Below are 70990 nucleotides of genomic sequence, written 5' to 3'. Positions count from 1 at the left end.
ACTCACAGGACAAGGTGCTAAAGATGTTGGGGGAGGGGGAGAGCCAGTCACTCCACTCCCATTGGGCATCAGTCCCCCTCCGGATATTGTGGTGAACCATCGTTGGTTCCCACTGGATAGTGCTGAGCCAGGGGCTGGCCAGGACTACAAGGATGTACATAGGTTACTGTTGGGTTGTACTATTGGTGCTGTTGGGTTAGGGTGGGGTTGTTACACCTTTGTATGATAGTGTTGTGGCACATCCCAGTCGGGCTCCGCCTCCTGGGAGAGGTATAAGAGTCCCTGCTCTGGCCGGGACCCCTTCAGTCTGGGATAGTGTACATAAGTTCTGATAGCTTCATTAATAGTAAATAAAAGCCTCGTGTCTGAATTGATGTGCATCAATTTTATTTACTATTACTAAACTCTCGACGGAGAAAAAAAAGAAGGGAGTATGGAGCAAATTCTCAAGCCAGAACATCTGACGCTAGATCCACGTGCGGTGGGTGCCTCTAACACCTTCGACCACTGGCTGAAGTGTTTCGAAGACTACCTGGCAGCCTCCGCAGCGGTCACTACAGATGATGACAGACTCCGGGTCCTCCATGCGAGGGTAAGCGACACAGTCTACCTCGCGATCCGTGCGGCCACTAATTACCCTAAGGCCCTCGAACTTCTAAAGAAGCGCTATACAAAACCACCTAACGAGATACACGCTCGTTACCTCCTAGCCACTCGACGACGGCAGTCTGGCGAAACGATGGAGGACTATGCCAATGAGCTCTTACAGCTAGCCAGGGGCTGTGACTGCAAAGCTGTGTCGGCTGAGCAGAGCATGTACGACCTCGCCCGAGATGCGTTTGTGGCCGGGGTCGGACCGTCGTACATTCGACTTAAACTGTTGGAAAAGGGTAACCTTAATCTTACCCAGGCAATCGAGTTAGCAGAGATGCTCGAGTCGGCTTCAAAGAGCTTAGTCTTATATCCAGAGGACCACGTGGAGACAACGTGGCAGGAGCAGTCGCAAATCCCTCCTCGCCCCTCGGGTTCGAAATGCTGCGTAATGGCGTGCTCCCATTCGGGCCAGACGATGGCTGCAGCCCCGTGCGGCCCGCGGTGCTACTTCTGTGGAGGAGCAAAACATACCCGGCAAAAGTGTCCCGCTAAAGCGGTATTGTGCACCGTATGCAGTAAAAAAGGGCATTATGCAAAAGTCTGCCGATCGAAACCCAGGAGCGGCGGTGCGGCGTGGGACTCTTCGGAGTTTGGATCATCATCATCGTCGAAGTCGTCGCGGAGTTCGGCCACGTGCGAGGCCAGGACGACGCCATTACGGTCGACGGAGTTGGAGGAGTATGACCACCAGGGGTCGCTGAGTTTGGCGCCCTCACCCACGTGCGATTCATGGGGGCAGCCATGTTGGTCGACACTGACCACAAACGACCAGCAGGGGTCCTCCGCATCGATTTCAGCTGCCTGCAGTGGCGTTCATGAACCAACGGTGGCGTCGATCATCCTGGACCAGGCCAAGCCTCATAGACTCGATCGTTCAATGATGAACATCCAGGTAAACAATCATGTGCTTTATTGTCTGTTGGACAGCGGGAGCACTGAGAGCTTTATCCACCCAGACACTGTAAAGAGGTGTGGACTCCAGATTCAACCTGCCAAACAGACAATCTCTATGGCATCAAGGTCCCGGTCTGTTGCCGTGCTAGGGAGTTGCGTGGTAACCTTGAAAGTATAGGGCACAGTTTACGAGCGCTTCAAGCTCCTTGTGTTGCCGTATCTTTGCGCGCCAATACTTCTCGGACTAAACTTCATGGTCCACTTGAGGAGTGTAATCCTACAGTACGGTGGGCCACTCCCTTCACTGGCAGTGGGAAAGCAGCGGCACCCTCCAAATTGCCCAACGCGCCCCGCCTGCAATCCCTCAACAGATCGGAACGTGTACTTTCTAAACATCATCGATGAGTACTCCCGGTTCCCTTTTGTTGTTCCCTGCTCGGATACATCCGCTGCCACGGTGATCAAGGCATTCCGTGATCTTTTTACCCTGTTCGGGTACCCCAGCTACATCCATAGCGACAGGGGCTCGTCGTTCATGAGCGATGACTTGAGGCAATTCCTGCTCTCATACGGGATTGCCTCTAGTAGGACCATGAGCTACAACTATAGGGGTAATGGACAGGTGGAACGAGAGAATGCTACAGTCTGGAAGGCTGTCTTACTGGCGTTGAAGTCCAAAGGTCTGCCAGTCTCCCGTTGGCAAGAGGTGCTCCCTGATGCGCTCCACTCTATTCGCTCCCTCCTCTGTACGGCAACCAATGCTACTCCCCATGAGAGGATGTTCTCATTCCCTCGGAAGTCTTCCTCGAGGATATCTTTACCGTCTTGGTTGACGTACCAAGGACCCGTCCTCCTGCGGCGACATGTAAGGGCCCGCAAGTCCGACCCCTTGGTCGAACAGGTCCATCTCCTCCACGCCAACCCTCAGTATGCCTATGTGGCATACCCTGACGGGCGAGAGGACACGGTCTCGATCCGAGACCTGGCGCCAGCAGGGGACGTAGCAACCCCTGTTAGTCCCATACCCCCAGTAACAAACCCATTATCTCTCATTTCTTCCCCGGACACGGCGCGGGCAGCATCGGGACCATTGCTTAACCATTTTACTCCCATGTACAACTTGCCTGAGCCCAGAAGATGGTCGCCACCGCAGGGCGTGTCAGGATCCCCTGGACTACCGTCACCTCAGGGTCAACCGGCCTGTGAGTCCGTGGAAGAACAGCTGGACGCCGTTTGGGGGTGAACGCCACCGCAAGTGCCTACTCCGGTGTCACCACCGGTATTGAGGAGGTCACAACGACGGTGCGGTCCCCCTGACCGTCTGAACTTATAGACTGCTGACATTTTATTCTGGTTTTTGTACCCCGCCGGCCTTTGTTTTCAAAGGAGGGGTGAATGTGGTGAACCATCGTTGGTTCCCACTGGATAGTACTGAGCCAGGGGCTGGCCAGGACTACAAGGATGTACATAGGTTACTGTTGGATTGTACTATTGTTGCTGTTGGGTTAGGGTGGGGTTGTTACACCTTTGTATGATAGTGTTGTGGCACATCCCAGTCGGGCTCCGCCTCCTGGGAGAGGTATAAGAGTCCCTGCTCTGGCCGGGACCCCTTCAGTCTGGGATAGTGTACATAAGTTCTGATAGCTTCATTAATAGTAAATAAAAGCCTTCATTTACTGAGCTTCGAGCCTCGTGTCTAAATTGATGTGCATCAGATATCTATTTCAGTACTCAGCGACTGCTCATTTGAGCCAATCAGACTTCAGGGATCCCAAGATTAAATTTCGGGCTCACAGAAGCATTCCACAATCATGGAACCACAGAATGATACAATGAGGAGGCCTTTGTCCCATTGTGCCTTTGTTCATTCTTTAATAGAAGCCATCTGGTTAATCCCACTCATTCCCTATCATCCATCGGGTGGCACAGTGGTTAGCACTGTTGGCTCACAGCGCCAGGGACTTGAATTTGATTCCCGGCTTGGGTCTCTATCTATGCGGAGTTTGCATGTTCTCCCCATTTCTGGGTTTCCTCCGGGTGCTCTGGTTTCCTCCCACAGTCCGAAAAACATGCTGTTAAGGTGAATTGGCCATGCTAAATTCTCCCTCAGTGTACCCGAACAGGCGCCAGAGTGTGGAGACTCGGGGATTTTCACAGTAACTTCATTGCAGTGTTAATGTAAGCCAACTTGTGACACTAATCGATAAACTTTAATTATTTTCTCTTGAAGTATTTATTTAATTCTCTTTTGAAAGTTACTGGGAAGGATTTTCTACGGCGTGTTTTAGAAACATAGAAACATAGAAAAACTACAGCACAAAAACAGGCCCTTCAGCCCCACAAGTTGTGCCGAACATATCCCTACCTTTTAGGCCTACCTGTAACCCTCCATCCACTAAGCTCCATGTACTCATCCAGGAGTCTCTTAAAAGACCCTATTGAGTTTGCCTCCACCACCACTGACGGCAGCCGATTCCACTCGCCCACCACCCTCTGTGTGAAAAACTTACCCCTAACATTTCTCCTGTACCTACCCCCCAGCACCTTAAACCTGTGTCCTCTCGTAGCAGACATTTCCACCCTGGGAAAAAGCCTTTTGCGGAGGCGGCACACCGTTGGCGGGCAGCGGGATCTTCTGGTCCCGCCACTGTCAACGAGGTTTCTCGTTGTTCACACCCTCAGCCTCCGGGGCGGTGGTGGGGGGGGGGGCGGGGGGTCGCTGCTGGCGGGACCACAAGATCCCACTGGTGGGAATGGCCAGAAAATCCCACCCACTGAATCTGCTTCCACCATCCTTCCAGGCAGTACATTCCACATCAAAGATGTGCAGGTTAGGTGGATTGGCCATGATAAATTGCCCCTTAGTGTCAGGGGGATTTGCAGGGTAATGGGGGGTTATGGAGATAGGGCCTGGGTGGGATTGTGGTCGGTGCAGACCTCGATGGGCCGAATGGCCTCCTTCTGCACTGTAGGGATTCTAGGATTCTACGATGCGATGAACTTGTGTAAAAAAACGTTCACGAATGTCACCTCTGGTTGTTTGAACAATTATCTTAAGTCTGTCCTAACTCTCCTGTTCCTGGCCCACAGGTAGAAACTGCCTCTCCTGATTTACTCTATCAAATCCTTACATTATTTTTGAGCACCCCAATCCAATCTCCTCTTTAACGTTCTCTGCTTGGAGCAGAACGCAGCCTCCCTCCCCTCCCTCGCGCCCCCAGCTTCTCCAGGTACCCCCCTCAGTATCATTCTAGTCAATATCTGCCGCACACTCTCCAAGGCCCTTGCCATCCTTCATGAACTGTGCTGGCCAGTAGCGAACAGGAAACTGGATTTAACCAGCGCTTTGTAAAGAATTAGAATCATAGAATCCCACAGTGCAGAAGGAGGCCATTTGGCCCACCGAGTCTGCACTGACCACAATCCCACCCAGGCCCTATCCCCATAACCCCATGCATTTACCCTAGCTAGTCCCCCTGACACTAAGGGGAAATTTAGCATGGCCGATTCACACAACCTCCATATCTCTGGAGTGTGGGAGGAAACTGGAGCACCCGGAGGAAACCCACGCAGACACGGGGGGAATGTGCAGACTCCACACAGACAGTGACCCAAGCCGGGAATCAAACCCAGGTCCCTGGAGCTGTGAAGCAGCAGTGCCAACCACTGTGCTACCGTGCCGCCATGTCCCATAAACAAAGGGAAAATGCTTCAACTAGTTTCCCAACACTCGGTGTAATGACTATAACAAAATCAACAATGAATCTAATAAAACAAGCTAGTTCTAGGCATGGCCTGCAGGCCAGGTGTGAACATAGAATCCTACAATGCAGAAGGAGGCCAGTCGAGTCTGCACTGACAACAATCCCACCCAGGCCCCATTTCCATATCCCCATGCATTTACCCTGCTAGTCCCCCTGACACTAAGGGGCAATTTAGCATGGCCAATCAACCTAACCCGCACATCTTTGGACAGTGGGAGGGAACCAGAGGAAACCCACGCAGACACGGGTAGAATGTGCAGACTCTGCACAGACAGTGACCCAAGGCGGGAATCGAACCCGGGTCCACCACTTGTATTTGCGTTTGTGCTCAGTCGCTCTATTGATACAGCCCACGATTGCGTGTGGCCTTTTGACCCACTTGTGGGGCTGCTCAGTAAGGTTTGCGTCCCAACAACCTGAGATCTCTCTCTCTCTCTTCCTGCAACCCCTTAAACGTTGCAGCGCTTTGAGGCTCCTGCATAAATCCTGAGCATTTAGATTTCCAGCAATTACAGGTGCAAATAGGAACAAGAATAGGCCATGTGACCCTCGACGAGACCACCCCTCCGCAACCCACCACTCAATAAGATCCTGGCTAAACTATCACATCAGCTTCACTAGCCACCCCTTCCCCTGTCCTCCCCATCCTTGTTCACTTATCACAACTGGCTGTAGTTATCTTTATTCGATAAAGACAGTCCAGTTCTTTGTTCACAGGCGGTCGGAAGGCTGTTTGTTAATCAGCTGAGTTTGTTCCTGGGTTCCTTTGGGCCTGGATTTTATTATTCTGTGCCTCGTGTGAGTGAAAATAAGTCGAGTGTTACGCACCCAGCTGACTGCAGCCCTTCTCTCTCTGTCTCCCTGTCCGTGTGTCATTAATCCTACACGTTCTCCATTCCAAGCATGAAAGGTGGCTTGTAGTCTATTGACCGCTCTGCTACTTGTTAGCATGCATTTTGATTTGTTTGTTGCTGGGTTATTAATCAAGCGCCTGGCTATCTGTGCACAGCCTTTAGCTGGGCGGCACGGTGACACAGTGGTTAGCACTGCGGCCTCACAGTCCCAGGGATCATTGTCTGTGCGGAGTCTGCACATTCTCCCCGTGTCTGCGTGGGTTTCCTCTGGGTACCTGGGTTTCCTCCCACATGCCAAAACATTCTCCTCGTACCTGCATGGGTTTCCTCCGGGTGCTCTGGTTTCCTCCCGCAGTTTGAAAGATGTGCTGGTTAGGTGCATTGGCCATGCTAAATTCTCCCTCAGTGTACCCGAACAGGCGCCGGAGTGTGGCGACGAGGGGATTTTCACAGTGACTTCACTGCAGTGTTAATGTCAGCCTACTTGTGATAATAATAAATAAACTTTAAAGAATGTAAGAGCTCCAGGAATGGGACAGCGAGACCAATCGGACAGCAGGCAATCTTGACTTTTACAACATCCCCCTATCGCCTCTCCGGGAAGCAACGCTCCTTTCACAGCTTCCGCTTGGGATTAAATGGGATTTTCCCCATGGGAAGGAGGCCATTCCGCCCAGCTGGCCCATACATCTCGCCCATGGCAGGAAGGATAGAAACGCAGATTATTTAACTAGGGAGAGATTGCAGAATACAGCAGTTTTCTTTGTGGGACATGGGCATCGCAGGCTGGCCAACATTTATTGCCCATCCCTAGTCACCCTTGAGAAGGTGGTGATGAGCTGCCTTCTTGAATCGCTGCAGTCCATGTGTGCGTAAGGGAATTGGGGGCGGCACGGTGGCACAGTGGTTAGCACTGCTGCCTCACAGCACCAAAGACCCAGGTTCAATTCCTGGCATGGGTAACTGTGTGGAGTTTGCACATTCTCCCAGTGTTTTCATGGGTTTCCTCCGGGTGCTCCGGTTTCCTTCCACACTCCAAAGATGTGCGGGTTAGGTGCATTGGCCATGCTAAATTGACCCCAGTGACAGGGGGATGAGCAGGGTAGATATATGGGGTTATGGGGATAGGGCCTGGGTGAGGTTGTGGTCGGAGCAAACGTGTTGGGCCGAATGGCCTCCTTCTGCACTGTAGGGATTCTATGATTTGTATAATATCTCAGGGTGTGAAAAGTAACATTTAACCTGTAGCCACCGCAGAGGGAAACAATGAAATGTCCAGGACTGTGAGCCTGCCTCAGTGCACAGACCACATTCCAGTTCAAAATGGATCCATCTCTATTTTGGAGCAGGCTTTGCAGAAATCTCCCAAGTTTAAATCAGAGCTTTCTGTTCGGAAGCGTTCATTGATCCAGACAGTTAGAGGTTTCAGTGAAATTTGCTCGGTAGCAAAGCAAATAGTCGGATTTAAGGCAGGAGGGTCGCTCCCACTCACTCTGTTCTCCAGCTATCAGCTGAGGGTGGGGAAGCAATGACAGCCGGCTCACAGGCACTCTCACGCACACACCACTTCCAAACCCAATTGCACAGACCTGCTGCCTGTCAGAAGGTTTTGTTAAAGCATCTTTCTTTGGGACTAAGAATCAATACATTTTTGAGATCTTTCATCAGAGATTTATATTAGCGATTCACTGGTGCTGTGGAATGCTATCAGGAAGTCGAACATTCTCGTGCAAATGAGTTCAGATTTCCTCTCAGGAACTGGTGACACACTCTGTATTGTCATTCTGAAGGAGACATCTTAATAATGTTCCAGGAAGACAATCACACACACTCCCTTTCACACACATACTCACACACACTCTCACACACGCACATTCCCTCACACACACTCTCACACTCCCTCACACACACTCCCTCACACACACACACTCTCTCACACACACACACACACTCTCACACACACTCCCTCACACACTCTCTCTATCACACACTCCCTCACACACTCTCTCTCACACACACACTCCCTCACACACACTCCCTCACACACACACACTCTCTCACACACACACACACTCTCACACACACTCCCTCACACACTCTCTCTATCACACACTCCCTCACACACTCTCTCTCACACACACACTCCCTCACACACACTCCCTCACACACACACACTCTCACACACACACACACACTCTCACACACACTCCCTCACACACTCTCTCTCACACACACACTCCCTCACACACTCTCTCTCACACACACTCCCTCACACACTCTCTCTCACACACACACTCCCTCACACACACTCCCTCACACACACTCCCTCACACACACACACTCTCACACACACACACACTCTCACACACACTCCCTCACACACTCTCTCTCACACACACTCCCTCACACACTCTCTCTCACACACACACTCCCTCACACACTCTCTCTCACACACACACTCCCTCACACACTCCCTCACACACACACACTCTCACACACACACACACACTCTCACACACACTCCCTCACACACTCTCTCTCACACACACACTCCCTCACACACTCTCTCTCACACACACACTCCCTCACACACTCCCTCACACACACACACTCTCACACACACACACACACTCTCACACACACTCCCTCACACACTCTCTCTCACACACACACTCCCTCACACACTCTCTCTCACACACACTCCCTCACACTCTCTCACACATACACACACACTCCCTCACACACTCTCTCTCTCACACACACTCTCACACACACTCCCTCTCTCACATTCCCTCACACACACTACCTCTACACACTCTCTCTCTCTCACACACTCCCTCATACACTCTCTCACACACACACTCCCTCACACACTCTCTCACACTCTCTCACACACTCCCTCTCACACACACTCCCTCTCTCACACACTCCCTCTCTCACACTCCCTCTCACACACTCCCTCTCTCTCACACACTCGCTCACACGCACACACACCTTCACACACATTCCCTCTCTCACACACACACACACATATTCCTTCACACACACTCCCTCATAGACACACACACTCTCTTGCTCCCTCACGCACACTCTCACACACACACTCACGCACACTCCCTCACACATTCCCTCACACACACTCCCTCACACACTCTATCACACACACACTCCCTCATATGCACACACACACACTCCCTCACTCTCTCATACACTCTCTCTCGCACACACACACCAATTTTGCAATATTATCTCGAAATTGTGACACAAAGACAGGTGAGTTCTGACATTTATTCCTCAGTTAATGGGGGAGGGAGGAGGCAGATGGGCCTGATCTTCACATCTGCAAATGGCATCAAACTGGGGGATCGAGTTAATACTGAGGAAGATTGTGATAAAATACTGAACACCATCAATTAATCTGCAGCAGGGTGTATAGATGGTAAATGAATTTCAGTACGGGTCAGAGTGAGGATGTGGATTTTACAGAGAATTACACTGAACAGGCAAGACAGAAAGAGAGCATTTTGCCCAAGCTGTCTGAATCTTGGACTTATCATCCAGTCACGTCTGGTCCCCACATCATAGGAAGGAACATGGAGGAACTGGACAAGGTAGGATTGACTGTGAAACATGATGCCAGAACAGGCAAGGTAACACGTCTCAGGAAAACTCAGCAGGCTGGTGTTAATTGCTTTCTCCTATAAAACAGACAGATAATGGGTGGCACAGTGGATAGCACTGCTGCCTCACAACGCCAGGGTCCCTGGTTCGATTCCCGGCTTGGGTCACTGTCTGTGTGGAGTCTCCACATTCTCCCCGTGTCTGCGTGGGTTTCCTCCGGGTGCTCCGGTTTCCTCCCACAGTCCAAAGATGTGCTGGTTAGGTGGATTGGCCATGATAAATTGTCCCTTAGTGTCCCCAAATGTGCTGGTTAGGTGGATTGGCCATGGTCAATGTGTGGGGCTGCCGTGAGAGGGCCTGGATAAGATCCTCTGTCAGAGAGTGAGTGCAGATTCGATGGGCCGAACGGCCTCCTTCTGCACTGTAGGGATTCTATGATTTGATGGAAACGGGAGACCAGATCCAAGTCCTTAAGATATTGAAGGGATTCGCAAGGATAGACGTCCAAAAAATATTTCCACTTGCAGGGGAGTTCAAAACTAGCACCGAGATTTTCCAACCCACCCCGCGGTGTGTTTTCCCGTGACAGAGGTGGCTCACAATTGGCCACTGGTGAGATCTTCCAGTCCTACCGAAATCTGCAGCATTTTGCCACCACGGAGCCTGTGGTAGGGAGGGTCACCAACGGCAGGACCGGAAAATCCCACTGGCGGGAAGGACCGGAGAATCCTGCCCTAGGGATTCTTTCGAAGATATTCACTTATAAACCCAAACGTGAATTCAGGGGAACCTTCCTTACCCAGAGATTGGTAAGAATGGAACTCGCTACCATGCAGTGTAGTTGAGGTGAATAGCATGGGTGCACTTAAGGATGGACTGAAGGGCCTTTTCTGCGCTCTATGACTCTATGGCCCGATCTTACTGCTTTGCCACGCCGATCGACAGTGAGATAGGATGAGAGGTGAAAACCTGGGTTCGTACTCGGTTTCTCGCCTATCACAACCCAGCCGGCCCTGTTTTCCCATCGCCTCAGGGCGTCTGCGCAATGGCACCCCACAGCTCAGCAGCCAGTGGATGGAGCCACAGGCAAGCTGAGGCTCCACAGACCTCCTCCCCGGATCTCAAACAATGACGAGACAGAGTACAGGAATGAGATAGAGAATCTGGTGAACTGGTGCGGCAACAATAATCTCTCCCTCAATGTCAACAAAACAAAGGAGATTGTCACCGACTTCCAGAAGCATAAAGGAGAACACGCCCCTGTCGACATCAATGGGGACGAAGTAGAAATGGTCAAGAGCTTCAGGTTTTTAGGTGTCCAGATCACCAACAACCTGTCCTGGTCCCCCCATGCCGACACTATAGTTAAGAAAGCCAACAGCGCCTCTACTTTCTCAGAAGACTAAGGAAATTTGGCATGTCAGCTACGACTTTCACCAACTTTTACAGATGCACCATAGAAAGCATTCTTTCCGTTTGTATCACAGCTTGGTATGGCTCCTGCTCTTTCCCAAGACTGCAGAAACTACACAGGGTCGTGAATGTAGCCCAATCCATCACGCAAACCAGCCTGACATTCATTGACTCTGTCGACACTTCCCGCTGCCTCGGCAAAACAGCCAGCATAATCAAGGACCCCACACACCCCAGACATTCTCTCTTCCACCTTCTTCCTTCGGGAAAAAGATACAAAAGTCTGAGGTCACGTACCAACCGACTCAAGAACAGCTTCTTCCCTGCTGCTGTCAGACTTTTGAATGGACTTACCTTGCATTAAGTTGATCTTTCTCTACACCTTAGCTATGAGTGTAACACTACATTCTGCACTCTCTCATTTCCTTCTCTATGAACGGAATGCTTTGACTGTATAGCGCGCAAGAAACAATACTTTTCACTGTATGCTAATACATGTGACAATAATAAATCAAATCAAATCTAACTAGCGAGAATCACATTATGGTCTCTGTATTGCATAGAGTGCTGTAAATCCCGTTACATACCTTGCAGGAAAAGAACAGCGAGGAAACCTATTATTTTCCTACCCGTTCAACACTTATTTTGAGAAAATTCCACCCTACGACTTAGAATAATATTAAAGTTTAAAGTATATTTATTAGTCACAAGTAGGCTTACATTAACAATGCAATGAAGTTACTGTGAAAATGACCGAGTCGCTACACTCCAGTGTCCGTTCGGGTACACGGAGGGAGAATTTAGCATGGCCAATGCACCCTAACCAGCACGTCTTTCGGACTGTGGGAGGAAAGCAGAGCACCCAGAGGAAACCCACACAGACTCGGGGCGAATGTGCAAACTCCGCACAGATAGTGACCCAAGCTGGGAATCGAACCTGGGTACTTGGCGCTGTGACGCAGCAGTGCTAATCATTGTGCCACTGTACATGAGAGAAACGCGGAGAAGGCGGTGCTGATAGTTAGGTGCATCGTCTGAGAGGAGGCTCTTTTGGAGCATTAGCCTGTTGGATGAAGTGTCTCTGCACTCTGCACTGTACTGTGCTTCATTGGCTGTTCACCCAGAAGTAGCAGGATTGCTATCGATGGCCCTTCCACAACTTGTTACTGCTCTCACTCCTCCCCCACAACCGCTGCCCCAATTCCATTCCACGCTTGTCCGCCTTTCATCTCATCATCAACCAACCCCCGATCGTCTTTGTCTTAACTTGACTCCCACCAACTTTTACAGATGCACCACAGAAAGCATTCTTTCTGGTTGTATCACAGCTTGGTATGGCTCCTGCTCTGTCCAAGACCGCAAGAAACTACAAAAGGTCGTGAATGTAACCCAATCCATCACGCAAACCAGCCTCCCACCCATTGACTCTGTCTACACTTCCCGCTACCTCGGCAAAGCAGCCAGCATAATCAAGGACCCCACGCACCCCGGACATTCTCTCTTCCACCTTCTTCAATCGGGAAAAAGATACAAAAGTCTGAGGTCACGTACCAACCGACTCAAGAACAGCTTCTTCCCCGCTGCTGTCAGACTTTTGAATGAACCTACCTCAGATTAAGTTGATCTTTCTCTACACCCTAGCGATGACTGTAACACTACATTCTGCACTCTCTCCTTTCCTTCTCTATGAACGGTATGCTTTGACTGTATAGCGTGCAAGAAACAATACTTTTCACTGTATATTAATACATGTGACAATAATAAATCAAATCAAATCAAAAATTATTTTTGATACCTTTTAGCTGACGAGAACCAACAATAAAAACTCAACATTTAAAGCAGCTGCTTACAGCATGAGACAAATAACTTCTCAAGGTGTGAGACAGCACAGAGGTCATTTGGTCCGTCATGTCTTATCTCGACACTTCAGGAATGCCAGCCTGGAACGCAAACATCAAAGGCGCAAGAGGTTTTATTGGAACTCAATTTGCTGATGGACTAAACATTTCACCATTTCTTTTTATTAATTTGTGGGATGTGGGCATTGCTGGCTGGGCCAGGATTTATTGCCCATCCCTGGGTGCCCCTTGAGAAGGTGGTGGTGGGCTGCTTTCTTGAACCCAGTGCAGCCCACGTAGTGTAGGTACACCCACAGTGCTGTTGGGGAGGGTATTTCTGGCCCTTTTGACTTGCAATAGTGAAGGTCAGAACACAACAGAATCGTGTGGTTTTCTTTCGTTGTAAGGTACATTAGGACATTGCGAACATGAATCTCTATCCTACCCCATTGCCTAATTGAACAATGTGCACGGTTTCCATGGTGACGCTGAAAAATTCCCCCTTCTCCTGCAGTCTGACAAATACTCCCCTTCCTCCACCTTCTCTGCGCCATCCCAGCCGACCCAGAACTCAGAACGGCAATTCTCATGCTTTCTTCATACTTGTCCATGGTCTGCGGCCATTGCTGGCTGAATGAGCATCCGCTAGCCGGCTTGGCCCCCTGGCACTGCCCACCGAACATCAGGCTATGTCGGGGGGGGGGGGGGGTCTGTGGTTGTGGGGGGGAGGGCGATCGGTGGGGCTTAGGGGGTCCGGTTGCCACTCTGCAGTCGGGATCGTGGGCAGAGGGAGGGAAGGTGCTGATCGGGGCTGGCCATCTGTTTGGAGGGGGGGGGGGCGGAATAGGCCCCACACCCAGATGTTCAGCATGATTCATGCTTGTGCACTCTGCAGTGCACAGAGTGTGGGAGCTTCATTTTGAAAATCCCGCTGTAAACACCAGCGGGATTTACTCCAGTTTTGACGCGAATTGGAATTTTTTGGGAAGAATCCCGGGCCACATCTTTGGAGACTTTTCTCTATTCATTCTGGGAATATTGGACACCGGGAAAGGAAAGCTGACTGTCAACAATCAATCAATAAAGTTCATTTGCTTTGCAATTGGCTGTGGGAAGGAGGGGCGGGGTCAGCTGGGAAGGGGCAAAGTGTTTGGCACGGCGAGGGGCAAGAGGTCACCTCCAAGTCACAGACTATTCATTAACCACAAGCCAAGCCCAATTTGATCATCAGCTGATCCGAACTGAGGCAATCGGACTTCGGGTCCACCCTAATTTCATTCCCCCTTCACCCCAGCCGGAACGAATGGAATAGGTTCTGCTGACATAGACACGTTAGAACAATAACTCATCCTGGACACAAATTCACATTGCCAGTTGCAAAAACAAAGCAAGTTCAAGGGATTGAGGATTAAAAAGCGGTCTCTGAGGGAAACAATAATAGAAAGTGCCGGAAAAGCTCAGCAGGTCTGGCAGCATCTGTGGAGAGAGAAAATAGAGTTAACCTTTCAAGTCTGGATGGCTCTTCTTCATAGCGCTGAGTGAGTTAGCTCCCAACCAAATAAATGCAACAATCAATTGTAATGTTGCTTTTGACACTAATGTTAACGATGTATTCATTCTCATCTATTCAACAGAGCTGTTACTGCCCTTTAACTCACCGCATTCCCCTGAGGGGATTTTTTCACCACCATGAAAACTTCAAATGGTTCAATTATTTACTTTTCAGTTATTGCAAAATGCTGCACATATTTCCCCCCAAAAAATCTATGTTCCCATCCTGACCAGGGAAATGCTGCCCGATATTTGTATTTGTCTCAGCATTGTAAAACGATGCAGTACAGAGGGAGTCCATTCAGCCCATCCGGCCTGTGCTATCTCTTTGAGAACTAAGCAATTTGCTCCGAATAAAGAACAGTACAGCACAGGAACAGGCCCTTCGGCCCTCCAAGCCTGTGCCGATCATGATGCCCTAACTAAACTAAAAAAAAAATTATCTCCTTACTCGGTCGGTATCCCTCTATTCCCTCCCTATTCGTGTACCCGTCCAGATGCCTCTTAAATGTTGCTAATGTGCCTGCTTCCACCACCTCCTCTGGCAGTGCGTTCCAGGCACCCACCACTCTCTGCATGAAAAATTTCCCCCACACATCTCCCTTAAACTTTCCCCCTCCCACCTTGAACCTGTGCCCCCTTGGAATTGACACTTCCACCCTGGGGGAAAAAGCCTCTGAGTCTCCAGCCTGTCAGTGCCTCTCATAATTTTGTAGACCTCTATCAGGTCTCCCCTCAGCCACCGTCTTTCCAGTGAAAACAATCCGAGTTCATTCAACCTCTCCTCATAGTCAACACCCTCGGGACCCGGCAACATCCTGGTGAACCTTCTTTGCACTCTCTCCAAAGCTTCCATCTCCTTCTGCTAGTGTGGTGACCAGACTGCATGCGATACTCCAAATGTGGCCTAACCAAGGTTTTATATAGCTGCAACATGATTTCCCAACTCTTGTACTCAATGCTCCCCTGCTCCTTCCCTCACCCTAATCCGAACACATCGTGAACATTTTCCCTCTTCGAGCATTTATCCAATTTCCTTTCGAATCTTCCATTTGAATCTGTTTCTGCCACCATTTCAGGTAAGGTGTCTGAGTGTGACGTTAGTGTACCTTGAAGGAATGTTTTTTTTTAAATCATGTTCTCTGCAGTTTGTAAGCAGGCCTTTTGGCTTCATTGTTGCTGGGTTGTCTGCTAGAAGTCCTTTTATTGCTGTTTCAATGGCTTAAATGGGGTTTTATTTATTTTTTCGCTGGGCTTCAGGTACTTTCTGAGATTTGTTTGATGACCCTGCATTGTGAGGGGGAAGACTGGGTGGCAGGTCATGTGTTTTGAACAGATTTTTTCTTCATAGTGAACTCAAGGTTTCACTTTCAGTCCAAAGATGTGTGGGTTAGGTGGATTGGCCGTGCTAAATTAACTCTAGTGTCAGGGGGGTTAGCAGAATAAATGTGATGGGTTATGGGAATAGGGCCTGGGTGGGATTGTGGTTGGTGCAGACCCAATGGGCCAAATGGCCTCTTTCTGCACTGTAGGGATTCTACGGTCGCTGATTGCTGTTTTAGTTTAGAAGGTGTTTGGACATCAGACTGAAAAGCAGTATTTTTCTCTCTCCCTCCCTGGTATTGTAAATTCTGCTGGCTCGCTGGGAGCAGGTCTCATTGCCTTCCCGGAGTGAAAGTTCTGCTGTGGGTGGTTTTGCTAGTTAGGACCGAGAGCCACTCTCTCTCTCCCAGATGTTTTGCGAAACTGTTCTGACTTCAATAATAATCCGTCACAGTTTACCCTCTGGTTTCAGCTTCTCTGCCATTTGGCCATTCACATCTTTTATTCTCTCCATGGACTGCCAATGGCAGCCTCTCCCCTGATTTCTGTGGCTATGACTCATCTTTCATTCCCTCCCCCTGCAGTATAAATATCACCCACTTTCTCTGCCTTTCAGCTTTGGCAAAGGTTCATCTGGACTCGAAACGTCAGCTCTTTCCTCTCCTTAAAGATGTTGCCAGACCTGCTGAGATTTTCCAGCATTTTCTCTTTTGGTGTTCTGACTCCAAGCTTGGCTGTGTGTCTCCAGAACAGCAGCATTCAACTAAGGGACTAATTTCCAGCATCAAGTGAGCATTTGTATTTAATGTGCTAAATCTGCAGCAAGGGTTTTATATATGGTAGTTTGTTTGATTTGATTTGATTTATTATTGTCACATGTATTAGTATACAGTGAAAAGTATTATTTCTTATGCACTATACAGACGAAGCATATCGTTCATAGAGAAGGAAAGGATAGCACGGTGGCACAGTGGTTAGCACTGCTGCCTCACAGCGCCAAAGGTTCAGGTTCAATTCCGGCCTCGGGTCACTGTCTGTGTGGAGTTTACAGGTTCTCCCTGTGTCTGCGTGGGTTTCCTCCGGGTTCTCCAGTTTCCTCTCACACTCCAACGATTGATTGGCTATGCTAAATTAACCCGAGTGGCGGGAGGATTAGCAGGGTAAACATGAAGGGTTACGGGAATAGGGCTTGGGTGGGATTGTGGTCGGTGTAGACCCCAATGGGCCAAATGGCCTCCTTCTGCACTGTAGGGATTCTGTGAAAAGAGAAAGTGCAGAAGGCTCTGACGAAGGGTCACCTAAACTCGAAACATTGGCTCTGTTCTCTTCCCACAGATGCTGTCAGACCTGCTGAGATTTTCCAGCTTTTGTTATTGTTGGTTGAGAGAGTGCAGAATGTAATGTTACAGTCATAGCTAGGGTGTAGAAAAAGATTAACTTAGTGCGAGGTTGGTCCATTCAAAAGTCTGACAGCAGCAGGGAAGAAGCTGTTCTTGAGTCGGTTGGTACGTGATCTCAGACTTTTGTATCTTTTTCCCGACAGAAGAAGGTGGAAGAGTGAATGTCCGGGGTGCGTGGGGGTCCTTGATCCCACCTTGCTGGCTGCTTTTCCGAGGCAGCGGGACATGTCATGTATTTATTAAGGGTTATACAATATCATGGTTGTTTTTCTTTCTTGTTTGTAATTGGCAAAAGTTCTTGCTAATTTTCTTACGATGCATGTTAACTGTATTCTTAAATAAACTTTGTTTGATAAAAGCTCCCTCGTGGGTCATTTGAATCAAACCTGAAGTGAAACATTTCATGCTCACCCGAGCCAAATTCAAATTGCAAAACTTATGATCCAGGCGGAAAACACTTTGGAATGTCTGACCTGAATTATAACACTGGATCACAGCAATTCACTGTGTACAAAAGTACTTTCTGCAGCTCATACGGAGTTGAACCATTATCTGTTTCTGTCCCCACAGATGCACAGTAAGAAGTCTCACAACACCAGGTTAAAGTCCAACAGGTTTATTTGGTAGCAAATACCATAAGCTTTCGGAGCACAGCTCCTTCGTCAGATGGAGCTGTATTCTTTTAAATAAACCTTGTTTGATAAAAGCTCCCTCGTGGGTCATTTGAATCAAACCTGAAGTGAAACATTTCATGCTGTATTTCATGCTGTATCACGCCCCATCTGACGAAGGAGCTGTGCTCCGAAAGCTTATGGTATTTGCTACCAAATAAACCTGTTGGACTTTAACCTGGTGTTGTGAGACTTCTTACTGTGTTTACCCCAGTCCAACGCCGGCATCTCCACATCATGACTCCCACAGATGCAACCAGACCCTCTGAGGCTTTCCATCATTTCCTGTTTTATGTTAGATTTCTGGCACCTGCAGAATTTTGCTTTTATTTCTTCATGTCTGCCTATAAGACATAGGCCATTCAGCCCATCGATTCTGCTCTGCCATTCAATGGAATCATGGCTGATTTGATCATCTCAACTCCACTTTCCCGCCTTATCCCCATAATACTCGATTCCCTTACTAATTGAAAAGCTATCCATCTCAGCCTTGAATATACTTAATGACCCAGCCTCTCCAGCCCTCTGCGGTAAATAATTCCACAGATACACTACCCTCTGAGAGACGAAATTCCTCCTCATCTCGGACTTAAATGGGCGACCCCTCACTCTGAGATGATGCCCTCTGATCCTCGAATCTCACTCAAGGGGAAACAACCATGCCAACACGGGGAGAACATGCAAGCTCCACACAGTCACCCAAGGCCAGAGTTGAACCCGTGTCCCTGGCGCTGTGAGGCAGCAGTGTTAACCACCATTTTAAAATTTATTTATTTATTAGTCACAAGTGAGGCTTACATTAAGACTCTGGCATCTGTTCAAGTCAATGCACCTAACCAGCACGTCTTTCCAACTGTGGGAGGAAACCGGAGCACCCGGAGGAAACCCACGCAGACACGGGGAGAATGTGCAGACTCCACCCAGACAGTGATCCAAGCCGGGAATCAAACCCGGGTCCCTGGCGCTGTGAGGCAGCAGTGCTAATCACTGTGCCTCCGTGCCACCCATTTCCAACTCCTCACCATTCTGATTGCAGACCAGAACCGTTAACTCTGTCTTTCTCTGCACGGGCGCTGCAGAGTGTTTCCAGCACTTTCCGTATTTAAATACTTGCAGTCCTCAGTCAAAGGGAAGCGAATGGAATTTCGGACATGTGTAGAGACTGCATTCCAACGTGAATGGACTGGCACCAGAAGCATACGTAATGACAGAAAATTCTGGAAAGTTTCGGCAGGTCAGGTAATATCTGTGTTGAGGCAAACGGAGTTAATGTTCCAGCTCTGTGACCTCTCAGGAAAGGTTGTCTCTGTCTCTCTGTCCACCCAATGCTGCCACATCTGTAGAGTATTTCCAGCATGTACTGTCTTCACTTCAGATTTCCACCTTTTGTGGAATTTTCCTGTTGTGTTAGGGAGACAATAAACTTTTATCTTCCGCGAATTAATTTCAGTTTCCTGTCCAACAACTGGCATTTATAAGTTCCTTTTAATGTACTAGAATACACAGCGGCACGGTGGCACAGGGGATAGCAGTGCTGCCTCACAGCGCAAGGGACCCGGGTTCGATTCCCGGCTTGGGTCACTGTCTGTGTGGAGTCTGCACGTTCTCCTCGTGTCTGCGTGGGTTTCCTCCGGGTGCTCCGGTTTCTCCCACAGTCTGAAAGACGTGCTGGTTAGGTGCATTGGCCATGCTAAATTCTCCCTCAGTGTACCCGAACAGGCGCCGGAGTGTGGCGGCTGGGGGATTTTCACAGTAACTTCATTGCTGTGTTAATGTAAGCCGACTTGTGACAGCAATAAATAAACTAAACTTAATATATTGCAGGGATATTATCAATCAAATCTGACAATGAGCCATGAAGGGAGAGCGCTGGGCAGCATGATGACACAGTGGTTAGCATTGCTGCCTCACAGTGCCAGGGATCTGGGTTCAATTCTGTCTGTGCAGAGATTGCACATTCTCCCCGTGTCTGCGTGGGTTTCCTCTGGGTGCTCTGGTTTCCTCCCACAGTCCAAAGATCTGCAGGTTAGGTGGATTGGCCATGCTAAATTGTCCCTCAGCATTCCAAGGTGTGCAGGTTGGGGGGTTAGCAAGGTAAATACATGGGGTTATGGGAAAAGGGCCGAGGTTGCATTATCTATTGAAGAGTCAGTCCAGATTCAATGGGCTGAATGGCCTCCTGTAGGGATTCTGTCTGGCAGTACAGAAGGAGGCCATTCAGCCCATCGAGCCTGTGTCGACCACAATCCGACCCAGGCCCTATTCCCGTAACCCCACACATTTACCCTGCTAATCCCCCTGACACTAGGGTCAATTTAGCATGGCCAATCAACCTAACCCGCACATCCTTGGACTGTGGAAGGCAACCGGAGTACCCGGAGGAAACCCACACAGACATGGGCAGATTCCACACAGACCGTGACCCAAGCCGGGAATTGAACCCTGGTCCCTGGCGCTGTGAGGCAGCAGCGCTAACCACTATGCCACTGTGTCGCGATGATGAGGGGGGCTACCAAAAGCTGGGTTAAGGAAGTAGGATTGAAGGGATGCCTTGAAGGAGGGAGGGGTAAAGAGGCAGAGAGGTTTAGGGAGGGGACTCCAGGGCTTAAGGTCCAGGCAGCTGAAGGCATGGCCACCAACGGTGGAACCATTAAACGTGGGGACGAGCAGGGGGTCAGAATTGGGAGGAGCGCAGAGAACTCAGAGAGCTGAGGGAGGGCCAAAGCCACAAAGGGATTTGGAGACAATAATCAGGGTTTTCCAAACAAAGAGTGACCAGGTTAGCAAGCAACATTGGTCAGATCAGTCACACTCTCCTTTTGACCTTTGACCCTTTGTTAAGAATGTGATGAACCATTCTCCCTTGTCAAGTCTTCCAGACCAATAAAAGATCAGTGTCTGTAAACACCTTTAATTTCAAATTACAGTATGGCATCGTGGACCCCAATAATCCACACAGTGTTACTCCCTGAATCGATTCTATCTGCATCTCCTTCCATCAGTTTGATTTGGATTGAAGTTGAACAGCGTCACGGAGTCCGGCAGGACAGAAAGGGGATGTTCGGCCCATCAGGGTCACGCTGGATAAGATCGTTTTTTCCCCAGCATTTTCCTGCCACCCGCCAAGGGCCTCAACGTTCCATTTCCAGTTTCCCCCTCCCCTGTTCTCAATGTCACTAGAGGGGAGGGCAGGGCAAGTTGAAGAGAAAGAGGGTAAGTAGTCCACGCCAGTGAAATCACTTGTCCCCGCTCATCTATCACGCTGGGGCCAACTATCGTTCCGAAACAAACGACTTTGCAAGTCACTACTCAAAGGGAGGCCCAAATACTTCCAAATCCCGACAAGACATGCCTGGCGTCTCCATGCTCACTAATAATGTTGATGCTGTCAAGGGTTCCTAAAGAGAGTGGTCACTGCCTGACAAAGCAGTTGCCCAGTGGTGTCTCTCCGTCCCTCACACAGTTCAGGCGGAGACTCACAACAAGGACGGATGTTTCAATTCGGTTTGGAAACCACAATTTATAGGTTCCATAAATTTTACAGAGCACTCCCGTGGCGTGTTTTAATGTGCTGTTCGTACAAGTGATAAATTTTAAGCACTGTAGCAGACAGTAAAAGTCCCACGTGAGCCTGATATTATTTTATTGCTCGTATATCTCTCTGCCTCTCTCCTCAGGAGTAAGAGGGGCAAGCCTCTCGCTGAGACAGTTTGGTTCACAGCCCAGGAGCATGAGAATCGACCACATAGACAGGAAGTAGCATCTGCAGCTAATTACGACTAAATGGGCTCAGTTAAAGGACACATTTCTGAATGTTGCCTTGTGTGGGAAAACTAATCGCAACATCAACGAATGCCGCCAGATTCCTTCCACCTCCCTCCTCCCAAAGTATTCCTCAATCTCAGTCTTTTCCGTTCACTGAAACATTCCCCTGGCACTCCCCAGTGTGTCCCCCTACCACGTGCAGGACCTTCTGGGACCCCTGCCCCCCCCCACACCCCAGCAAACAATCAGTTCTCGAGCAGTGCGGCAACACGGTCTGTCTCCCGCCACCCAAATTTCTCCGAATGGTACATCTGCGGCCAAAGCTGCCGGACCCGCTCTGCCTCAGTGACGCAACCTGGTCGGCACCCCTGTAACCCTTCCTGCCGCGCACGGGTTTCAACTGGCGAATCGGGAATAGCCTAACTGCGTCATGGTCGACCAGCAGATGTCCTCGATCGCCCGGATGTCCCTCTCGGGCATTTTGTCCCTCCAGGTGCGGAGGTTGCTGGGGGAGACCTCTCCCTCAAAGGGGAGGTGGAACAGGTTTGTGGACGTGGCGAAGAGTATCCTGTTTAGCACGGCCGGGGGGAGCGGGAAGCCCAGGAAGGCGTAGATCCTCTCGGCCGTTTCCCGGGGAAAGTCAACAACGTCTTCAAATTTCAGCAGTTGGTAATTGGCGGGCGGCAGCTTCTTGTTGATCCTCAATGTCGCCCTGGTGTTTGCGAGCCACAGGTGAGCCAAGAGGGACACCGTGTCCTTGGCTGGAGCCGAGAACTGCCTCCGGAGAAGTTCGTATTCAAAGGCGTAACCGGAGTCCAAATTGCACTTCTCCTTGCTACTGTCTTCCTTAAAGAGCATGGCTAGATGCTGGGGAACATTCCTTAGGGCGTAAAGACTGGGTTTGCTGTTGTACAGCAAGGAATAGATCCATGCGCGTGGGTCCCGTACCATATACAGAGCCCTCATTGAAGGCCCGATAACTCCCTGCACAAACGGAAGCTTTAGCGTCCAGCTGCCGCTGCTTAGGCTGAGGACAACACGCGCGTTGGGGTAGGAAGCAAGGTGCCTCCTCAGGCCTTTGATATACTCTGTGTCCTTCTCAACGTTTTCCTTGTACTTTGTGTTCTGATCCACCGAGGGGGCCTTCCTCCGGGACTTCCTCCTCTTGGCCGCGCCGGCTTTGTCCGCCGGGAACGAGCCCTTGCTGCCCGCATGCAGTTGAATGTTCTGCAAGTGGAGCTTTGCGTTGTGCACCAGCGACTGCAGCCAGCCCTGGATCAGGCGATAGCGGCCGGCCTGGGCATCGGAGAGTTTCCACTCGCAGGCGTCGATGAAGGAGTCGAACTCGAATTCCATCTCGGGGATGTCGAGGTGCTCCGTGGGGACCCTGATGTAGACAAAGTCCGTGTTGTTGGCGAAGAGGTGCTTGAGGATCTCCGCCCCCGAGCCAGGCAGCGAGGCGATGACGACGGGCGACATCTTGCCCAGGCTCGGGTCCCACTGCTTGGCGTGGGCGTCCACTTCCGGGTCGGCCTCGTTCCCGTTCCAGTTCATGCCACACATGGGCTGGGTGCAGGTGCTCCACAGGGTCACCAGCTCCGTGAACCAGAGCGTGATGATCATCAACAGGGTGAAGCGCAGGAGCTTGCTGAAGGAGATGTAGAGTCTCCAGTGAGCAACCAACAGGACCAGGCCGAGGCACAGAGCAACGGCCATCAGCACCTTGACCGTAAACCCAAAGTGAAAGAAGCTGGCGCTCATTCGGCCCTGGTTCTGCAACGCCGTCGTCCCGAAACCAAACCTGGTGACCTGATTGGCATCCTCCACTTTGGCATAGCCCCCAAATCCTAGGTAGCTGAAGCGGGCGCTGGGATCGGTGTACTGAGTCACCATGGAAACCGCTGTCTGCGTATCGTTAACGTCCAGGCTAATCTTCAACCCCCGCCTGCTGTCGTCAACAAAGCGGCAGTTGGATATTTTGACGTACGGGCCGTGGAAGACGTAGGCGATCCGGGTGACCCGCTTCCCCAGGGCAAAGGTCACGTTGACAAACTGGGTCCACCTCTTCTTGAACTCGGCGGCCTGCTCCGCCTCCTGTATCCGGGGCTCTGGGCTGTCGCCCCGCTGGTCGAACCAGAACATCTTGTACTGGGCGTCCCAGACATCCATCATGGCCCCGTTCAGCTGGCCCGCCGTCCGGTAGGGGACGTACTTGAAGTCGATGTCCAGGTTGTGGAAGAAAGCGCTGGCCAGGGTGATGGGGGACCCCTCGTGCCGCTCGATGTGGTCGACGACCAGCAGGACCTGGGGGTTGAGGAGCAGCAGGGCGCGGTACACACTGCTGAGACGCATGGCGGACGAGTAGGCGGCCGCCGCCTCACCGCTGGCGAACAACATCCCGCCATCCTGTGTCGCCGTCACCAGCTCCCCGGCCGATCTGCCGGCCTCCTCCGCCATCCAGTTGAGCCACTGGCCGCACTCGCCCAGCTGCCCCTCCCAGGGCTGGTTGCACTGGCTGCTGGGGGATGGGGAAAACACCAGCACATTGTTTAAGTAGCTGTACTTGGGACCGTACAAGGCCTCAGAGACAAAGACCTGCCCGTTGGGGGCAAAGGTGAAGGAATTCTGGTCGGGGTGTTCGTGCCCTGGATTGAAGTTCTTCCAGCCGTCAATCCAGGAGTAAGGATTCTCATGGACAATCTCGTACACCGCGCGTCCTCCCAGTTTCCCCGACTTAAAAGACACAAAGGTATTGCCCGCATTGTTGGGCAAGCCCCCGCCGTAGGTGAGGACCCCCCAGTTGGAGAAGACGTGCAGCTTGGGGGTGCCGTAGTCAGCCGGGGGTTGCGGGGTCAGCTCGGGGTCGTACCAGATGTATTCAGTGTGGAGGGTGCACCACCGGTGGGCGCTGGAGGGCTCCATCGGCCCGTCCTTGGGCCGGTGCTTCCGGATCTGCTTGGCCAGCCAATTCCCACTGCCATTCCTCAGCACGAACCTGGAACACAGGGAACACACACGGGCTTTAGACTGACCTGGTTTTAATGAAAGGGTCAAAACAAACAAGGCTCGGTGACGCCGAGCCTCCAGTGCACTGATCCTGGCATCAACACCATATCACATTTCAAAACAGGAGGCAAAAGGTGGGAAAATTATCACTGGGAATTGGCAGCATCTTGGCACACCATTGCCAACTCTCTGCACCGGGCATCGTGTGATCCAATAGGATCTGTGTTAATGGGAGCCAGATTGGTTCACCCACAACAGGGAGCGGCAACGGCCTAGTGGTATTATCACTAGATATTAATCCAGAAACTATTGATCCAGAAACTTAGCTAATGTTCTGGGGGCCTGGTTTCAAATCCCGCCACGGCAGATGGTGGAATTTGAATTCAACAAAAAATATCTGGAATTAAGAATCTACTAATGACCATGAAACCACTGTTGATTGTCAAAAAAAGCCATCTGGTTCACTACTGCCCTTTAGGGAAGGAAATCTGCCGTCCTTACCTGGTCTGGCCTACATGTGACTCCAGAGCCACAGCAATGTGGTTGACTCTCAACTGCCCTGAGGCAACTAGGGATGGGCAATAAATGCTGGCCAGCCAGCCATGTTCATGTTCCACAAGTGAGTAAAAAAGTTAGTTTCCCAGCTCTCAATGCATTAACAAGATCTTGAGATCATAAGGTTAGAAGCAGAAGTGGACCAGTTGGCCCATTGAGTATGATGGGCCGAATGGCCTCCTCCTGTGCTGTGTGACTTTATGAGGCATGAGGAAGAACTGCCTTGTGAATGGAAGTGGAGTGTCAGTCAGGCAATTAGCTTAATTCCAAAGTTATTAGAAGCATCAAAACATTAGAGCTTGGCTATTGTTTTGTAATTCTTCCCGCGACTGTTCTCTTTGCTGGGTGAATGTTAGCATGACATCGGGCAGCAGTCAGGTCTGGGTGCTTGGCTGATCTCCTGTCTCATGATCAGGAGGTTGTGAGTCACGCCACTCCAGGGTTTGCAACATGTCAGGCTGACAGTGTTGTACTTCGGGAGTGCTACACGGTCAAAGGCACTGCCTTTGCAAAGACACTCTCAATTTGCTGATGATACAAAGCGAGGTGGCCAGCGAAGCTGTGGGGAGAGGCAAGGACGCTGCAAAAAGACAATGAAAGGAGAGGGGTGAGCGGTGGCAGGTTGAGTATAATGTAGGAAAGTTCTTCACTTTGGTCGTCCTCTCCCCAAAAACCAGATTATTTTTCTCAAAGGTGAGAAACTTGCTGATGTTCCCAGTGAACTTGACTGTGTTGTACAAGGAACACAGGAAGTTCGCATGCAGGAACAGCACGCAATTAGCAAATGTCATGCTGGCCTTTACTACAAATGGATTGGAATGCAGGAATAAAATCGTTTTGCTACAGTTGTACAATTGCGATACCAGATCTGGAGTAATGCGTGCAGTTTTGGTCTCCAGATTTAAGGAAGGATATTCTTGCATTGGAGCTGGTACAGTGAAGGTTCACTAAGTTGTCCCTGGGATGAGGGGGTTGTCCTATGACGAGAGGTTGAGTAAACCGGGCCTATATTCTCTCAGGTTTAGAAGAATGAGAGGTGATCACGTGGAAACTTAGTTTATTTACTAGTGTCACAAGTAGGCTTACATTAACACTGCAATAATGTTACTGTGAATATCCTCAAGTTACCACACTCTGCTGCCTGTTTGGGTACACTGAGGGAGAATTTAGCATGGCTAAAGCGCCTAATCAGCACATGTGCTACCGGGCGGCACGGTGGCACAGTGGTTAGCACTGCTGCTTCACAGCACCAGGGACCCGGGTTCAATTCCCGGCTTGGGTCACTGTCGGTGCGGAGTCTGCACGTTCTCCCCGTGTCTGCGTGGGTTTCCTCCGGGTGGTCCGGTTTCCTCCCACAGTCTGAAAGACCTGCTGGTTAGATGCATTGACACGGACAGGCGCCGGAGTGTGACGACCCGGGGAATTTCACAGTAACTTCATTGCAGTGTTAATGTAACCCTTACTTGTGACTAATAAATTAACTTTAAACTTTATCTTTTGGGCCGTGGGAGGAAACCCACGCAGACAAGGGGAGAACATGCAGACTCCGCTGTAAGTTTCAGGGCAATCCTCCATATTTTAAAAGGACTCAGGAGAAACCTGACAGTTTAAAAGTGGCCAACTCTGGCTGCTGGCTGATAAAAACCTCCCAGAAGGCTCGGCAGGACAAACATAACCTGCCTGTGGACTGTGCTAAGGAAAGGTGTAAGCCCCTGAATATGCAAGTGGCCAGGTGCAGCAGAAAGGCAGACACACCAGTGATCTAATCATCAGAAGGACAAAGGGAGATGGAGACCAGCAGACGAACAGTAAACAGACCAGCAGGGAGACAATGGCCACGGAAATGGGCCCATCCACAGAAGACAAGAAGACCCATCCCACTAATGGGAGACCGTTCAGGAAGCTCCGGAGGAGCATTAAAAAGACATTAAAATAATGATCCACGGGGGTCAAGGCAGTTCCAGCCTTTTGTGTTTGGACTTGACTCAATTAAACCGAGCCTGCCGGTGATCGGAAGCCCATTGTCCTTGAAAATCACCTACGGGGGCAGGGAAGTTGGTTGTTAAATTGGGCTGAAGTTAAGATCAAGAGAGGCAGACAAGCCAAACCGAGCTCTCTTCCAGAATCGCAAGCTGATGTCCAGAGGTGAAGACCAACAGCAGCCCAATTTCGATCCTGCACTAAGACATTCGAGCCCACCACAAAGGAACCCCTTTTAGAATTGTGAGTATCCCAGCCAACCTTGTGAAGCTCCTGAGGATAGGATAGAGGTTGAGGCAAGGGGAGGGGTGGTGTATTGTAATTTTAAAGTTCAGTAATCTTGTTTTGAACTGTGTAAAGTAAGATTTTACGTTGTACCCGTTAGCATTTCTCCCATAGTGATAGTATAAAGCATAAGTTTTACTCATGTGTGGTGGGGTATTGGAGAGGTTGATTCTATTGTTAAATAAATCACTGTAAGTTTTGAAACTCGTTTGGAGTCCGTCTTGCCTCTTGTTCTCTCATCAGCGCACTCTGACGAGGTCACAGTTTCAATATCCCTTACCATAAATCCGGAGTCTAGAACCGAGGGTGATCTGAGCGATTCGAACCCGCTCACTCCAGGGAGACTGCTGGTCAGGAGATAAAGAACAGAGTCTCTCTGTTCTCTCTCTTGGAGACCTACTCGAGTGGAGTGGGTGCAGGGTGGCCGTTGTCCCACCGACAAGGGAGAGAACCACTCAGGCCTTGGTGGTGGTTTTGGGATGGCTGTGTGATATAAGTATCAGGTTACCGGTCAGGTATAAACGGTGAGCCTGGTTCAGCGCTCTCTCTCCTGCGGAGTTGCCTCAGTGCAGAATTCCCCGGCCTTTGAAATTTCAAGGCCTGTAAGAGAGAGACACTCACAGCTATCGGCAGACCCCCAAATACCGGCCTGTAATAGAAATCATAGAAATCATAGAAACTCTACAGTGCAGAAGGAGGCCATTCGGCCCATCAAGTCTGCACCGACCACAATCCCACCCAGGCCCTACCCCCATATCCCTACATATTTACCCGCTAACCTACGCATCTCAGGACACTAAGGGACAATTTTAGCATGGCCAATCAACCTAACCCGCACATCTTTGGACTGTGGGAGGAAACCGGAGCACCCGGAGGAAACCCACGCAGACACGAGGAGAATGTCCAAACTCCACACAGACAGTGACCCAAGCCGGGAATCGAACCCAGGTCCCTGGAGCTGTGAAGCAGCAGTGCTAACCACTGTGCTACCGTGCCGCCCTACAAAACTCTGAAGGGGCTTGACAGGGTAGACGCTGAGAGATTGTTTCCAATGGTTAGGGAATCTAAAACATGGGGGGCACAGTCTCAGGGTAGGTGACTGATATGAGATGAGGTGACACAGTGGTTAGCTGTGCCACCCGTAAGTGCCTCACAGCGCCAAGGACCCGGCTTGGGTCACTGTCTATGTGGAGACTGCACGTTCTCCCCGTGTCTGCGTGGGTTTCCTCCCACAGTCGGAAAGACATGCTGGTTAGGTGCATTGGCCATGCTGAATTCTCCCTCAGTGTACCCGAATAGGTGCCGGAGTGTGGTGGCTAGGGGATTTTCACAGTAACTTCATTGCAGTGTTAATGTAAGCCGACTGGTGACTAATAAATAAACTTACTTAACTTACTTCACTCAAAAGGTTGTGAATCTTTGAAATTCTCTACCCCAGACAGTTGTGGATGATGCTTCATCGTTGAAGATATTTAAGGCTGGGGTAAGGCTCTCAGGGAATTAAGGGACGTGGGGAGTGGGTAGGAAAATGGAGTTGGGGCAGAGGACCAACCAGGATTGTATTGAATAATGGAGTAGGCTCGATAGGCCGAGAGGTCTACTCCTGCTTCTATTTACGTTTGTGTGTTGCTCTTTCAAATGGATATAAATGATCACCTGGCAATGTTCTGTAAGAAAAATAGCAAGCAAATTCTCCTTCTGTCATTGCCAATAGTTTATCACTTAACTAACACAGCTCTGTAGAAGGATCATTTAAATCCGAAACGTTAACTCTGCTTCTCTCTTCAGAGACGCTGCCAGACCTGCCGAGTTTATCCAACATTTTCTGTTTGGTGTTCAGATTTCCAGCATCCAGAGTGTTTTGGGTGGCACAGTGGTTAGCACTGCTGCCTCACAGCACCAGGGACCCGGGTTTGATTCCCGGCTTGGGTCACTGCCTATGTGGAGTTTGCACGTTCTCCCCGTGTCTGCGTGGGTTTCCTTCGGGTGCCCCGGTTTCCTCCCACAGTCTGAAAGATGTGCTGGTTAGATGCATTGATCTGAACAGGCGCCGGAGTGTGGCGACTAGGGGAATTTCACAGTAACTTTGTTGCAGTGTTAATGTAAGTCTTACTTGTGACTAAATAATAAACTTTATATTTGCTTCTATATACAGTCAAGAGCTGTGGGACAATATCCAGACAATAGTCCTGCAGACTTGTGTTGCTGACCATGCCCCTAGCCAAGCTGTTCCAGTACAACTACAACACTGGCATGTACCCTGACAATGTGGAAAATTGCCCAGGTATGTCCTGTGCACAATAAGTAAGGAACTTCCAGTGAGATACTGCCCTATCATTCTCCTCTGGGCCATCAGCAAAGCAATGGGAGTAGCATCGACCACACTCCGATGGGGCACTCACTCAGCAACAAACTACTCTCTGAGACTCAGTCTGGGTTCCGCCAGGATCACTCAGCTCCTGGCCTATTTACAGCCTTGGTCCAAACATGGACAAAAGAACTGAATCACATCACAGAATCCCTAGGTGGAGGCAATGACCTAGTAGCATCATCGATAGACTATTAATCCAGAATGTTCTGGGACCTGGGTTCGAATCCCACCACGGCAGCTGGAGAAATTTGAACTCGGTAAAAAATATCTGGAATTAAGAATCTACTGATGACCGTGAAACCATTGTCGATTGTTGTAAAAACCCATCTGGTTCACTAATGTCTTTTAGGAAGGAAATCTGCCATCCTTACCTGGTCTGACCTATATGTGACTCCAGAGCCACAGCAATGTGGTTGACTCTGAACTCCCCTCCAAGGGCAACTAAGGATGGGCAATAAAGGCTGGCCAGCCGGCGACGCCCATGTCCCATGAATGAATAACTTAAAGAAGTGCAGATGTTTGCACCAACTCTTCGACAGAGCACCCTACCCAGGCCCTCCTACCCAGGCCCTATCCCCGTAACCCCAATCACCCCAAACTACACATCTTGAGACACTAAGGGGCAATTGAGCATGACCAATCCGCCAAACCTGCACATCTTTGGGGTGTGGGAGGAAACCGGAGCACCCGGAGGAAACCCACGCAGACACGGGGAGAACGTGCAGACTCCACACAGGCAGTCACCTGAGGCCGGAATCGAACCCGGGTCCTTGGCGCTGTGAGGCAGCAGTGCTAACCACTGTGCTGGAGGTGAGGTGAGAGTGACTGCCCTCGACATCAAGGCAGCACTTGACCAAGGAGCCCCCCCCTGTAAACCCTGAGTCCTGCACTGAAGCGTCAGTCTTGATTTAATAGAATGGTGACCAATTTAAACAATTTCAGACTCAATTCTTCTGGCCTCAATTACCGCATCACGCGCGACAGATGGTTTTGCTAATTTAATCCTTCCTTATTATCACTAACATACTGCACAAGTTTTGACACTAACTGATTGCACCAACGAGGCAGTCACAGAATAGTTGATTCCGAAAGCTTTCACTTCACAGTAACACGATAAATACCAGATAAAATTAGCTAGCATTTATGAAGGCCGAGATCAAAGAAAGCAAATGTAGAATAGTCACAACATACAAATTCAACACATTTTGTGGAAATGCAACAGGGGAGGAGGTAGTGAGCTGGTAATGACATTGGACAAGTAATCCAGAGGCCCAGGCTAATGCTCTGGGGGCATGGGTTCAAATCCCACCATAGTATCTGATTTAAATTCAATTAATAATCTCCAATTGAAAAGGGGGTTGTTTCGAAAAAACATCTCATGCAGTATCAATTGTTCCTTAACTTTTAAAATGTGCTTCAGGGGAGGAAATCTGCCATCCTTACCTGGTCTGGCCTACATATGGCTCCAGACTGATGGTCTAAAATGGCCTCTTAAGCCACTCAGTTCAAGGGGCAATTAAGGATGGGCAACAATGCTGGCCTTGTCAGGGGCCCATGAATAAATAAAGATCCAGCATACATGAATTTTCAGAAGGGATTTAATAATAACACCTTCTTGCTATGAGGAGAGGTTGGAGAAACTTGGTTTGTTCTCACTGGAGTGACGGAGGTTGAGGGGCGACCTGATAGAAGTTTACAAGATTATGAGAGGCACGGACAGAGTGGATAGTCAGAAGCTTTCTCCCAGGGTGGAAGAGTCAATTACTAGGGGGCACAGGTTTAAGGTGCGAGGGGCAAGGTTTAAAGGAGAGGTACGAGGCAAGTTTTTTACCCAGAGGGTGGTGGGTGTCTGGAACTCGCTGTCGGAGGAGGAAATGGAAGCAGATACGATAGTGAGTTTTAAGGGGCGTCTGGACAAATACATGAATAGGATGGGAATAGAGGGATACAGTCCCCAGAAAGGTAGGTGGTTTTAGTTCAATCGGGCAGCATGGTCGGAAAAGGCTTGGAGGGTTGAAAGGCCTGTTCCTGTGCTGTAATTTTCTTTGTTCTTAAGCACAAGACACTGGTATTGCATTTTACCTTCTCACTCTCCATTTGTATTTTAAATTCAACCATACTGTGATCGCTTCTTTCGAGAGGATCCCTAACTGTAAGGTAATTAATTATTCCTGTCTCATTACCCAGTCCAACGCTGGCATCTCCACATCATCATTACACAGGACCAGATCTAGGATAGCTTGTTCCCTCGTAGGTTCCATTACTGTGGTGAACCATCGTTGGTTACCCCTGTGGGGTTATTCTAATGTTGCTGTTGGGCTAGGGTGTTTACACTGTGGGATTAATATACCTGTGGTGGATGCTGTTGTGGCACATCCCGGTCGGGCCCCGCCTCCTGGGAGAGGTATAAGACCCTCTGCTCGGGCGGGACCCCTCCAGTCTGGAATGGTGTACTCGTGTTTAAATAGTTCCATTGTTAGACAATAAAAGCCTTCAATTACAGAAGCCTTGTGTCTCGTGCTCGATTGTCGCGCATCAATTACATACTGTTCGAGGAAACTATCGCGGATACAAAGAACAAAGAAAATTGTAGCACAGGAACAGGCCCTTCGGCCCTCCAAGTCTGCACCGACCATGCTGCCTGTCTGAGCTAAAACCCCCTACCCTTCCGGGGACCATATCCCTCTATTCCCATTTTATTCATGTATTTGTCAAGACGCCCCTGAACAGTCACTATCTTATCTGCTTCCACTACCTCCCCCGGCAGCGAGTTCCAGGCAGTCACCACCCTCTGTGCAAAAAACTTGCCTCATACATCTCCTTTAAACCTTGCCCCTCGCACCTTAAACCTGTGCCCCCTAGTAATTGACTCTTCCACCCTGGGAAAAAGCTTCTGACTATCCACTCTGTCCGTGCCCCTCATAATCTTGTCGATTTCTATCAGGTCGCCCGTCAACCGCCGTCGTTTCAATGAGAACATTCTCACATTCTGTGAACTCCTCCTCAAGGCTGCCTTGATCGAGCCTGGTTTGACCAAGCGATAACAATTAGTAACAAGTGGAGCCAGGCCAAAGGATATAATACAGGGTCTGATCGTTGCAAGTTCAGTTTCAGCATGCAACATGGATGCTCCTTTATTGAGTTTGGACCTCTGTGCTAATTGTCCTTAATAAACAGGATTGCAGCTTGGTTCAATGAAGCACTGGATCGATAATGAAGAAAAGGACAAGATTAAAGATCCATTCTACCAATCCTTTGATCTCAATTGACATTAACAGGGTTGCGTCGTGACCATTCAGTTACACGTACAAGTACCTTAATCTAGAAGCTGGTATCAGTTTTGGGCCTCCAGGCAGCTGTAAATTCAAGTCACTGGGGATGCAGCAGCATAAACGGTGCCTGGTATATGTTTTCTGATCAGACTATACTCCATTCCGAGCAGTTACTGCAACAAAGGCTTCTGGTCAGAAGAGCAACTGAAGTTATCGTTGCTGATGGAACGGAGGTTGGTTTACCTCAGGGTTAAACCTTTTAGAACTGAGGTGAGGAGAAATTTCTTCATCCAGAAGGTGGCAACTATGTGGAATTCACTACCGCAGAAAATAGTTGAGACTAAAACATTGTGTGATTTCAAGAAGAAATTAGATATAGCTCTTGGGGCTAAAGGGATCAAGGGATATGGGAGGAAGGGGGAGATCAAGATATTAAATTCAAGAATCAGCCATGATCAAAAGTAATGATGGAGCAGACTCAAAGGGCCGAATGGCCTACTCTTGCTTCTATTTTCTATGTTTCTCTGGGCATACATCATCTCTGCTGTGTCCCTGCCATGCAGGACCTGCAGTTAAAGTTTCAAAGTTTATTTCTTAGTGTCACAAGTAAGGCTTACATTAACACTGCAATGAAGTTACTGTGAAAATCCCCTAGTTGCCACACTCCGGTGCCTGTTTGGGTACACTGAGGGAGAATTTAGCATGGCCAATGTACCCTAACCAGCACGCCTTTTGGACTGTGGGAGGCAACTGGAGCACCTGGAGGAAACCCACGCAGAGACCGGGAGAACCTGCAGACTCCGCACAGAAGTGACCCAAGCCTGGAATCGAACCCGAAATTACTGGTGAACAGTGTGTTTACATCGTGTTTCTAACAAATAAAAGTTGCAAAATAGTTTACAGGAGCATCAGTAAAGTAAGTGGGAATTTGAATCACATTAGGAGATGAGGATATAAGGACAGGGAACAAGAAGGTTGGTCAAAGAACCAAAGAATAGTCAAAGAGACCATTCAGCCCATCGAGTCAGCAGCAACTCTCCAGTTGGACATCCCACCCTGGACCTCCCCTCTGCCTTATCCCCAACACCCTGCACATTTACATTGGCCAGTCTGCTCAACCTGCACATCTTTGGACAGCAAGGGGCAATTTATCAAGGCCGATCCACCTAACCTGCACATCTTTGGACTGTGGGAGGAAAGCAGAGCACCCGGAGGAAACCCACGCAGACATGGGGAGAATGTGCAAACTCCACACAGACAGTGACCCAAGGCTGGAATTGTACCCGGGTCCCTGATGCTGTGCTAACCACTGTGCCGCCACAAAGAGGTGGCATGTAAGGAGCATCTTAACACAGAGCAGAGTAGCAGAGGGCTTTAGGGAGGGAATTGAAGCGCTCAGGCCCAAGGCAATTGGCAGCACAGCCACAATGGCAGAATGGTGAAATGGGGATGGACACGAGGCCAAAATTAGAGGAGGCAGAGACCAGAGGGGTTTGCAGGATGGGAGGAGGTTATAGAGATAGGGAGGAGGCAAGGTATTAAGAGGTAGAAATGATATTAGGTGTTTTAATCCTTTCCCTTAATTTGTTCCTTTTATAAACGGTAAAGTCCGAGGAAGGCTCCAGGTGGCACGGTGGCACAGTGGTTAGCACTGCTGCCTCACAGTGCCAGGGACCTGGATTCAATTCCCGGCTTGGGTTACTGTCTGTGTGGAGTTTGCACATTTTCCCCGTGTCTGCGTGGGTTTCCTCCGGGTGCTCCGGTTTCCTCCCACAGCCCAAAGATGTGCGGGTTTGGTGGATTGGCCATGATAAATTGCCCCTTAGTGTCAGGGGAATAGCTGGGGTAAATGCATGGGGTTATGGGGAGAGGTCCTGGGTGGGTTTTGGTCGGTGCAGGCTCGTTGGGCCGAATGGCCTCCTTCTGCACCGTACAGATTCCAGGATTCTAGAACTCCTCTCGTTTATCCAGGGCTGCTGCCTGAACTGCAGAGTCCATCCAATATTTTCAGATTTCCAATATCTGTAGCATTCTCCACTTTGGGTTAAAGGCCTTTAAGTAGGTGAGAGGCTCGGGAGGTAATCCGCAAAGGATATAGAACAGTACTAGGCCAAAGAAGGCCATTCAGCCCAGCATATCTGTGCTAGCACTTAAACACAGAAAAATAAACACAGAAACTGGAAGCAGGAGAAGGCCATTTGACCCTTCGAGCCTGCTCCACCATTCATTTTGATCATGGCTGATTATCGAATCCAATATCCTGATTCCCCCTTCCCCCCCATATCCCTTGATCGCTTTAGCCCCAAGAGCTATATCTAATTTCTTCTGCATTTTGTGGGAGTGAATTCCACACATTCACCACCCTCTGGGTGAAGAAATTTCTCCTCACCTCAGTTCTAAAACTGAGGCAGCACGGTGGCACAGTGGTCAGCACTGCTGCCTCAAAGCACCAGAGACCAGGGTTAGATCCCTGGCTTGGGTCACTGTCTGTGCGGAGTCTGCACGTTCTCCCCGTGTCTGCGTGGGTTTCCTCCGGGTGTTCTGGTTTCCTCCCACAGTCCTAAAGACGTGCTGGTTAGGGTGCATTGGCCGTGCTAAATTCTCCCTTGGTGTACCCGAACAGGTGCCGGAGTGTGACGACTAGGGGATTGTCGCAGTAACTTCTTTGCAGTGTTAATGTAAGCCTACTTGGGACACTAATAAAAAATAAATATATAATAAAAGATTTACCCCTTGTGCTCAAACTATGACCCCTAGTTCTGGGAAGGTCTATTTAAATTAATCCCAATCCACTCTTAGGAATCATAGAAAACCTACAGTGCAGAAGGAGGCCATTCAGCCCATCGAGTCTGCACTGACAACAATCCCACCCAGGCCCTATCCCCACAACCCCACATATTTACCCTGTTAATCCCCCCAAGACACTAAGGGACAATTTAGCATGGCCAATCCACCTAATCCGCACATCTTTGGACTTAGTCCCTGGCCAACTTAAGTTTTTTCCTTTTGAGAGGTATTCTTGCATCTGCTTCCAGCAGGTCAGGAGATGACTGGGTTCTCTGCGAACTGAGGCGACTGGGGGCAGTGCAGGAAGCTGATGTAGAAACTCCGCCATGACCCCTTTGAATGACAACGTAGGTCTCAATGGCTTGCGCCACCTCTTGTTCCTTATGTCCCAGCACTGCTTCAGCTGCTGGCTTCCAGATTACAACAACTTGCTGTGTTAAAAATAAAACCCGCCTCCAGATCTTTTCTGCCTATCACCTTAAGCCTGTGCAGAGTCTCCCCATGTCCGTGTGGGTTTCCTCCAGGTGCTCCGGTTTCCTCCCACACTCCAAAGGTATGCAGGTTAGGTGGATTGGCCATGCTAAATTGCCCCTTGGTGTCAGGGGGATTAGTTAGGACAAATGCATGGGGTTATGGGGATAGGACCTGGGTAGGATTGTAGTCGGTGCACACTCGATGGGCCGAATGGCCCCCTTCTGCGCTGTTGGATTCTATGATTCGATATTTGTGTCCCCTAGTTACTGAGCCCCCTGTCAGTGGAAAGATTTTCTCCTTATCCCATCAAAGAAAAACAGCGCCTCAGTAAAAATTCCTTAACAGCCCTTAATTTTCCTGGCTCTAAGGGAGCAATCCCAGCTTCTCCAGCCTTATCATGGAAAAGATCGTGCAACTTCTGACAGTACTATGGCCAGAACCACAGAACATTTACAGCACAGGAGGAGGCTATTCGGGCCCCAATTTCTGTGTTGGCACTCTGAGGGAGCAATTCACCGAGCGTCACTCCCCGACCTCCTACCATTCCCCCACCTACCCCTGCCCCCACTGCCTCCCCTCACCCTCCCATAACCCTGCACATTGTTACTTCTTGGATAAAAATGCAATTCCCACTTCACTGTCTCTTCCTCCGCCGCACTCTCTCAGGCAGCGCATTCCTGACACTAATCACTCTCTGCGTGAGAAAGAGTTTCCACATGTTGCCATTGTTTCTGTCGCCAAATACTTCCAATCTCTGCCTTTTTATTCTTAATCATTTCACGAGCGGGAACAGTTTCTCCCCTGGCTGCTCTGTCCAGAACCTCATGATTTTGAACACCGGGGCGGCACGGTGGCACAGTGGTTAGCACTGCTGTCTCACAGCGCCAGGGATGCGGGTTCGATTCCCGGCTTGGGTCACTGTCTGTGCGGAGTCTGCTGCATGTTCTCCCCGTGTCTGCGTGGGTTTCCTCCGGGTTCTCCGGTTTCCTCCCACAGTCCGAAAGACGTGCTGCTTGGGTGCATGCTAAATTGCCCCTTAGTGTCAGGGGGACTTGCTAGGGTAAATGTATGGGTTATGGGAATAGGGCCTGGGTGGGATTGTGGTCAGTGCAGACTCGATGGGCTGACTGGCCTCTTTCGGCACCGTATGATTCTATGATCTATGGTCTACCTTTAAGTTCATTTATAAGTGTCACAAGTGGGCTCACATTAACACTGCAGTGAAGTTACTGTGAAAATCCCCTCGTCGCCTCACTCTGGCGCCTGTTCGGGTACACTGAGGGAGGGCATGGCCAATGCATCGAACCAGCACATCTTTCAGACTGTGGGAGGAAACCGGAGCACCCGGAGGAAACCCACGCAGACACGGGGAGAACGTGCAGACTCCACACAGACAGTGACCCAAGCCGGGAATTGAACCCGGATCCCTGGCGCTGTGAGGCAGCAGTGCTAACCACTGTGCCACCGTGCCACCCATATTGTCAGTAACAAGAGGTTGCCCGTGCCTATTGGCTGTCTCGTTTCCCATATTACAACAATGTCTACACTTCAAAACATTCCTCATTGGCTGTAAAGAACTTTGGGAAGTCCTGAGGTAATGAATTGTGCTGTATAAATGCAAGCCTTTCTTTCGTTTAGTTAAATATCTCCCCGGGATCAACCGGCAATAGCTGATTTTGGACATACCTACTCCCCGAACGGTTGATAATTTCCATAGAACCCCAACAGTGCAGAAGGAGGCCATTCGACCCATCAAGCTAGCACCAACAAGAATCCCACCCAGTCCCTCTCCCCATCACCCCAGGTATTTACCCTGTCAATTCCCCTGATACTAAGGGGCAATTTAGCATGGCCAATCCACCTAACCTGCGCAACTTTGGACTGTGGGAGGAAACCGGAGCACCCGGAAGAAACCCACGGAGACATTTGGAGAACGTGAGACAGTGACCCAAGCCGGGAATCGAACCCGGGTCCTTTGTGCTGTGAGGCAGCAGTGCTAACTACTGTGCCACCATGCCGCCCACAAATAAATCATAAAATCACACTCAGGAGAAATTGCGCTCAGATGATTGGACGGAATCCTTTTACTAATATCAGTGAGGTGTACTCAATGCAGGTACACCTGTGAATTATTTTCCGACCCTAACCCTCCGGAGAGTCTCTCATTACTGATATTTGATTTGATTTATTATTGTCACTTGTACTAGTATACAGCAAAAAGTATTGTCTCTTGCGCGCTATACAGACAAAGTATACCATTCATACAGAAGGAAAGGAGAGTGCAGAATGTAGTGTTACAGCCATAGCTAGGGTGTAGAGAAAGGTCAACTTAATACAAGGTAGGTCCATTCAAAAATCCATTCAGCAACAGGGAAGAAGCTGTTCTTGAGTCGGTAGATACGTGACCTCAGACTTTTGTATCTTTTTCCCGACGGAAGAAAATGGAAGAGAGATGCTTTGAAGGGAATTTGACTTGCTCCTGGCATTCATATTCTCCTCATTCCCCCCAATATAACAAGTACCTGTGTGACAAATGAATGTTCTCCACAGTGGAAAGAGTCAGATCATTAGAATTGGGTTCACACATGCAGGTTTGAGACACCGCTAACGGTGGTCTGTGTCTGATTAATGCCCAGGCTGCAGAACATTGGACAATGCAGTAAGATCAAAGAAAGTGTCTCAAATACATCGACCATGAATCAGCTGAAAATCGACACCGTGCACACACCTTCCACTGCGATGTGAATAACCCAGGCACTAAAACTTCATTATCAATGAGATTTTCTCACACATATTTCCTCATTTCCATTTACATCTTTAATGGTAGCATTTTTAAAAAATTACTAGATAATGCCCAATGTGTTCAAGCACTTAAGGGCACAACTATCTAACACCAGCTGTATTTATATAGAAACATAGAAAGTAGAAGCAGGAGTAGGCCATTCGGCCCTTCAAGCCTGCTCCACCATTCATTTCCACAGAATACTACAGTGCAGAAGAGGCCCTTCGGCCCATCGAGTCTGCACCGACAAATGAAAGCTCCTGACCTGCCCACCTAATCCCACTTGCCAGCAATTGGCCCATAGCCTTGAATGTTATGACGTGCCAAGTACTCACCCAGGTACTTTTGAAAGGATGTGAGGCATCCCGCCTCCACCACCCTCCCAGGCAGCGCATTCCAGACTGTCACCAACCTCTGGGTAAAAAAGATTTTCCTCAAATTCCCCCTAAACCTCCCACACATCAGCCCCATGGCTGATCATCAAATTCAATATCCTGATCCCCCCTTCTCCCCATATCCCTTGATCCCTTTAGCCCCAAGAGCTCTGTCTAATTTCTTCTTCAAATCACACAATGTTTTGGCCTCAACTACATTCTGTTGTAGCGAATTCCACACATTCACCACCCTCTGGGTGAAGAAATTTTTCCTCACCTCAGTTCTAAAAGGTTTACCCCCTTATCCTCAAACCATGGCCCTTAGTTTTGGACTCCCCCACCATTGGGAACATTCTTTCTGAATCTACCCTGCCTAACCCTGTTAGAATTTTATAAGTTTCTATGAGATCCCCTCTCACTCTTCTAAACTCCAGTGAATATAATCCTAACCAACTTAGTCTCGCCTCATACAACAGACCTGCCATCCCAGGAATCAGCCTGGTAAATCTTTGCTGCACTCCCTCTATAGCAAGGACATCCTTCCTCAGGTAAGGAGACCAAAACTGCACACAATACTCCAGGTGTGGCCTCACCAACGCCCGATACAATTGCAGCAAAACATCCCTATCCCTCGACTCAAATAGCTCCTTTACTGTAGTAAAACATCTCACGGCACGTCATAGGAATGTGAACAGACAAAATAAAGAGATATTAGGAATGGTGGTGGTGATATTAGGAAAGGCTTCGTCAACGAGATAGGATTGAAGGAGCATCATTAAAAGGAAGAGCGACATGGAGAGGTTTAGGGAGGGGATTCCCAAGGTCAGTGCCCCCTGCTAAAACAGTTACTGCCCTCCAGAGTGCTTCAACTGAACCTGCCTCTATGACACTTCCAGGCAGTGCATTCCAGACCCCAACCACTCACTGTGCGAAAAAAAAATTCCTTGTTTCTTCTGCAAATCACTTTCAATCTGTGCCCTCGCATTCTTGATCCTTTTACGAGTGGAAACAGTCTCTCCCTATCTACTCTGTCCAGCCCCTTCATGATTTTGAACATCTCTATCAAATCTCCTCTCAGCCTTCTTCTCTCCAAGGGGAACAGTCCCAACCTCTCCAATCTATCCTGACAACTGAAGTTTCTCATCCCTGGAACCATTCTTGTACACATCTTCTGCACTCTCTCCAAAGCATTCATATCCTTCCCATAGTGGCGCCTAGAACTGTACACAATATTCCAGCTGAAGTCTAACTAGTGTTGTGTACAGGTTCAGCATAACCTCTTTACTCTTGTACTCCGTGCCCCTGTTAACAAAACCCCGGATACTGTCTAAAATAAAAGCAAAATACTGTGGGTGCTGGAAAATGCTGGAAAGTCTCAGCAAGTCTGACAGCATCTGTGGGGAGAGAATAGAGCCAATGTTTTGAGTCTGGATGACCCTCCATCTGAGCTCAGAGCGAAGAGAATCAGCACAGATTTAAAGAGACAAATGGAAATTCTGTCAGAAAGAAGAGCAGTACTGTTTCAGGGAAGGCATTCCTGGAAGGAGAGTGGCAGTGAGGTAAACACTGAGATAAAAGCAAAATACTGCGGATGCTGGAATCTGAAAACAAGAGCATAAAATGCTGGAAAGTCTCAGCAGGTCTGACGATATCCCTCTGCGTTATTAAAGTAAAAGTAAAGTAAAGTTTATTTATTAGTCACAAGTAAGGCTTACATTAACACTGCAATGAAGTTACTGTGAAATTCCCCTAGTCGCCACATTCTGGTGCCTGTTCGGGTCAATGCACCCTAACCAGCACGTCTTTCAGACTGTGGGAGGAAACCGGAGCACCCGGAGGAAAACCCACGCAGACACGGGGAGAACGTGCAGACTCCGCACAGACAGTGACCCAAGCCAAGAATCGAACCCAGGTTCCTGGCGCTGTGAGGCAGCAGTGCTAACCACTGTGCCACCGTGCCGCCCCAACTGCTCTCTTAATAACTGCTCTCTCGACCTGTCCTGCCACCTTTAGTGACTTACGCCAATATTAGATGTTCATTAATAAAAGACTTTACAGTTTATTTCAACCCAATAGCTGATTTTTGGGAGGTGCAGTTTCGCAGGCATTATCAATCACAGATCGGTGACGAAAATGCCCATTGCCAGGTGGCAGTAAGTTTCAGTATGGCACTCATTTCCGAGTCAGAGGGTCATGGGTTCAAATCCCACGCCCGAGACATTGAGCACAAAATCCAGCTTCAAGCTGCATTGACAAAGCTGAGGGAATGCTGCAGAGTCAGAGGGGGCATCTTCCGAATAAGATTTTAAAACTGAGGCTCAGTCTCCTGTCCCCAGTGGAAATGAGACATCCCACAGCACAGCTACAAAACAGAGCAAAGGAACACTCCCCGATGCCCTGAGAATCCCCACGGTGCAGTAGGAGGCCATTCAGCCCATCAAGCTTCACCAACGACAATCTCACTCATGTCCTATCCCCGTAGGTCCCCTGACTCCAAGGGGCAATTTAACATGGCCAATCCGCCTAATCTTTCGGACTGTGGGAGGAAACCGGAGCACCGGGAGGAAACCCATGCAGACACGGGGAGAACGTGCAGACTCTGCACAGACAGTGACCCAAGCCGAGAATCGAACCCAGGTCCCCGGCGCTGTGAGGCAGCAGTGCTAACCATTGTGCCACCGTGCTGTGTTCTGACTTGCGCTTATCCTTTAGCCAAGATCAAAAAACAACTGATCCGGGGTCACTGTCTCATTAGTGTGAGAGAACTTGCTACGTGCCGATCATCTGATGTGCTCTCTACATTACAGCAGCAATACCTTCAAAAGCATTTTATTCACTGTTAAGGCACTTCATGAATGGCGCTACACAAATGCAAGATATTCTTGACATTCGGTAGCTAATCAGATCCCGGCTGCTGAGCTGATAATCAGGGTGCTAACCTGATGCAGCTACATTTCGAAGGTTTTGAAAAAGGGAGCAATCACACTCATAAGATGTCTAACTTCAGATTTTGGTAAGTTTGCTAAGCACCCAGCAATTCTCATACAGCCCAGAAGCATTCTATTCCATTTTGACACTGCATCTTATTCCATTTTGACACTGCAATTCAGTCACTTTCTACAGGGCGGCAGGGTGGCACAGTGGTTAGCACTGCTGCCTCACAACACCAGGGACCCGGGTTCGATTCCCGTTTTGGGTCACGGTGTATGTGGAGTCTGCACGTTCTCCCCGTGTCTGCGTGAGTTTCCTCCGGGTGCTCCGGTTTCCTCCCACAGTCCGAAAGATGTGTGGGTTAGGTTGATGGGCTGTGCTAAATTCTGCCTCAGTGTCCCGGAATGCGTAGGTTAGAGGCATTATGTGGAGTCACGAGAATAGGGCCTGGGTGGGATTGCTGTCGGTGCAGACTCGATGGGCTGAATGGCCTCTTGCTGCACAGTAGGGATTCTATGATGGTACATGATGTAATTCTCTCTTTCACAAACCATTTTGCATATCATTTCTCAGTTAAATTACATCCTACTGACATCTGGTCGTGCCATTATCGGAAGGATGTGATTGCACTGGAGGGGCTGCGGAGGAGATTCACCAGGATGCTGCCTGGGATGGAACATTTAAGTTATGAACAGAGATTGGGTAGGCTTGGGTTGTTTTCATTGGAGCCGAGAAGACTGAGGGGCGACCTGACCGAGGTGTACAAGATTATGAAGGGCACGGACAGAGTGGATAGGGAGCAGCTGTTCCCCTTAGTTGAAGGGTCAGTCATGGGGAGGCATAGGTTCAAGGTGAGGGGCAGGAGGTTTCGGGGGATGTGAGGAAAAGCTTTTTTAACCCAGAGGGTGGTGAGGGTCTGGAATGCGCTGCCTGGGAGGGTGGTAGAGGCGGGTTACCTCACATCCTTTAAAAAGTATCTGGATGAGCACTTGGCACATCATAACATTCAGGGCTATGGGCCAAGTGCTGGCAGACGGGATGAGGTGGGAATTCAGGTGTTTCTCGGGTGTCGGTGCAGACTCGATGGGCCGAAGGGCCTCTTCTGCACTGTGTGATTCAAGATTCTAATGATTTATTATCTGCAATGGAATCAAAAATTGAGTGGGGCATCAATCAGCCATCTGAGCCCCACACACCCCAATCTTGCTGGGCAAATATGGGGCTAAGTGGAAGCTGGACGGAGATATGGAGGGATAGAGTGATGGAGAAGGAGACAGAAGTGGAAGGATACAAGTTAAATAGGATTAGAGGAGAGCACACTAATACCTCTAACTCATTGAACCCCTACAGTGCAGAAAGAGGCCATTCGGCCCATCGAGTCTGCACCAACCACAATAAACTCATGCTCAACTCACACATCACATCCCACATCATCTCTCCTTATGGGCACAGTGGTTAGCACTGCTGCTTCACAGCGCCAGGGATCTGGGTTCGATTCCCAGCTTGGATCACTGATTGTGTGGAGTCTGTACGTTCTCCCCGTGTCTGCGTGGGTTTCTTTCAGGTGCTCCGATTTCCTCCCACAGTCTGAAAGACGTGCTGGTTAGGGTGCATTGACCCGAACAGGAGCCAGAGTGTGGCGACTGGGGAAATTTCACAGTAACTTCATTGCAGTGTTAACGTAAGCCTTACTTGTGACTAATAAATAAACTTGACTTTACTTTTACTTTACTAACTGCGTTATTCAGGAAGTTAAGACGATTTGCTGATCTATTGAACCCTAATAATCCTGGTGATCCTTGTTGAATTAAACTGGAATTTTGGTGTACATTTCCTCCTTCCAGCCCTTGTGAATGAGCACTCAATAACATCCTACACCTCAACACATCCCATCACCGCAGTACACCCTCCTAATGTGCAACACACTCAATTTTATTTTCAATCCAATTTAGGTTCCAACTACTCAGCTAATAATTGTTACCTTTCACAGTGATGTATACCCAACAATCTTTATTAAAATCATAAAATCTCTACAGTGCAGAAGAGGCCATTTGGCCCATCGAGTCTGCACTGACTCTCTCACAGAGCATCTTACCCAGGTCCTTTTTCCCCCACCCTATCTCGTAACCCTTCACATTCACCAGGCCTAATCCCATCTAACCAACACGTCTTTGGACACTAAAGCACAATTTTGCATAGCCAATCCACCTAACCCGCACATCTTTGGAGTGTGGGAGGAAACCTACGCAGACATGGGAAGAATGTGCAAACTCCACACAGACAGACAGTCACCCAAGGCTGGAATCGTACTATTGTTGCCCTAAAGGATTAAGTGGCATCAATTAAATAGGAGATCCCAGACCATCCTTCATACAGTGATACAGCTGTCATTTGGAACACTGTTGTATTTTCATGTTTCAGCATTCTGTGGGAACAAATGGGAAGATGGTGATTGTGGTATCGGACAGGGATCAGAAGTGAACAAGGGTGAAGGTGAAAATAGAAATAGGAACCAGTGCAGGCCATTCAGCCCAAGCTCTGTTCTGTCATTCAATTCAATCGTGGCTGATCTGCGTCCTATTCCATCTCGCTGCCTTGGTTCTGTAACCCTTAATACTATTCACAAACAAAACATCAATCAATCTCATTTTCAATTGACCCCCCCTCACACACACATACACACCCCAGACCAGCTGCAGCAACTAGTTATGCACTAATACTTTGAACTGGCATCCTTGCGGGCCACACTGGCCGCCACATGACCAGAAGGATGTGGATGCTTTGGAGAGGCTACAGAAGAGGTTTACCAGGATGTTGCCTGGTCTGGAGGGTATTGGCTATGAGGAGAGGTTGGATGAACTCGGTTTGTTCTCACTGGAACGACAGAGGTTGAGGGGCGACCAGACAGAGGTTTACAAGATGACGTGTGGCATGGACAGAGTGGATAGTCAGAAGCTTTTTAGTAGGGTAGAAAAGTCAAGTGCTAGGAGGCATAGGTTTAAGGTGCGTGGGGAAAAGTTTAGAGGAAAGGTGCGAGGCAAGTTTTTTTACACAGAAGGTGGTGAATGTCTGGAACGCGCTGCCCGGGGAGGTGGTGAGAGCAGGTACGATAGCGGCATTTAAGGGGCAACTAGACAAACATATAAATAGGATGGGAACGGAAGGATACGGGCACCGTAAGTGCATGTGGTTTTAATTTAGACAGGCACCATGATCAGTGCAGGCTTGGAGGGCTGAAGGGCCTGTTCCTGTGCTGTACTGTTCATTGTTTTACAATAAGACCAAATCGGGGAGGGAGGGGGAAGAGTTATCACTCACCTATCCAGGAAAACTAGCTGGCTCTCCGGACCGTAGAACCAGTTGTAGTTGGAGTCAGCGATGCCCACGCTCCTCTGGAACCCGGGCAGCAGGGTGGCATAGTAAAACCAGAAGTGCTGCTTCAACCACGGGCTGCCGGTATGGTTCAGGTGGAAGTGCCGTAGCGCCAGGAAGACATACTGGGTGATGGATTTGGACGTGTAGCTGCCGTAAGCCACCCCTTCGTCCAAGGAGCCGTCCACGACGTGGTCAAGCAGGAAGATGGTCTTCTCCATTACATCGATGGCGATCTGCTTACAGAGCAGGGCCGTCTGGGGCTGGTGAGGAGATAGCACCAGGGCACCCATCAACACGGCCAGGGTGTTGGTGGCCTGGTGATTGTGAAGGTAATGCTTGCCCCAGGCCCGGTACTTGGAAAACTCGTAGAGTTCCTTGGTGACAGTGTGGATCTTCTCCAGGTAGCCCTGTCTCCTGGGCGCGTCCAGGAACGGGTAGAGGAAGTCGTAGGCAGTCACAAAGCCGGTCAAAGAGTGGGCCACGGGCACCTCATCGTTGGGTGCCGCCCGCACCTGCCAACGCGGGTACCTGGCCATCCTGTCCAGGTAGTCCAAGGCGAAGTCCAAAGCCGCCCGATCCTCGGGGAAGAGCAGGCAGTAAAGGCTCAGTACCCCCAAGTTGTTGCCGTAGACCTCGTTCCACTTGGAGGAGAAGCTGAGGTGGTCGCTGGGGGGCAGGTAGAGGGCAGATTTGCCCAGCATTGTCCTCACGGCACTCCTGATAGCCCGGGTGATGGCCGAGTGGCTGGTGTGGGACTTTTGTCGCAGGACCTTCACATCCCGGGAGTTGAAGTAGAGCAAAGGGTGAGGCAGTTGGTGCAGCTCCTCCGAGTAGTCCCAGTAAATGTTCCTGTCTCCCAGCCCCTGGCAGAGGAGAACAATGAGCAGGCAGTGAGTGAGAAGCAACTCCATGTCAGAGCAGCCCAACTCCCCTTAACTGTGGACTGCATTGAGGAACTGCTGGAGAGAGGGACACACATTCAGTTCCTGCTGGAGAGAGGGACACACATTCAGTTCCTGCTGGAGAGAGGGACACACATTCAGGTTCTGCTGGAGAGAGGGACACAGTTCCTGCTGGAGAGAGGGACACACATTCAGGTTCTGCTGGAGAGAGGGACACAGTTCCTGCTGGAGAGAGGGACACACATTCAGGTTCTGCTGGAGAGAGGGACACAGTTCCTGCTGGAGAGAGGGACACACATTCAGGTTCTGCTGGAGAGAGGGACACAGTTCCTGCTGGAGAGAGGGACACACATTCAGGTTCTGCTGGAGAGAGGCAGATTCAGTTCCTGCTGGAGAGAGGGACACGCATTCAGGTTCTGCTGGAGAGAGGGACACAGTTGCTGCTGGAGAGAGGGACACACATTCAGGTTCTGCTGGAGAGAGGCAGATTCAGTTCCTGCTGGAGAGAGGGAAACACAGTCAGTTCCTGCTGGAGAGAGGGACACAGTTCCTGTTGGAGAGAGGCAGATTCAGTTCCTGGTGGAGAGAGAGACACAGTTGTTGCTGGAGGGTCACACTCAGTTTCTGTTGGAGAGAGAGGGACACAACTGTTGCTGAAGAGAGGGAGATTCAGTTGTTGCTGGAGACAGGGACTCACATTCAGCTGAATCCAGTGACCAGCTGCTCGGTATACAAACTGCAGCTCTCGCTGTCACATCCACACCAGCCCACGCTGCAAACTCCAGCCACTGGCCTCCAGGCAAACTTTCCACACAAACCCCAGCTCTCCACCCTCCCTCTCACACTCTGTCTCCCTCTCTCCCAGCCTATTATCTCCTCTCTCTCTTTCCTTCTCCGTCCCTTTTCCCTTCTCTTTCTCAGTCTCTCCACCTCTCCTCTCCCTCCCTCTCACACTAGCTCCTGTCTTTCTCTCTTTCCGTCTCTCGCCTCTCTGCCCCAATCTCTCTCCTCCCGTCCTGTCTCATTCCTCTCTCCCCTCCTCTCTGTCTCTCCGTCCTCTCTCTCTCTCCTGCTCTTCGCTCTCTTTCCTACTATCTCTCTCCCCTCCTCTCTCTCTCTCTCACTATCTCTCTCTCTCCCCCACTATCTCTCTCTCTCCCACTCTATCTCTCTCTCCCACTATCTCTCCCTCTCTCCCACTATCTCTCCCTCTCTCCCACTATCTCTCTCTCTCCCACTATCTCTCTCTCTCCCACTATCTCTCTCTCTCCCACTATCTCTCTCTCTCCCACTATCTCTCTCTCTCTCTATCTCTCACTATCTCTATCTCTCACTATCTCTCTCTCCCTCCCACTATCTCTCTCTCTCTCCCACTATCTCTCTCTCTCTCTCCCACTATCTCTCTCTCTCTCTCTCCCACTATCTCTCTCTCTCTCTCTCCCACTATCTCTCTCTCTCTCTCCCACTATCTCTCTCTCTCACTATCTCTCTCTCTCTATCTCTCCCCCTCTGTGTGTGGTGCGTGCTGTCTCTCTCGCTCCAGCCTCTCTGGGTGATCAGTCGGTGCTGGATACAAACCGGTCGGGTTAGTGATTTCTGTCTCAAATATCCCCCGCCCTCTCGCTGCCTTATCCTGTGTGTGCTGAGTGTCTGCTCTCTATTACATTGCAAGATGCAGTCTCTCTCTCCCTGCTGGCAGAAACCCAGCCTCCTCTCTCTCTCTCCACTGGCACTATCTCTCTATCTCCAATTCTCTCCACACTGGGTCCAGTCTCTCTCTCTGCCCGGGGTCTCTGTCTCTGCCCGGGGTCTCTCTCCCTGCCCGGGGTCTCTCTCCCTCCCTCTCACACTCTGTCTCCCTCTCTCCCAGTCTAGTCTCTCTCTGGGTCTAGCCTCTCTCTCTCTGTGCTGGGTCCAGTCTCTCTCTTTCTCTCTCTCTCTCTCTGTGCTGGGTCTCTCTCTCTCTCTCTCTCTGTGTGCTGGGTCTCTCTCTCTCTCTCTCTGTGCTGGGTCTAGTCTCTCTCTCTCTGTGCTGGGTTTCTCTCTCTCTCTGTGCTGGGTTTCTCTCTCTCTCTCTGTGCTGGGTCGAGTCTCTCTCTCTCTCTGTGCTGGGTCTAGTCTCTCTCTCTCTGTGCTGGGTTTCTCTCTCTCTCTCTGTGCTGGGTTTCTCTCTCTCTCTGTGCGGGGTCTAGTCTCTCTCTCTCTCTCTGTGCTGGGTTTCTCTCTCTCTGTGCGGAGTCTAGTCTCTCTCTCTCTCTCTGTGCTGGGTTTCTCTCTCTCTCTCTCTCTGTGCTGGGTTTCTCTCTCTCTCTGTGCTGGGTCTAGTCTCTCTCTCTCTGTGCTGGGTTTCTCTCTCTCTCTGTGCTGGGTTTCTCTCTCTCTCTGTGCGGGGTCTAGTCTCTCTCTCTCTCTCTCTGTGCTGGGTTTCTCTCTCTCTCTGTGCGGGGTCTAGTCTCTCTCTCTCTGTGCTGGGTTTCTCTCTCTCTCTCTGTGCTGGGTTTCTCTCTCTCTCTGTGCTGGGTCTAGCCTCTTTCTTTCTCTGTGCTGAGTCTAGTCTCTCTCTGTGCTGGGTCTCTCTCTCTCTCTCTGCTGGGTCTAGTCTCTCTCTTTCTCTCTCTCTCTGTGCTGGGTCTCTCTCTCTCTCTGCTGGGTCTAGTCTCTCTCTCTCTCTCTCTCTCTGTGCGGGGTCTAGTCTCTCTCTCTCTCTCTGTGCTGGGTTTCTCTCTCTCTCTCTCTCTCTCTCTGCTGGGTTTCTCTCTCTTTCTGTGCTGGGTCTAGCCTCTTTCTTTCTCTGTGCTGAGTCTAGTCTCTCTCTGTGCTGGGTCTCTCTCTCTCTCTCTCTGCTGGGTCTAGTCTCTCTCTCTCTGTGCTGGGTGTAGTCTCTCTCTTTCTCTCTCTCTCTGCGCTGGGTCTCTCTCTCTCTCTCTCTCTCTGTGCTGGGTCTCTCTCTCTCTCTGCTGGGTCTAGTCTCTCTCTCTCTCTCTGTGCTGGGGCTAGGCTCTCTCTTTCTGTCTCTCTCTGTGCTGGGTCTCTCTCTCTCTCTGCTGGGTCTAGTCTCTCTCTCTCTCTCTGTGCTGGGGCTAGTCTCTCTCTTTCTCTCTCTCTCTGTGCTGGGGCTAGTCTCTCTCTCTCTCTGTGCTGGGTCTCTCTCTCTCTTTCTCTCTCTCTCTCTCTGTGCTGGGTCTCTCTCTCTTTCTCTCTCTCTCTGCTGGGTCTAGTCTCTCTCTCTGTGTTGGGTCTAGTCTCTCTCTCTCTCTCTCTGTGCTGGGGCTAGTCTCTCTCTTTCTCTCTCTCTCTGTGCTGGGTCTCTCTCTCTCTTTCTCTCTCTCTGTGCTGGGTCTCTCTCTCTCTCTCTGCTGGGTCTAGTCTCTCTCTCTCTCTCTGTGCTGGGGCTAGTCTCTCTCTCTCTCTGTGCTGGGGCTAGTCTCTCTCTCTCTCTGTGCTGGGGCTAGTCTCTCTCTTTCTCTCTCTCTCTGTGCTGGGTCTCTCTCTCTATTTCTCTCTCTCTGTGCTGGGGCTAGTCTCTCTCTCTCTCTGTGCTGGGTCTCTCTCTCTCTCTGTGCGGGGTCTAGTCTCTCTCTCTCTCTGTGCGGGGTCTAGTCTCTCTCTCTGTGCTGGGTCTAGTCTCTCTCTCTCTGTGCTGGGTTTCTCTCTCTCTCTGTGCGGGGTCTAGTCTCTCTTTCTCTCTCTCTCTGTGCTGGGTTTCTTTCTCTCTCTGTGCGGGGTCTAGTCTCTCTCTCTCTCTGTGCGGGGTCTAGTCTCTCTCTCTCTCTCTCTCTACTGGATCTAGTCTCTCTCTCTCTCTCTCTCTCTCTCTGTGCTGGGTTTCTCTCTCTCTCTCTGCTGGGTCTAGCCTCTTTCTTTCTCTCTCTGTGTGCTGGGTCTAGTCTCTCTCTCTCTGTGCTGAGTCTACTCTCTCTCTCTCTGCTGGGTCTCTCTCTCTTTCTCTCTTTCTCTGCTAGGTCTAGTCTCTCTCTCTCTGTGTGCTGAGTCGAGTCTCTCTCTCTCTCTCTCTGCTGGGTCTCTCTCTCTTTCTCTCTCTCTCTGCTGGGTCTAGTCTCTCTCTGTGCTGGGTCTCTCTCTCTTTCTCTCACTCTCTGCTGGGTCTAGTCTCTCTCTCTCTCACTCTCTCTCTGTGCTGGGTCCCTCTCTCTTTCTCTCTCTCTGTGCTAGGTTTCTCTCTCTCTCTCTCTCGGTACTGGGTCTAGTCTCTCTCTCTCTCTCTGTGCTGGGTTTCTCTCTCTCTCTCTCTGTGCGGGGTCTAGTCTCTCTCTCTCTCTCTCTCCCTGTGCTGGGTCTAGTCTCTCTCTCTCTCTGTGCTGGGTCTCTCTCTCTTTCTCTCTTTCTCTGCTGGGTCTAGTCTCTCTCTCTCTCTCTGTGCTGGGTCTCTCTCTCTCTCTGCTGGGTTTCTCTCTCTCTCTCTCTCTCTGTGCTGGGTCTAGTCTCTCTCTCTCTCTCTCTCTCTGTGCTGGGTCTAGTCTCTCTCTCTCTCTCTCTCTCTCTCTGTGCTGGGGCTAGTCTCTCTCTTTCTCTCTCTCTCTGTGCTGGGTCTCTCTCTCTCTTTCTCTCTCTCTCTGTACTGGGTCTCTCTCTCTCTCTCTGTGCTGGGTCTAGTCTCTCTCTCTCTCTCTCTCTCTGTGCTGGGTCTAGTCTCTCTCTCTCTCTCTCTGTGCTGGGGCTAGTCTCTCTCTTTCTCTCTCTCTCTGTGCTGGGGCTAGTCTCTCTCTTTCTCTCTCTCTCTGTACTGGGTCTCTCTCTCTCTCTCTCTCTGTGCTGGGTCTAGTCTCTCTCTCTCTCTGTGCTGGGTCTCTCTCTCTTTCTCTCTCTCTCTGCTGGGTCTAGTCTCTCTCTCTCCCCCTCTGTGCTGGGTCTCTCTCTCTCTCTCTCTGCTGGGTTTCTCTCTCTCTCTCTCTCTCTGTGCTGGGTCGAGTCTCTCTCTCTCTGTGCTGGGGCTAGTCTCTTTCTTTCTCTCTCTCTCTGTGCTGGGTCTCTCTCTCTCTTTCTCTCTCTCTCTGCTGGGTCTAGTCTCTCTCTCTCCCCCTCTGTGCTGGGTCTCTCTCTCTCTCTCTCTGCTGGGTTTCTCTCTCTCTCTCTCTCTCTCTGTGCTGGGTCGAGTCTCTCTCTCTCTCTCTGTGCTGGGGCTAGTCTCTTTCTTTCTCTCTCTCTCTGTGCTGGGTCTCTCTCTCTCTTTCTCTCTCTCTCTGTACTGGGTCACTCTCTCTCTCTCTCTCTCTGTACTGGGTCTCCCTCTCTCTGTGCTGGGGCTAGTCTCTCTCTCTCTCTCTCTGTGCTGGGTTTCTCTCTCTCTCTCTCTCTGTTCTGGGTGTAGTCTCTCTCTCTGTGCTGGGTTTCTCTCTCTCTCTCTCTCTGTGCGGGGTCTGGTCTCTCTCTCTCTCTCTCTCTTTCTGTGCTGGGTCTAGTCTCTCTCTCTCTCTCTCTGCTGGATCTAGTCTCTCTCTCTCTCTCTCTCTCTCCCTGTGCTGGGTCCAGTCTCTCTCTCTCTCTCTCTCTCTCTGTGCTGGGTCTAGTCTCTCTCTCTCTCTGCTGAATCTAGTCTCTCTCTCTCTGTGCTGGGTTTCTCTCTCTCTCTCTGTGCTGGGTTGAGCCTCTTTCTTTCTCTCTCTCTCTCTGTGCTGGGTCTAGTCTCTCTCTCTCTCTGCTGGATCTAGTCTCTCTCTCTCTCTCTCTCCCTGTGCTGAGTCTAGTCTCTCTCTCTGTGCTGTGTCTCTCTCTCTTTCTCTCTCTCTGTGCGGGGTCTAGTCTCTCTCTCTCTCTCTCTCTGTGCTGGGTTTCTCTCTCTCTCTCTGTGCGGGGTCTAGTCTCTCTCTCTCTCTGCTGGATCTAGTCTCTCTCTCTCTCTCTCTCTGTGCTGGGTCTAGTCTCTCTCTCTCTCTCTGTGCTGGGTCTAGTCTCTCTCTCTGTCTCTCTGTGCTGGGTCTAGTCTCTCTCTCTGTGCTGGGTTTCTCTCTCTCTCTCTCTGTGCGCGGTCTAGTCTCTCTGTGCTGGGTTTCTTTCTCTCTCTCTCTCTGTGCTGGGTCTCTCTCTCTGTCTCTCTGTGCTGGGTCTAGTCTCTCTCTCTCTCTCTGTGCTGGGTCTAGTCTCTCTCTGTCTCTCTGTGCTGGGTCTAGTCTCTCTCTCTCTCTCTGTGCGGGATCTAGTCTCTCTCTCTCTCTCTCCCTGTGCTGGGTCTAGTCTCTCTCTCTCTGTGCTGGGTTTCTCTCTCTCTCTCTCTGTGCTGGGTTTCTCTCTCTCTCTCTCTGTGCTGGGTTTCTCTCTCTCTCTCTGTGCTGGGTTTCTCTCTCTCTCTCTGTGCTGGTTCTAGTCTCTCGCTTTCTCTCTCTCTCTGTGCTGGGTTTCTCTCTCTCTCTCTCTCTGTGCTGGGTTTCTCTCTCTCTCTCTGTGCTGGGTCTAGTCTCTCTCTCTCTCTGTGCTGAGTCTAGTCTCTCTCTCTCTCTGTGCTGGGTTTCTCTCTCTCTCTCTCTGTGCTGGGTTTCTCTCTCTCTCTCTCTCTGTGCTGGGTTTCTCTCTCTCTATCTGTGCTGGGTCTAGTCTCTCTCTCTCTCTGTGCTGAGTCTAGTCTCTCTCTCTCTCTCTCTGTGCTGGGTTTCTCTCTCTCTCTCTGTGTGCTGGGTTTCTCTCTCTCTCTCTCTGTGCTGGGTCTAGTCTCTCTCTCTCTCTCTCTCTGCTGGGTCTAGTCTCTCTCTTTCTCTCTCTCTTTGTGCTGTGTCTCTCTCTCTTTCTCTCTCTCTCTGCTGGGTCTAGTCTCTCTCTCTGTGCTGGGTCTCTCTCTCTTTCTCTCTCTCTCTGCTGGGTCTAGTCTCTCTCTCTCTCTCTGTGCTGGGGCTCGTCTCTCTCTTTCTCTCTCTCTCTGTGCTGGGTTTCTCTCTCTCTCTCTCTCTCTGTGCTGGGTCTAGTCTCTCTCTCTCTCTGTGCTGGGTTTCTCTCTCTCTCTCTGTGCGGGGTCTCGTCTCTCTTTCTCTCTCTCTGTGCTGGGTCTCTCTCTCTTTCTCTCTGCTGGGTCTAGTCTCTCTCTCTCTGTGCTGGGTCTAGTCTCTCTCTCTCTCTGTGCTGGGTCTAGTCTCTCTCTCTCTCTCTCTCTCTCTCTGTGCTGGGTCTCTTTCTCTCTCTCTCTCTGCTGGGTCTCTCTCTCTTTCTCTTTCTCTCTCTCTCTGCTGGGTCTAGTCGCTCTCTGTCTCTCTCTCTCTGCTGGGGCTAGTCTCTCTCTTTCTCTCTCTCTCTGTGCTGGGTTTCTCTCTCTCTCTCTGTTCTGGGTCCAGTCTCTCTCTCTCTCTCTGTGCTGGGTTTCTCTCTCTCTCTCTCTCTCTGTGCGGGGTCTGGTCTCTCTCTCTCTCTCTCTCCCTGTGCTGGGTCTAGTCTCTCTCTCTCTCTGTGCTGGGTCTCTCTCTCTTTCTCTCTTTCTCTGCTGGGTCTAGTCTCTCTCTCTCTCTCTGTGCTGGGTCTCTCTCTCTTTCTCTCTTTCTCTGCTGGGTCTAGTCTCTCTCTCTCTCTCTCTGTGCTGGGTCTCTCTCTCTTTCTCTCTCTCTCTGCTGGGTCTAGTCTCTCTCTCTGTGTTGGGTCTAGTCTCTCTCTCTCTCTCTCTGTGCTGGGGCTAGTCTCTCTCTTTCTCTCTCTCTCTGTGCTGGGTCTCTCTCTCTCTTTCTCTCTCTCTGTGCTGGGTCTCTCTCTCTCTCTCTGCTGGGTCTAGTCTCTCTCTCTCTCTCTGTGCTGGGGCTAGTCTCTCTCTCTCTCTGTGCTGGGGCTAGTCTCTCTCTCTCTCTGTGCTGGGGCTAGTCTCTCTCTTTCTCTCTCTCTCTGTGCTGGGTCTCTCTCTCTATTTCTCTCTCTCTGTGCTGGGGCTAGTCTCTCTCTCTCTCTGTGCTGGGTCTCTCTCTCTCTCTGTGCGGGGTCTAGTCTCTCTCTCTCTCTGTGCGGGGTCTAGTCTCTCTCTCTGTGCTGGGGCTAGTCTCTCTCTCTCTCTGTGCTGGGTTTCTCTCTCTCTCTGTGCGGGGTCTAGTCTCTCTCTCTCTCTGTGCGGGGTCTAGTCTCTCTCTCTCTCTCTCTACTGGATCTAGTCTCTCTCTCTCTCTCTCTCTCTGTGCTGGGTTTCTCTCTCTCTCTCTGCTGGGTCTAGCCTCTTTCTTTCTCTCTCTGTGTGCTGGGTCTAGTCTCTCTCTCTCTGTGCTGAGTCTACTCTCTCTCTCTCTGCTGGGTCTCTCTCTCTTTCTCTCTTTCTCTGCTAGGTCTAGTCTCTCTCTCTCTGTGTGCTGAGTCGAGTCTCTCTCTCTCTCTCTCTGCTGGGTCTCTCTCTCTTTCTCTCTCTCTCTGCTGGGTCTAGTCTCTCTCTCTCTGTGCTGGGTCTCTCTCTCATTCCCTCTCTCTCTGCTGGGTCTAGTCTCTCTCTCTCTCTCACTCTCTCTCTGTGCTGGGTCCCTCTCTCTTTCTCTCTCTCTGTGCTAGGTTTCTCTCTCTCTCTCTCTCTGTGCGGGGTCTGGTCTCTCTCTCTCTCTCTCTTTCTGTGCTGGGTTTCTCTCTCTCTCTCTCTCTGTTCTGGGTCTAGTCTCTCTCTCTGTGCTGGGTTTCTCTCTCTCTCTCTCTCTCTCTGTGCGGGGTCTGGTCTCTCTCTCTCTCTTTCTGTGCTGGGTCTAGTCTCTCTCTCTCTCTCTCTGCTGGATCTAGTCTCTCTCTCTCTCTCTCTCTCCCTGTGCTGGGTCCAGTCTCTCTCTCTCTCTCTCTCTGTGCTGGGTCTAGTCTCTCTCTCTCTCTCTCTCTGCTGAATCTAGTCTCTCTCTCTCTGTGCTGGGTTTCTCTCTCTCTCTCTGTGCTGGGTTGAGCCTCTTTCTTTCTCTCTCTCTCTCTGTGCTGGGTCTAGTCTCTCTCTCTCTCTGCTGGATCTAGTCTCTCTCTCTCTCTCTCTCTCCCTGTGCTGAGTCTAGTCTCTCTCTCTGTGCTGTGTCTCTCTCTCTTTCTCTCTCTCTCTGTGCGGGGTCTAGTCTCTCTCTCTCTCTCTGTGCTGGGTTTCTCTCTCTCTCTCTGTGCGGGGTCTAGTCTCTCTCTCTCTCTGCTGGATCTAGTCTCTCTCTCTCTCTCTCTCTGTGCTGGGTCTAGTCTCTCTCTCTCTCTCTGTGCTGGGTCTAGTCTCTCTCTCTGTCTCTCTGTGCTGGGTCTAGTCTCTCTCTCTGTCTCTCTGTGCTGGGTCTAGTCTCTCTCTCTGTGATGGGTTTCTCTCTCTCTCTCTCTCTCTGTGCGCGGTCTAGTCTCTCTGTGCTGGGTTTCTTTCTCTCTCTCTCTCTCTGTGCTGGGTCTCTCTCTCTGTCTCTCTGTGCTGGGTCTAGTCTCTCTCTCTCTCTCTGTGCTGGGTCTAGTCTCTCTCTGTCTCTCTGTGCTGGGTCTAGTCTCTCTCTCTCTCTCTGTGCGGGATCTAGTCTCTCTCTCTCTCTCTCCCTGTGCTGGGTCTAGTCTCTCTCTCTCTGTGCTGGGTTTCTCTCTCTCTCTCTCTGTGCTGGGTTTCTCTCTCTCTCTCTGTGCTGGGTTTCTCTCTCTCTCTCTGTGCTGGTTCTAGTCTCTCGCTTTCTCTCTCTCTCTGTGCTGGGTTTCTCTCTCTCTCTCTCTCTGTGCTGGGTTTCTCTCTCTCTCTCTGTGCTGGGTCTAGTCTCTCTCTCTCTCTGTGCTGAGTCTAGTCTCTCTCTCTCTCTGTGCTGGGTTTCTCTCTCTCTCTCTCTGTGCTGGGTTTCTCTCTCTCTCTCTCTGTGCTGGGTTTCTCTCTCTCTATCTGTGCTGGGTCTAGTCTCTCTCTCTCTCTGTGCTGAGTCTAGTCTCTCTCTCTCTCTCTCTCTGTGCTGGGTTTCTCTCTCTCTCTCTGTGTGCTGGGTTTCTCTCTCTCTCTCTCTGTGCTGGGTCTAGTCTCTCTCTCTCTCTCTCTCTGCTGGGTCTAGTCTCTCTCTTTCTCTCTCTCTTTGTGCTGTGTCTCTCTCTCTTTCTCTCTCTCTCTGTTGGGTCTAGTCTCTCTCTCTCTCTGTGCTGGGTCTCTCTCTCTTTCTCTCTCTCTCTGCTGGGTCTAGTCTCTCTCTCTCTCTCTGTGCTGGGGCTCGTCTCTCTCTTTCTCTCTCTCTCTGTGCTGGGTTTCTCTCTCTCTCTCTCTCTCTGTGCTGGGTCTAGTCTCTCTCTCTCTCTGTGCTGGGTTTCTCTCTCTCTCTCTGTGCGGGGTCTCGTCTCTCTTTCTCTCTCTCTGTGCTGGGTCTCTCTCTCTTTCTCTCTGCTGGGTCTAGTCTCTCTCTCTCTGTGCTGGGTCTAGTCTCTCTCTCTCTCTGTGCTGGGTCTAGTCTCTCTCTCTCTCTCTCTCTGTGCTGGGTCTCTTTCTCTCTCTCTCTCTGCTGGGTCTCTCTCTCTTTCTCTTTCTCTCTCTCTCTGCTGGGTCTAGTCGCTCTCTCTCTCTCTCTCTGCTGGGGCTAGTCTCTCTCTTTCTCTCTCTCTCTGTGCTGGGTTTCTCTCTCTCTCTCTGTTCTGGGTCTAGTCTCTCTCTCTCTCTGTGCTGGGTTTCTCTCTCTCTCTCTCTGTGCGGGGTCTGGTCTCTCTCTCTCTCTCTCTCTCTGCTGGATCTAGTCTCTCTCTCTCTCCCTGTGCTGGGTCTAGTCTCTCTCTCTCTCTGTGCTGGGTCTCTCTCTCTTTCTCTCTCTCTCTGCTGGGTCTAGTCTCTCTCTCTCTCTCTGTGCTGGGTCTCTCTCTCTCTCTCTCTGCTGGGTTTCTCTCTCTCTCTCTCTCTCTGTGCTGGGTCTAGTCTCTCTCTCTCTCTCTCTCTGTGCTGGGTCTAGTCTCTCTCTCTCTCTCTCTGTGCTGGGGCTAGTCTCTCTCTTTCTCTCTCTCTCTGTGCTGGGTCTCTCTCTCTCTTTCTCTCTCTCTCTGTACTGGGTCTCTCTCTCTCTCTCTCTCTGTGCTGGGGCTAGTCTCTCTCTCTCTCTGTGCTGGGTCTCTCTCTCTTTCTCTCTCTCTCTGCTGGGTCTAGTCTCTCTCTCTCTCTCCCTCTGTGCTGGGTCTCTCTCTCTCTCTGTCTGCTGGGTTTCTCTCTCTCTCTCTCTCTCTGTGCTGGGTCGAGTCTCTCTCTCTCTCTCTCTGTGCTGGGGCTAGTCTCTTTCTTTCTCTCTCTCTCTGTGCTGGGTCTCTCTCTCTCTTTCTCTCTCTCTCTGTACTGGGTCTCTCTCTCTCTCTCTCTGTACTGGGTCTCTCTCTCTCTCTCTCTGTGTGGTAAACCACTGTTAGCTTATTGCCTGTGTGTGTGTGTGACATGCCTGGACACGTCCCTGCCGGCCCTGCCCGGGACTCCTCCCCCCCGGTCCAGGTATAAAGATGACTGCTCCCCACCCCCTGCCTCAGTCTCTGGACCAGTTCATCGGCATGGGTGTGCTCCAAGTCTTTTGCTAATAAAATCCTATTTGTTCTTGCATACAAACTTGTCTTTGCTCAATTGATGGTGCATCACTCTCTCTGCCGGGGTCTATCTCTCTCTCTCTTTCTCTCTCTTGTGTTGTCTCTGTTTTGGGTCTAGTTTCTCTCTCTCTCTCTCTCTGCTGGGTCTACTTTTACAGATGCACCATAGAAAGCATTCTTTCTGGTTGTATCACAGCTTGGTATGGCTCCTGCTCTGCCCAAGGTCGCAAGAAACTTCAAAAGGTTGTGATTGTAGCCCAATCCATCACGCAAAGCAGCCTCTCATCCATTGACTCTGTCTACACTTCCCACAGCCTCAGCAAAGCAGCCAGCATAATTAAGGACCCCACGCACCCCGGACATTCTCTCTTCCATCTTCTTCCGTTGAGAAAAGCATACAAAAGTCTGAGGTCACGTACCAACTGACTCAAGAACAGCTTCTTCCCTGCTGCTGTCAGACTTTTGAATGGACTTATCTTGCATTAAGTTGATCTTTCTCTACACCCTAGCTATGACTGTAACACTACATTCTGCATTCTCTCCTATCCTTCTCTATGAACGGTATGCTTTGTCTGTATAGCGTGCAAGAAACAATACTTTTCACTGTATACTAATACATGAGACAATAAATAAATCAAATTAATCCTGTCTCTCTCTCTCTCTGTGCGGGGTCTAGTCTCTCTCTCTCTCTCTCTCTGTGCCGAGTCCAGTCTCTCTCTCTCTTTCTATGCTGGGTGTAGTCTCTTTCTCTCCCTCTCTCTCTGTGCTGGGTCTGGTCTCTCTCTCTCTGTGCTGGATCTAGTCTCTCTCTCTCTCTCTGCTGGGTCTATCTCTCTCTCTCTCTCTCTGTGCTGGGTCTAGTCTCCCTCTCTCTGTGTTGGGTCTGGTCTCTCTCTCTCTGTGCTGGATCTAGTCTCTCTCTCTCTCTCTCTGCTGGGTCTATCTCTCTCTCTCTCTCTCTGTGTGTGCTGGGTCTAGTCTCCCTCTCTCTCTCTGTGTTGGGTCTAGTCTCTCTCTCTCTCTCTCTGCTGGGTCTATCTCTCTCTCTCTCTCTCTCTGTGTGCTGGGTCTAGTCTCCCTCTCTCTCTCTGTGTTGGGTCTAGTCTCTCTCTCTCTGTGCTGGAATTACTTGTCTCTCTCTCTCTCTCTCTCGCTCTGTGCTGGGTCCATACTCTCTCTGTGCTTGGATTATTTGTCTCTCGCTCTCTCTCCCTCTAGTGCATGGTCTCAATTAGACAGGATTATCTCCAATTGAGAACCGCTTCCTCCTCTCGCTTCCCCAACACAACTTGCTCAAAGCACACGAGGGGAAGGAAGGAGTTTTTCAGAAAATCAACTTTTCCAATTTATGTAATTCCCAACTTTAAATTGTATGTGTGTGTGTATCTATCTGTGTGTGTCTGCGAGTGTGTGTGTGTGTGAGTGTGTGTGTGTGTCAGGAGAGGGGGTTCCTGAGTATTCCGGGCTCCCCTCCGGGATAGTTCAGAGCTATTGAATGATTCCTGCTGTGACCTGTGTGTGTGTGTGTGCTGAGCTGATTCCGTCAGCACCCAGACCCCTCACACTCACAAACTCTGAACTCTGCTCCTTTAACAAGCTGCCCCAAGCCAGGAAGTGTTCGCACTGGCCAATTAGTTATTACCCAGAAGCCTGCTTTGTTTAAAATTTCCAATCATGCCATTTCAGAAAGTCTAAATAAGTGTCTTACCGAAGGAGATTCCACTTGTACACACAGAGCAGTCCAGGGGCAAGGCAGAAGAGGGCGCCTTCCTTCAATATAACACCCAGATCCAAATCAGGAACTGGCTCTCTGCCTGATGCAATTCCCTCACTGGTAGAATAAACTTTATTTATTAGTCACAAATAAGGCTCACATTAACACTGCAATGAAGTTACGGTGAAATCCCCCTAGTCACCACACTCCGGCGCCTGTTCAGGTCAGTGCATCTAACCATCACGTCTTTCAGAATGTGGAGGAAACCCACGCAGACACGGGGAGAACATGCAAACTCCACACAAACAGTGGCCCAAGCCGGGAATCGAACCTGGGTCCCTGGGGCTGTGAGGTAGCAGTGCTAACCACTGTGCTACCGTGCCGCCCTCTGTTCAGCTGCAGTCAAAATGCACTTTGTGTTTGTCCATCTTTCCTGCTGTTACTGTTCCTGCCTCTGGGACAAAATGACAATTTGCATTGAGACAAAACTGTGTCAATGGCCCCACTTAGCTGGAGTGACCGGGTAGGGTTGGCAGTGGTGTGGTTATCAGAACAATGGGCAAGTCATAGACCCTCTGGGGGGAAAGAGATTCAATCCCCAACACAAGAGTTTGACAGTAAATTCACTTAATGAATAAATCCAGAATTGAGAGCTGGTTTCAGAGATGGTGACCAAGAGACTATCATCAATTGTTGATAATAATGTCCTTTAGGGGAGGAAATCTGCCTCCTCACCCGGCCTGGCCTCCATGTGACTCCAGACACAAAGCAATGTGATTGACTCTGAAATGGTGTGAGAAACCATTCAGTTCAAGAGCGATCCCGCTGTCTATATCAATGGGAATTAAGTAGAAATGTTCGAGAGCTTCAAGTTTTTCGGTGTCCAGATCACCAACAACCTGTCCTGGTCCCCCCATGCCGACACTATAGTTAAGAAATCCCACCGACGCCTCTACTTTCTCAGGAGACTAAGGAAATTTGGCATGTCAGCTACGACTCTCACCAACTTTTACAGATGCACCACAGAAAGCATTCTTTCTGGTTGTATCACAGCTTGGTATAGCTCCTGCTCTGCCCAAGACCGCAAGGAACTACAAAGGGTCGTGAATGAAGCCCAGTCCATCACTTAAACCAGCCTCCCATCCATTGACTCTGTCTACACTTTCAGCTGCCTCGGAAAAGCAGCCAGCATAATTAAGGATCCCACGCAGCCCGTAAATTCTCTCTTCCATCTTCTTCTGTTGGGAAAAAGATACAAAAGCCTGAGATCGTGTACCAACCGACTCAAGAACAGCTTCTCCCCTGCTGCTGTCAGATTTGTGAATGGACTTGCCTCACACTAAGTTAATCTTTCTCTACACCCTAGCTATGAGTGTAACACTACATTCTGCACCCTCTCCTTTCCTTCTCTATGAACGGAATGCTTTGTCTGTATAGCGCGCAAGAAACAATACTTTTCACTGTATGTTAATACATGCGACAATAATAAATCAAATCAAATCAAAAGATTAGAGATGGGCAATGAATGCTGACCCAGCCGGTGATGCCCACGTCCCATGAAAGAATAACATTGAAACTGAGCCAGACCAGGAGATGTTAGGACAGGTGACCAAAGGCGTGGTCAAAGTGGCATCTTTCGTGAGGTGGAGGGAGGCAGTGAGGCAGAGTGGGGCGGAGGGAGGCAGTGAGGCAGGGGGATGCGGAGTGAGGCAGGGGGAGGCAGGCAGGTGGAGGGAAGCAGCAGAAGCGGAGGGAAGGAATTCCAAAGTTTAGAATCGAGGCTGCGTCCAAATCCTGGAACTCCCTCCCTAACAGCACTGTGGGTGTACCTACACCACATGGACTGCAGCAGTTCAAGAAGTCAGCTCACCACCACTTCCTCAGAGATATTCTGAGATGAGCAACAGAGACGAGTGTAGCTAACGGATCCCACACACCCCGGACATTCTCTCTTCCACCTTCTTCCATTGGAAAAAAGATATAAAAGTCTGAGGTCACGTACCAACCGACTCAAGAACAGTTTCTTCCCTGCTGCTATCAGACTTTTGAATGGACTTACCGTGCATTAAGCTGATTTTTCTCTACACTCTAACTATGATTGTAACATGATGGATGGAATTTTATGACCTGTTTGAAGCAGGAAAATGTTGTAAAATTGGGCATGATGCGACTAGCCGGATTGGCACCCGCATCCGCGCCCATTCCCATTTTACCAATAAAAAAGTCGGCACGATCGGGAGCCGCCCAAATGGGCGAAATGCCAACTTGCATTTTTTGCATCCATCACAATGATCACTTTGGTCACTGGGGGCCTGTGTTGCCGCGTGTGGGTTCCATTTTCCACCACCAGTCTCCTACAATCTCCTACAACATTGTATCACCAGCGTGGTGGGCCTGGGTACGCTGTGTTAGTCAGTCTCTTTGGCAGGCAGGAGGGTGATGATGACTTGTTATGCACCATTATGATGATGCCCTGGTGCAAGCTGGTCTGACTCCTACCTGAGCTCTGCACGCACGCTGGCACCCGGGCCCACGTCTGGGTGATGGATAAGGGAGCACTAAACCCCCATGGAGTGCCCCACGGCGGGTGGAGTGGGGGAGTGGGGAAGGGGATCTCTCGTGGGTTCAAGGGATGCCATGGCAGATGCTATCATTGCTGCCAATGCATGCCACCCGCTGTAGCCAGTGAATTATTTGAGCACCTTGATTTTCTCAGCAGCCGTATGTTGAGGGGTCTCCCCCATTGACATTCACATGCAGGGTCCCTCCGGTGACCTTCGGAGTAAGTACATTCCCATTAGAGGCAAATTAGAGACAAGTTAGTCGCAGGCGTTTGGTGAAATAACATTTGCTGTTGCCAATAATAGTGCTTTCAAAATATACAGGCTAATAGGCTGGAGGAAATAGATGTTCAGAGGGAGGGTGTACTGGCAGTTTTGAATAAACTGAAGGTCGATAAGTCCCCTGGGCCTGATAAAATATATCCTAGGATTCTTTGGGAGGCAAGGAATGAGATTGCAGAGCCTTTGGCTTTGATCTTTGGGTCTCACTGTCCACGGGGATGGTGCCAGAGGACTGGAGAGTGGCGAATGTTGTTCCTCTTTTTAAGAAAGGGAATAGAAGTGACCCTGGGTTAGTCTTACTTCGGTGGTTGGTAAATTGATGGAAAAGGTCCTTAGGGATGGGATTTACGACCATTTAGAAAGATGCGGATTAATCCGGGATAGTCAGCACGGATTCGTGAAGGGCAAGTCGTGCCTCACAAATTTGATTGAATTTTTTGAGGAGGTAACTAAGTGTGTCGATGAAGGTAGGGCAGTTGATGTCATATACATGGATTTTAGTAAGGCGTTTGATAAGGTCCCCCATGGTCGGCTTATGATGAAAATAAGGAGGTGTGGGATAGAGGGAAAGTTGGCTGATTGGATAGGTAACTGGCTGTCTGATCGAAGACAGAGGATGGTGGTGGATGGAAAATTTTCGGACTGGAGGCAGGTTGCTAGCGGAGTGCCGCAGGGATCAGTGCTTGGTCCTCTGCTCTTTGTGATTTTTATTAATGACTTAGAGGAGGGGGCTGAAGGGTGGATCAGTAAATTTGCTGATGACACCAAGATTGGTGGAGTAGTGGATGAGGTAGAGGGCTGTTGTAGGCTGCAAAGAGACATAGATAGGATGCAAAGCTGGGCTGAAAAATGGCAAATGGAGTTTAACCCTGATAAATGTGAGGTGATTCATTTTGATAGGACTAATTTAAATGTGATTACAGGGTCAAAGGTAGGGTTCTGAAGACTGTGGAGGAACAGAGAGATCTTGGGGTCCATATCCACAGATCTCTAAAGGTTGCCACTCAAGTGGATAGAGCTGTGAAGAAGGCCTATAGTGTGTTAGCTTTTATTAACAGGAGGTTGGAGTTTAAGAGCCGTGGGGTTATGCTGCAACTGTACAGGACCTTGGTGAGACCACATTTGGAATATTGTGTGCAGTTCTGGTCACCTCACTATAAGAAGGATGTGGAAGCACTGGAAAGAGTGCAGAGGAGATTTACCAGGATGCTGCCTGGTTTGGAGGGTAGGACTTATGAGGAAAGGTTGAGGGAGCTAGGGCTGTTCTCTCTGGAACGGAGGAGGCTGAGGGGAGACTTAATAGAGGTTTATAAAATGATGAAGGGGATAGATAGAGTGAACGTTCAAAGACTATTTCCTCGGGTGGATGGAGCTATTACAAGGGGGCATAACTATAGGGTTCGTGGTGGGAGATACAGGAAGGATATCAGAGGTAGGTTCTTTACGCAGAGAGTGGTTGGGGTGTGGAATGGACTGCCTGCAGTGATAGTGGAGTCAGACACTTTAGGAACATTTAAGCGGTTATTGGATAGGCACATGGAGCACACCAGGATGACAGGGAGTGGGATAGCTTGATCTTGGTTTCAGATAAAGCTCGGCACAACATCGTGGGCCGAAGGGCCTGTTCTGTGCTGTACTGTTCTATGTTCTTTGTGACAATAAGAAATCAAATCAAATCACTGACACCCGCCCATAATCTGGGATTGAGTTTGAAAAAAGACAGCTGATGGCATGGCCGCCAAGACTGCAGCAATAAAAATCAGTGATGCGCAAGAGAATCAGAATTGGCACTGATATCTGTGAGGGGGGTGTGTGGGTAGAGGAGATTATAAAGATCGGAACGAAGTGAGGCCATGCAGGGACTTAAATGCAAGAATGAGCATTTTAAAGTCAAATTAAGCCACTATAAGATACCTGAAATTCATAGAATCATAGAATCCCTACAGTGCAGAAAGGGGCCATTCGGCCCATTGAGCCTGCACCGACAACAATCCCACCCAGGCCCTATCGCCATAACCCCACATGTTTACCCTCCTAACCCCCCGTGACACTAAAGGGTAATTTATCCTGGCCAATCCACCTAACCTGTACATCTGTGGACTGTGGGAGGAAACCGGAGCACCCGGAGAAAACCCACGCAGACACGGGGAGAACGTGTAAACTCCACACAGACAGCGACCCAAGCCGGGAATCGAACCCGGGTCCCTGGCGCCGTGAGGCAGCAGTGCTAACCACTGTGCCACCGTGCCGCCCAATTAAAGAAGTGTTTCTGTACGGGGAACGATTTGCTTTTATTTTTCTCTGCAAAATAACTTCCGGAGAAATAAGGGAGTGTTGCGAGATCCTTTTGATTGGAGTCAGCGTGGGCTGATAGCCTTAAACATGGCGAAAAGGTGAGGGTTCCTGACTCAAAAAGAATCCAGCAACTTTGCATCCTATCGATGTACTTTTTGTGCAGTTTATTTACCCTGAGAAAACAAGTAAGTGTTGTTATGAGTAGAAGTGACCCTCGCAAGGAGGGGGCGGGAACATATTTCATTATTCATCCACTGTGTTCAGCTGTGGATGTGAATAGTATGTTTTCTTTGGGTGAGAAGGAGAGCATGCTAATAAGTCTGCAATGAATCATTCAGCAGCTTTAGTGGAGTAAAGCCACAAGGGAGAACTCAGATGACTGTGTGCATTAGTGCCATGTTCTCCATTCCCGCACTGAATCTGCCGGAGCATTCATTCTGTCCATTAGTACATGGTTCAGGCTGGACCAGCTTGGCATCACCGCTTTCAGTTAACGTTTTCATTCTGTTCCCTTCCCTTGTGTGGCAGTTTGGTGTTTGGAATCAGTCACTGCGATTCATAGAATCACAGAATTGCTACATGAGGCCATTCGGCCCATCGAGTCTGCACCGACCACAATCCCACCCAGGCCCTGTCCCCGTAACCCCATGCATTTACTCTAACTAATCCCCCTGACACGAAGGGGCAATTTAGCACAGCCAATCCACCTGACCCACATATCTTTGGTCTGTGGGAGACCCCTGCTCTTTACCGCCTCCCTTTCCCCCTGCCCTCCCACACAGACATACAGGCCAGAACTGTACCGGCACGTCCTCCTCAGAATCAGGGCAGGCGAGGCTCACAGAACGGCATTCTCCCTTGGCCTCGGCGGCATCTTACGAGCCTCGGGTGGGCGACAGCCTTCTCTGTTCATAGATAATCAAAGAATCCCCACAGAGTGCAGAAGGAGGCCATTCAGCCCGTTGAGTCTACACCGACTCCCTGACAGAATGTCTCACCTAAGTCCTGTCCCCCATTCTATTCCGTACATTTACCACGGCTAATCCCCCTCACCTACAAATATTTAGACACTGAGGGGAAATTTAGCATGATCCACCTAACCAGCGTGTCTATCCAGGTAATTAGAGGCCTTACATCAGTGGTAGGGAAATTATCAGTGAGGATTCTTCGAGACAGGATTTATTCCCACTTGGAAATAAGTGAAGCAACATGGTTTTGTAAAGGGGAGGTCGTGTCTCACAAACTTGATTGAGTTTTTCGAGGAAGTGACGAAGATAATTGATGAGGGTAGGGCAGTGGATGTTGTCTACATGGACTTCAGTAAGGCCTTTGACAAGGTCCCTCATGGTAGACTGGTGCAGAAGGTGAAGTCGCATGGGATCAGAGGTGAGCTGGCAATTGGATACCAAACTGGCTCGGTCAAAGAAGACAGAGGGTAGCAGTGGGAGGGTGCATTTCTAAATGGAGGGCTGTGACAAGTGGCGTTCCTCAGGGATCAGTACTGGGACATTTGCTGTTTGTAATATATATAAATGATTTGGAGGAAAATGTAACTGGTTTGATTAATAAGTTTGCGGATGACACAAAGGTTGGTGGATTTGCGGATAGCGATGAGGACCATCAGAGGATACAGCAGGGTATAGATCAGTTGGAGACTTGGGCGGAGAGGTGGCAGGTGGAGTTTAATCCGGACAAATGTGAGGTAATGCATTTTGGAAGGTCTAATACAGAAAGGAAATATACAGTAAATGGAAGAACCCTTAAGAGTATTGATAGGCAAAGGGATCTGGGTGTACAGGTACACAGGTCACTGAAAGTGGCAATGCAGGTGGAGAAGATAGGCAAGAAGGCATATGGCATGCTTGCCTTCATCAGCCGGAGTATTGAGTTTAAAAATTGGCAAGTCATGTTGCAGATTTATAGAACCTTAGTTAGGCTGTACTTGGAATATAGTGTTCAATTCTGGTCGCCACACTACCAGAAGGATGTGGAGGCTTTAGAGAGGGTTCAGAAAAGATTTACCAGGATGTTGCCTGGTATGGAGGGCATTAGCTATGAGGAGAGGTTGGAGAAACTTGGTTTGTTCTCACTGGAACGACGGAGGTTGAGGGGTGACCTGATAGAAGTCTACAAGATTATGAGAAGCATGGACAGAGTGGATAGTCAGAAGCTTTTTCCCAGGGTGGAAGAGTCAATTACTGGGGGGCACAGGTTTAAAGGAGATGTAGGAGGCAGATTTTTTACACAGAGAGTAGTGGGTGCTTGTAACTCGTTGTCGGGGGAGGTAGAGGAAACGGATATGGTCATGACTTTTAAGGGGTGACTTGACAAATACATGAATAGGATGGGAATAGAGGGATATGGTCCCTGGAAGGGTAGGGGGTTTTAGTTCAATCGGGCAGCATGGTCGGTGCAGGCTTGGAGGGCTGAAGGGCCTGTTCCTGTGCTGTAATTTTCTTTGTTCTTTGTCTTTCGTACTGTAGGAGGAAACCAGAGCACCCGGAGGAAGCAGACATGGGGACAACGTGCAGACTCTGCACAGACAATGACCCAAGCCGGGAATCGAAACCGGGTCCTTGGCGCTGTGAAGCAGCAGTGCTAACCACTGTGCCACCAGTGTTGATGCCAGTTGTCTTTTTCTGCCAAGGTCAAATTGCAAATTGTGATGGGTCGTCTTGTCCATAAAATGTGATTGTTAAATAATGCGGTTTAGCAAGCTGTGATAAAGACAAAAGTCGTCAAACATTTGACAAACTTAAACATGGTCTGTCTAACACCTTATGCTGAAATAGTAATTATATAGTATTGTGGTTCATAACATGTGTTGAAGTTTAAGGAACAAGTCATTATGTTGTGAAGCAAATTAATGGTCTAGCTATACATATCAATGCCTTGGAAAAGCAAATGTGATTCCGCATCTTGTGAAATGTTGAGAATTTGTTGGAATCAGAAAAGGTTTTGAAATGCTTGGCAGAATTATGGAATCTTCTTGCAAGAACTGTTCAGAGGAACAGGGAAGCGTACACAGTGAGGGGCTACAGACAGAAATGTAGAGAGTCAAGATATCAGACTAAACCAATCACGTGAGGGAGATTGGGATACACCGTAACAGGGTAGAGCAGCAGAAATGAGGATGAAAGGTAAGGCGCTCTGAGATATCAGTGCACAATGATATAAAAACAATCAAAAACCCATCAACCAAACGCTTGAAGAGACAGTGTCACAGAAATCTGGGAAGAAAGGACTCAAATAGCAGAAGACACATTGTATATACTGCTGCTTTCATTAAGTACCTTATATTTTAACTTATATTGCTATAGTTAAGAAAGCCTACAAACACCTCGACTTTCTCAGAAGACTAAGGAAATTTGGCATGTCCGCTATGACTCACACCAACCTTTACAGATGCACCATAGAAAGCATTCTTTCTGGTTGTAGCACAGCTTGGTATGGCTCCTGCTCTGCCCAAGACTGCAAGAAGCTACAAAGGGCCGTGAGCGAATCAGCCTCCCACCCATTGACTTCACGTTGCCTTGACAAAGCAGCCAGCATAATCAATGACCCCACGCACCCCGGACACACTCTCTTCCACCTTCTTCCGTCGGGAAAAAGATACAAAAGTCTGAGGTCGCGTACCAACCAACTCAAGAACAGCTTCTTCCCTGCTGCTGTCGGACTTATGAATGGACTTACCTTGCATTAAGTTGATCTTTCTCTACACCCTAGCTATGACTGTAACACTACATTCTGCACCCTCTCCTTTCCTTCTCTATGTACGGTATGTTTTGTCTGTGTAATACGCAAGAAACAATGCACTGTGTACAAAACTGTGTACTAATACATGTGACAATAATAACTCAAATCAAATTAATAAATCTATTATCACTTTAATCAAGTTCTGCACCTTTCTGGTCTTTGGTCAGTCATGAACAATTTGATTTGATTTGATTTATTATTGTCACATGTATTAGCATACAGTGAGAAGTATTGTTTCTTGCGCCCTATACAGACAAAGCATACCGTTCATAGAGAAGGAAAGGAGAGTGCAGAATGTAGTGTTACAGTCATAGCCAGGGTGTAGAGAAAGATCAACTTAATGCAAGATAGGTCCATTCAAAAGTCTGACAGCAGCAGGGAAGAAGCTGTTCTTGAATCTGTTGGTACATGACTCAGGCTTTTGTATCTTTTTCCTGACAGAAGAAGGTGGAAGAGAGAATATCCAGAGTGCGTGATGTCCTTAAGTATTCCGGCTGCTTTGCCGAGGCAGCAGGAAGTGTAGACAGAGTCAATGGATAGGAGGCTGGTTTGTGAGATGGATTGGGCTACATTCACAACCTTTTGTAGCTTCTTGCAGTCTTGGGCAGGGCAGAAGCCATACCAAGCTGTGATACAACCAGAAAGAATGCTTTCTATGGTGCATCTGTAAAAGTTGGTGAGAGTCATAGCTGACATGCCAAATTTCCTTAGTCTCCTGAGAAAATAGAGGTGTTGGTGGGCTTTCGTATCTATAGTGTCGGCATGGGGGGGACCAGGGCAGTTTGTTGTTGGTGATCTGGACACTTAAAAACATGAAGCTCTTGACCCTTTCTACTTCATCCCTATTGATGTAGACAGGGGCACGTTTTGCTTTGCGCTTCCTGAAGTCGATGACAATCTCCTTCATTTTGTTGACATTGAGGGAGAGGTTATTGTTGCCGCACCAATTCATCACATTCTCTATCTCATTCCTGTACTCTGTCTCGTCATTGTTTGAGTTCCGACCCACTACAGTGGTGTCATCAGCAAACTTGAAAATTGAGTTGGAGGGGAATTTGGCCACACAGTCATAGGTGTACAAGGAGTATAGTAGGGGGCTGAGAACACAGCCTTGTGGGGCACCAGTGTTAAGGATGATCGTGAAGAAGGTGTTGTTGCCTCTCCTTACTGATTGTGGTCTGTGAGTTAGGAAGTTCAGGATCCAGTTACAGAGGGAGGTGCCGAGGCCCAGGCCACGGAGTTTGGAGATGAGTTTAATTGGAATAATGGCGTTGAAGACTGAGCTGTAGTCAATAAATAGGAGTCGGACATAGGTGTCCTTGTTATCTAGGTGTTCCAGGGTTGAGTGCAGGGCCAGAGAGATGGCGTCTGCTGTGGACCTGTTGCGGCGGTAGCAAACTGTAGTGGATCCAGGTAGTCCGGGAGGCTGGAATTGATTCGTGCCTTGACTAGCCTTTCGAAACACTTCATAATGATGGCTGTCAGAGCCACCGGCTGATAGTTATTAAGGTACGCGGCTTGGCTTTTCTTAGGTACAGGGATAATGGTCGTTTTCTTGAAGCAGATAGGGACCTCGGATTGTTGTAAAGAGAGGTTGAAGATGTCTGCGACTTTCCCGCCAATTGATCTGCACAGGATTTGAGTGCTCATCCGGGTGCCCCATCCGGGCCAGTTGCTTTCCGTGGGTTGACCTTTGAGAAAACTGTCTCAAACAAGTTTCGAATCAATGAATCTAACACTTGTTTGACCCTGGTCTTCACTGAGTTAAGTACTTGCTGGTGATTATGCTCCACACAAGCTTCTGTCCACATTAATTCCTCTCACCCTATCAACCTAGGATGGCACAGTGGCTGCCTCACAGCACCAGGGACCCAGGTTCAATTCCCGGCTTGGGTCACTGTCTGTGCCGAGTCTGCACGTTCTCCCCATGTCCGCGTGCATTCCTCCAGGTGCTCCAGTTTCCACCCACAATCCAAAGATATGTGAGTTATAGAGTCATAGAGGTTTACAGCATGGAAACAGGCTCTTCGGCCCAACTTGTCCATGCCACCTCTTTGGTTTTAACCACTAAGCTTGTCCCAATTGCTCACGTTTGACCCATATTCCTCTATACTCATCT

The 70990-nt window shown here is 49.6% G+C and overlaps 1 protein-coding gene across 4 annotated transcripts; it reads right to left on the bottom strand.

The window, feature by feature from the left end:
- Positions 1–20874: 20874 nt before the first annotated feature.
- Positions 20875–60012, bottom strand: LOC144495559 (dermatan-sulfate epimerase-like protein). Of its 4 annotated transcripts, none has more exons than XM_078215668.1 (3): positions 59972–60012; positions 45884–47338; positions 20875–24743 (listed from the first exon to the last, which is right to left on the bottom strand). In XM_078215668.1, the coding sequence occupies exons 2-3, from the start codon at positions 46849–46851 to the stop codon at positions 22145–22147; spliced, it is 3567 nt and encodes a 1188-aa protein (XP_078071794.1). In that variant the 5' UTR covers positions 46852–47338; positions 59972–60012; the 3' UTR covers positions 20875–22144. The 4 variants fall into 4 exon arrangements, with proteins under 4 accessions (XP_078071794.1, XP_078071790.1, XP_078071793.1 ...); XM_078215664.1 differs by lacking the exon at positions 59972–60012 and having other exon boundaries at positions 45884–46883; positions 46974–47842; XM_078215667.1 differs by lacking the exon at positions 59972–60012 and adding an exon at positions 47540–47842 and having other exon boundaries at positions 45884–47341.
- Between the last annotated feature and the right edge of the window lie 10978 nt (positions 60013–70990).

Source organism: Mustelus asterias, chromosome 7, assembly GCF_964213995.1.
Source record: "Mustelus asterias chromosome 7, sMusAst1.hap1.1, whole genome shotgun sequence".
Classification (NCBI taxonomy): domain Eukaryota; kingdom Metazoa; phylum Chordata; class Chondrichthyes; order Carcharhiniformes; family Triakidae; genus Mustelus; species Mustelus asterias.
This window is presented reverse-complemented; position numbering and strand designations above follow the sequence as displayed.

Excerpts from the sequence above, each read along its gene's own strand:
- LOC144495559 (XM_078215668.1), bottom strand. The coding sequence starts at position 46,851 with ATGGAGTTGCTTCTCACTCACTGCCTGCTCATTGTTCTCCTCTGCCAG. Across the intron at positions 24,744-45,883 it reads CAGCTAGTTTTCCTGGATAG|GTTCGTGCTGAGGAATGGCA; the intron begins GTGAGTGATAAC and ends CCTGTGTTCCAG.